The sequence below is a fragment of the Onychomys torridus genome, chromosome 11, assembly GCF_903995425.1.
Source record: "Onychomys torridus chromosome 11, mOncTor1.1, whole genome shotgun sequence".
Lineage (NCBI taxonomy): Eukaryota > Metazoa > Chordata > Mammalia > Rodentia > Cricetidae > Onychomys > Onychomys torridus.
The window spans coordinates 24,173,577-24,245,162 of NC_050453.1; the positions used below are offsets into that span (position 1 = coordinate 24,173,577).

Consider the following 71,586-nt stretch of genomic DNA (forward strand, 5'->3'; position numbering starts at 1 on the left):
GGAGAGAAGAGTGAGCCACTTTGTTGGGTCACTGGTCTGCTGCCCCAGGTGGCTGCATTCCCAGCTGAAGTGACCAGAGTCAGGACTAGGTCTTTACCAGTGAACATGCTCAGCCAAGTCAGCCAACATCCAGGGCTTGGGGTCTGAATCCAGGAAGGAGACACACTGACTACTTGCTCTCTTCCAGACCCATGGCTCCTGGACATTGGGCTTCTGAGGCGTCCGTCCTGCTTGAAATCACACTCAGAAGCATCAAGCACAGTAGGTGAGCAAACCCTCCTAGCCTTGGGCTCCTGGGGTTTGGAAGGCTTCCTGGGAGGAGGATTAGCATGCAGCTACTGGTCAGATTGGTTCTTGAGGGAAAGAGCAAAAGCCAGTAATGCCCTTATTCCCCTCTCTCCTCCTGTCCCTGAGAGAGGACTCCATGCCTGAAGTTGGGAGGCCAAACCCTCCCTCTTGGGACTCTCTTGGAGAGAGCCTGTGCTTCAGGAGTAGCCTAGAATGATGCCTGAGAGACAGCGGGATAGCTCCAGCCTCGGCTCCCATGTATGTTTATAAGGGTGCAGAAAAACTGCTCAAACCCAAGCTTTGCACTGATCTGGTTCTTATATCACATCCTAGTGGCTTCTCTTGGGAGAACCATCCAAAAAACTGAGTCAGAAAGAAAAAGAAAAGAAAAGGGGGAAAAAAAAAAACTTACAACCAAAGAAAGTTATACAAGCTCTTAAATTCTTGAAGGAAAGATTTTACAATGACAGGGTGCAACATCAAGAGACCTTTTCATCATGGGTTGTGCTGATAACCCTCCTGGTGTGGCAAGCCTCTACAAAATTCAAAGGCCAACTGTGTCACAGGGGGTTGGAAGAAGGCTCTGACTTCCAGCATGCCTTGGCACAGACAGGGAGGCCCCACCTTCACTAGTGAGACTAACTGGGAAAATGCAGATACGACACATATGCCCCGTCCCATTCTGCTCCCCACCATTTAAAGTTGTTCTCCTGGGAGGCTCAGGAGAGACGCTCAGGGAAGCGTGTGGCCTTCTTAGGAACCCATCATCAACTGTTTCCAGATACTAAAAGTATCTACCACCCAGTGTCATTCCTGTTGGGCAGGGTAGGCCACAGAGGGTGGGATGGTCTGTCCTGTAGAAATGCCATGACCCAAAGGGCATCCCTGTGAAGGCCCTTTCTGTTCTGAAAATGCGTCATGGAAGAAAACAGCCCCTCCACAACAGAAGTGGCCATTGTGAGGTGAAGGGGTCAGCATGGGACTAGGGTGTTGTGGAGGCAGAGAAGAGTGTCCCAGCCAGTGATGAGGGCTAGAAGGGTGGAGTAACCCAGAGGCCACTGGAGCCTGGTGGGAATAGGGGCTATAGAGAGGGTGAGGTGCCTCAAAGGGCCACCAGCCTGAGGATCTAGATTCAGCTCCTGGGATCCTTATGACGGAAAGACAGAAACAACTCCCATAAGTTGTCTTCTGACCTCCATATGTGTGCATTAATAGCACACACATAGTACAGCACATGTGCCCACAGTAAATAAGTATATTTTTAAAAATGTAAAGGTCCTATTGTCCGACCAGAACCAGAACTTTCTTGTAGCAACCAGGACATCCATCCACTACCGTCGTCCTTGCTGAGCTCTGTCAGGGGGGAGGAACGTTTTCCAGAGACATTCAGACTAAGGTGGAAATATTCGGGAATGGGAGGCCCTGCAGTGGCTTGATAGGACATATATTAAGACATTGGTTTTTAGGGGAGTCACAGGGGAAAATAGGGGTCTCCCTGAGGGAGGGAAGTTTGGATGAGGCCTTGAGGAAAGGGGAGAGTTTAGTCCATGTTGACTAGGAAAGACAGCTGAGCAAAGGCAAACAAATAAACTCCCTCAGGGGCCAGGTGCCTCAAGGGCGAAGGCCTGGAGTGCCCAGGGAAGAGGCAAAATGGCTGATAGATAAGGTCTTCTATCTCAGTGTTGCCTCAGTGCTAAAACTGGTCTTAAGCAATCATAAAGGGTTCAGACTGCTCCTTGAACTTAGATCTGTTACAAGAGTCATGCTCGAGGGGCCTAGGAGGGACTGCACAGGAGTCAGCTTGCAAAAAGAAGTCCTTAGAAGGCATGGAGCAGTGTATGACAGCTGTTCTGGGTTGTCAACTTGGCTACATCTGAATTTAACTAAACACCAAATGGCTGGGCACACCTGGGAGGGATTATTATTTTATATTAATTAAATCACTTGAAGAGGAAAGATCCACTTCTAATCCAGAACTTTGAGGTGGGAAGGTACATCTTTAATCTGGGCCACACCGTCTACTGACAGCCTATGTAAAGGACATGGAAGGAGGAATCTCTCTCTGTCTCTCTCTCTTACCAGTTTGCTCTCATTCTTAACAACAAGAGTCCATTCCTTCCTTCACTGGCATTACAGCCTACTTCTTAGGGATTCCAGTGTGTAGTGAAGACCAGCTGAGACACAGAGCCTCATGGACTGAACAACTACTGGATTCTTGGTCCTTTCATTGCTAACCAGCCATTGTTAGACTAGCTGGAGCACAGCCTGTAAGCCATTCGAATAAATCCCCATTCCATAAGGTATATTCCTCTAGTGAACCCCAACAAATACAATTGCTTTTCACCAGTGGTCCAACACACTTCCTCTCCTCCGACTATTGAGCTCTACAGCCCTGGCGTACAGGACTCCCTTTCCATCTGGACCCAAGAAGGCTTTGAGGGCTCTTTCGGTGACTCTTCAACTAAATAACAAGGCCAGTACTGACAGCTCAATAGAATTATTATTTACTGAGCCTTTCTGTGATTCTAGAGGAATGCACAAAGGATTTCTCCTAGCCATGGCTACCTAGACAAGGGGTGGACGTGATCAGTCCATGTGCTTAGCATGAACACAGATGTTGGACCAATCAGGGAGTTTGAGGCAGAAACAGGGGCAGAACTTTGGGCACTCAGGCTGAGAGAGCTGGAAGAGGCTCCTTGTTCTGACATGTGGGACCACATGCAAGAGGAGTGGGCAGGGAGAAGAGAAGAGGAAGCCTTTGAGAGCCCCCAGGGATGCAGAAGATCAACACAGAGCCTGCATTTCCTGTCCTGGTCTCGGAGGGCTTTGCCACTCCTCACTGGAAACTGGTGGGCTGCCTTTTGTATCCTTCTGACAGCTGCCTTCTGTTTGAGCGGGGCAGAGTAGGTGGGGGACTGCCCTCTGCAACCAGGACCCACATGAAGAGCACACCACCCCCAGGTCTATCCCAGTCACAGGCTCACAGGCGAAATGCCAGCTTATCAGAGGTCGGAGGGTGGAGCTGGGGTTCCTTAGAGGGCAGTAGGCAGACCTAGCATCTTTCTCTTCAACTTCAGCCTTGCTTCAGTCAAGAGCTGGTTGCTATGGGACTCTGGGAAGTTCACCAGATTTCTCTGGCCCAGTCTTGGCTCTTGTGGCTGTTGGCTGCTTTCTAACTCCCCCAGGCACTGCCAGATTTTCCTTGGTGTTCCCAGGCCAGACCATCTACTCCAGAAAGAGAGCTCAGCTGAGGTCACTTGGAAAGTAACCCCGGAGTGGGGCCCTGCCCCACATTGCCTCAGCCAACTAGCCTTTGTTCTTACGTTCTTTCCCGTTCACTGTCTTGTTGTCCTAGCTGTGTTACAATCAGTCACACTGTGGTCCCCCAAACAGGAGTACTATGCAGTAGAGGTTTGGTATGACTTGTTTGCATCCAGTGACTCTGGGAAAGCACTAAAAATTGAGCACCCTAGGGACACCGTGCCACGACATCTTTGTAACTGTTGGTTTCCAGACTTCCGATGGAAAAATCCTCAGAGACAAGCTTCATCCTACAGCATCACACATTCCTGAAGAGTCATGGGTAATCTGCTCATTTATGTTTTGACTTATTCCAGAAACATGTGCACAGATATGCACATGCAAATGTATAGGAGCACACACACACACACACACACACACACACACAAACACTCCAACATGGCAACCTAGAAAGAAAAGGGAACATTGAAAACATAAAATAGACCTGGTACAGAGGCAAGGCCAGTGTGGACACCATAAAAATCCCACATGTTTCCGATGAGCCTTAAGTTTTCCAGCAGCTAATATGAAGAGAGAACTTTGTATGAAATGAACTTTGGAAAATTGAGGCGGATTTTGCATGTATTAGTGGGGGTTGCTATTAAATATAATGTTTATAGTGGACATCTGGTTTTGTTTTGTTTTGTTTTCCCTGCTCAGCAGCCCTTCCTAGAGGAACTGCCTCTTCCTAACTTGGTATGATGAAGGTGGGGCTGTCAGTCAGAACCCACCCTGAGTATGAGGTAGGAGGGCTGGCATCCAAACTCATAATCAGACACTCTCGTGGAAAGCTGAATCTCTGATAGAGTCATGGGGAGCCGTTAAGCGTCTAAATCAGAGGCTCCTGTGAAGGCACCATCTTCAGGAGACAAGTCACAGAGTTCTGCTATCCAAAGCTAGCCCTTTCTATCCTTCCCATGATCTGGTTTTCCATGTTTGTCTTTGAGACTGTGAACTTCTCAGTGTTTTTCCAGTAAATTCCTTTTGGCTTAAGAGAGCAAGAAACTATTTTTGTGGCTTGTAACCAAGGACTTCTAAAGATATGAGGCTAATAAAAAGTTTGTGTAGAATATGAGAATGCCCTCAAAAAGCAAATAATTGGTTCTGTGTTGGCTTCTTAGAAAGTCACAATCCCAGACCTTTATAGGTACCCATTGGTGATTTCATAAGAGTTGGGGAGCAGTTAATGAAGCCTGTAGGGAACAGTATCTGGGTATTGGGGTGGGAAGCCAGAGAGAACTCTGTGGTTAGGAAAGCTAAGTTCATCTTCAAATTACCTAAGACATAGTCCTCAGGAAATAAAATGGACTAATACTGCTCTTCTAATACTAATACTGTGCTCAGTGAAACCCCGAGTGACTTCATTTCCTGCAAGTTGTTTTACTAGTTAAACTACAGGGTATGGTATTATTTCTCTGGATTTCCGGAAGAGGCCGCTGTCACCCTCCGGCCCTGACTGTGAGGGGCAAATGCAATAGATCCTGGGGTAGAGACCGTGGACTCCTATAGGAATCCCCTCTCAGCATGTCCAGAATCTGCCCTCCTTGGGCCTCGATTTCCCTGAGTCTCATCATTGACGACATTATCGCCTGCCTGGCCTGTGGAGCACTAATGAAAAGCCCGTGGGCAGGAAGGCTCTGAAGAAAACAGGATTTGAGAATGGCTGCCTGAACAGGAAGCCCCGTGACTTTTGTCAGGGTCCACTTCATGACAACTCTAGTTGACTTTGCATATTGTGTAGGCTACATCAACTCCTCATTCCTGTAACAGATCCCTGAAGTACAGGCATTCTAAGTTAGACCCCGTGCTGAGAAGAGTCCTAGATGAAAGAATGGGCCACATCTCAATCTGGATGAGAGAGTCATCCTTGCAGGGACCACCTGTTCACAAACATGGCGGAAGGCAAGCACCGTCATCTCTGGGCTCATATTTAGGGCAACCTTTTGCTGTGCCTGGAGGAGTGGACATGGCTTCACTTGGATAAGACCTTGCAGATAGCCCAAGTGTCAATGAAGACAGGACACAGAGGTAGGGGGGTAGGGGGTAGGGGGGGGGGGGGAGGGGAAAGTGTCCTGGCTGCAGGGAACTGGGGAAGTATCATAGGATCTGAAAGCGAGAGTTTCAACCAAGCTCGCTTCACATACCAGAGGATGGATCCCCAAGCTTGAGCAGATCCATGGTCAGGACTCAGCAGGGAGGGGTCTGGAAACTTTTAAACTCTTTGCTGACATTAAGATCATAAAAGCGTTCTGAGTTGGGGCAAGTTTTAAGAGAATGTTTGAAGGATTCCTTTGGAAATAGCTGTGCTGGGTCCTGCTGTCTTTCTGGGTGGGGTGTCCCTCCTCTTTATGCAGGCTGTGAGAGGATGGTGGTAAACACGCATCTGGGGACACTTAATCCATGTTCTTGTAGTTTGGAGCGGGGCACAGTGGGCCAGCAATTGACACCCATTTGGGCTCCCTAAGATGGGAAGATGCACTGACAGACTACTTCTCAGTAATGATTACTTACTTAGCTGGGATGAGCCTGTACTCCCAGACTTTGTCAGGATAAATAATGTGTGAGAATTTTCTGTGGGCCGGATGTGGCCACGTATGAGGTCATCTTGGGTGCTGTCCAAGTGGACCGACTGTTCAGAGGGGCAGAGGAGACAGCATTAGATTTTTCTGGGTTGGTTTGAGGAAGGAGAATGGCCAGCTGGAATGGAGGTCAGTCACACGGCAGAACAGCCATCCCTACTAAATTATAGGGACTCTTCCAAGGACCACAGAGATGTTGAGGAAAGCTCCTGAAATGTCTCAGAGACCTAGATCTCCAGAGCCTGACAGACAGGCAATGCTTTCCCACCCTTGCACTTGGCTTCCTCCTTCTCTCCCCCTCTTCCTCATTCCACCCCCTCCCCATTCTCTCCCGAGACAGTGACCTCTTCACCAATTCCAGGACTCCTGCCCACAGCAGGCCCAAGTGGCGTAGTGGCTGGGACAGCAAACTAAAATCAAGTTCAGTGTTCTGTCTTGCATTTTTTTCTTTTTAAACTTTTTTCAAATTTTATTTTTTTAATTTTATATATAGGGGTGTTTTGCCTACACGTATCTCTGTATACCACTTGCATGCCCATTACCTGCAGTACAGAAATGGACATCAGATCCTCTGGAATTGGAGTTACAGAACGTTATAAGCCATCATGTGAGGGTGAAGAATGAACCTGGGTCCTTGGGAGAGAGCAGCCAGTGCTCTTAACTGCCAAACCATCTCTCTAGCTACTTGATGTTTTAATTATAAAAATTGATTGGCCAGTGAGGCATAATGGTGTGCAGCAAGAAATCTTAGCACTTGGGAGGGTGAGGGAGGAAGATCACAAGTTCTAGGCCAGCCTGGAGCATATAGTGAGTGCCCCCCCATATAGACATATACATACATGCATGCACATGCACACATATACATGTATATGTGTGTGTGTGTGTGTGTGTGTGTGTGTATAGTGTGTGTGTGCCAAATTAATTACTCACATGAATCTGTATGTTGCTGTTGTTGTTTGAGTGGCCATAGAACTTGTTATGACCTGAGACTTTTCAAAGAGGTCACTGACCTCCTCCAAGCTCTCCTACAGGAACAATAAATAAATAAATAAAGCCACCAAATAAATTTATGGGATATTGATCAGAATAAACAGTGGCCTGGTGACCATCCGCACAATCAAAGCCAGGCCCATCTGTCAGCAGCAGGTCAAGGAGGGCCCGCAAGAGAGAGGTGGGCCTGCGAGGGTGTGTCTGCAGACACCATCCCAGCGTGGCGGGTGAACAAAGGGAGTGTGGAAACAGAAGGAGCGGGCATGGCTGAGCACCCAGTTCATGGTATCACTGTGAAGCCCTCTGCCCAAAGTAGCTGCCTGAATCTTTAGACTTAACTTCATCTTTATTTTTCAAGAAGTTTTTAGACTTATTTATTGTATTTTATGTATGTGAGTATTTGGCCCCTATGGATGTCTATGCACCACAGTGCAATGGATGGTTGTGAACCACCACGTGGGAGCTGGGAATTGATCGTGGGTCCTCTGCTCTTAATGGCTGAGCCCTCTCTGCAGCCCAACTTCATCTTCAAAGGGGAAGTAGAGGTGGGAGGACGAAGCTGAATGGTGGGAGACAGTGGGCAGAGCGAGGCACTCCCACAGAAAACAGCAGTCTCTTTTAGGAGGCCATTGTGTGACAGAGGCAGGGAGGGACCCATCTCCATGAAAAGGACTTGACCCAGCGGAGCCCAAGGAGCTTGCAGTCAGTCTTAATTTTGTCAGAGACCAGGACTGGGTAAAGTGTTAATGTTGTGGGAAATTAGGTAAATGCAATGCAGGAAATCTCTACTGATTTTGTAAGTTTTCTGGAAATCTAGAATTAGCCCCAAATTAAAAAAAAAATTGTAAGAGAGGAAAGATTTAAGCTGTGAAACCCTAAGTTCAATGTGTGGACAAAAAATATCCAAACCCCCCAACTGTACAAGATGTCTCAGACTGGGAAATTAAATGTGGGTCAGTGGTAATGATCTCAAATAAATGCCTGACACTTGTTAAGTAGAAGTCATGTAGAAAAACATCTCTTCTTGTCAGAGATGCTTACTTACCGCATGCTAGTGTAAAATGGCGAGCTGACTCCAGTTTAGAGAGTATCAGCAGAAAGGGAAATTCAAAGCAAATATAACAAAATGCTGCTGATTATGACAACCTGGACATATGAATATGGGGAATTCTTATACTTTCTACTTTGTGGTGTCTGTGTATGTGTGTGTGTGTGTGTGTGTGTGTGTGTGTGTGTGTGTGTGTGTGTGTATGTATGTGTAGGCCAGAGATTGATGTCAGGTGTCCTCTTCATTCACTCTCCACCTTGCTTTCTGAGACAAGGTTTCTCCCTGAACCTAGAGCCAGCACTTCAGCTGGATTGGCTGGATCAGGTCCCGGGGACACCTGTCTCCACTCCACAGCATTAGGATTACAGTGTGCACCATCATGTTCCTTGTTTTATGTGGATGTGGGGAATACAAATTCAGGTCTTCTTGCTGTATAAGTACTTTACCCACCAAGCCAGCTGCTTCTCAGCACCCTGGGTTTTTTGTTTGTTTGTTTTTTTGGTTTTCTAAGATAGCTCTGCCTCCTGAGTGCTGGGATTAAAGGCATGCGACACCACCGCCTTGGTAACCACCCTGGTTTCTACTGTTTGGAATTATTTTCATAATAAAAGCTAAAACTACTAAGTGCTTATTTATTTTTTCTTATGCTCTAGCTGTTTTATTATGTCTCCAAACAGCTCTCTAAGACAGACCCATTCTACTATAATCTAATCATCCAAAAATATACTAATTTGATACTTATATACTGGGGAATAATGGTAGGAAAATATCAAAAGGGTTTTTTTTCGCCTATAAACTACCATACTTCTATAAGAGCACAAAACTTTGTATATACATACATACAGGTCTCAAATGGAGCTGAGGTGCCTCCGATGGACTGCATGGTCCAATAACACATGCGATGCAAAGCTACTGTGCGCATGTTGCATGTTTGGTAACAAAGCTACAGTGAAGTCGAGAGTGATACTGGCCAGGAACCCCTTAGAGTCCCAGTCTGTTTGACCCTGAATTGTTGGTAACTGTGTGCTCAGAACTGTGTGTTGCCAAGTTTGCAGCCCTCACATTCAGGTACACAACCCCATAATCTAAGAGGCTGGGCTCTCAGACACAAGCTCCTGAGTGGCTTCTCAGCAGGGGTTCCAGGAATGCTTTCTCTTTCTTTTTAAATTTTTTAAAATGATTTTATTTTTATTTTATGTGCATTTATGTTTTGCCTGTGTGTATGTCTGTGTGGTGGAGTCTGGTCCCCTGGATCAAGAGTTACAGACAGTTGTGAGCTGCCATGTGGGTGCTGGGAATTCACTGAACCTGGGTCCTCTGAAGAGTGGCCAGTGCGCTTAACAGCTGAGCCATCTCTCCACACCCCACCCCAGGAATGCTTTCTAAATGAGTGAGTGAATGCAGAGAACGATGGGAGAACGAGTCGCTATTATTCCTCTATTTTTGAAATGCTACTGTAGGGAATGTTTTAATAGGGAAACAGCAAGTATGCATTTCTCATCAGTATCAAACAATTCAAGTGCCCTAGGGCATGTACAGGGTGACAAAGAGAGAAGATTCAGTCATTAGTTCAGGAAGCTGAAAGGACCCTCTCATCTGACAAGTGAGGCCAGGAGAAGGAGTGTGTGTGTCTTGGGCCTGTGACTCACAGCCATAAGCAAAGGCACTTCTGCCTTCTCAGATACTCAGCTCTGCCTTCTCAGACACTCAGCTCTCAGTCTTGATGTTTCCAAAGTTTCATTCCCAACTGGGAAACTGAATGTGACTTCCCTGAAGTGACTGACTGTAACTAGAACTGTCAAGTCATCTAACAGTTAGCGGTGTCCTAAATGTACTCAGGGAGGGCATTTCCTGCCACCCCACCTCAGGCTGCTGTCATGCCCTCCGTGGGTACCAGCTTCCTCCGCTTCCTCTTTCCAGCAGGTGGAAGGCACCAGAAGGCCGGAATAGTCTTTGGTCCTAAGGCAACTGGTTCACCCAGGTGCACTGGGCTGGCTTCCGGAGAGGGCTGTTCCTCGAGGCCTTCCCTTGGTCTGCATGAGGTAGGCACTCCCTGATAGGTTATCCGACAGGAGGGGCAGGGAGAGAGGCCTCCCTCAGTCTCCTCTGGGTTACTGAGCCGATGGCTGCTTGCATCTGCTCTGGAAGACCTGACAGCCTGGTATTTGAAAATGTGTTAAGAACAGGAAGCTGGTGGCTCCAGTGGAGGTGTGGGCTAAGAAGCCACACAGGAAGACTTGAGCAGCATGATGGGTGAGCGCTGAATAAGAGGGTGAAGCCCACAGGACATATAGGCACTCCAGAGACAGTGGGATGGACAGTGGACCTTGTGCGGTGACATGATGTCATTCTCCCCACCACCTTGTCACCTCTGCCTCCTCCCACACCATTCCCCATATTTCTCCAGTATTCTGTATTGGGAGGAGAATTATGCTGTGGAGTACAGGTCCTGCGTGGGGCTCAGTCGGAACTAGGGGGCGCTGCGATTCTCTTGCCCCTTAGGGCACCTTTTTTCTAAAATAAAAGTCCTATCTGGAGGCACACTTGGAAGGGAACGGTGGACAGGATTATGGGGAGTAGAGAAGAAGGGACTGTCTGGTGGACCGACTGACTGGGGGAAGACTTCTTAAGGAAGGCTGCGGACGGTCACGCTCAGGTCAGGGGCTGGGTTAATGGCACTGTGTGGGGGGGGTGTGTGTGTGCACAGGGCTTGTGCTTGATCAGAGTAGCTGGAAGCATGAGACAGGAGGATTGTGAGGATGAGGCTATCAGATGGTAGAAAGGGGGAAATGGGGATGAAAAGGAGAGGGCAGGGGAGAAGAGAGGAGAGGAGAAGGATGAACTCACACCACCACCGTGCCAAGGACTTTTGATGCCATATTTCTATAAGAGCACAACACTTGGTACATGTAAAAAGAATGCAGCCCGTAACACACAGGTCTCAGATCGAGCTGAGGTGCTTCAGGTGGCCTGCATGGCCCAATAGCACATGCGATGCAAAGCTACTGTGTGCACGTTGCATGTTTGGCGGCAAAGCTACAGTGAAGTCATGAGGACGATGGGGCGATACTGGCCAGGAACACCTTAGAGTCCCAGTGTGTTTGGCAGCAGAATACTCTCTTTTTCCCCCCAGACAGAGCCTTGGTAAGTTGTCTAAGCTGGTCTGGAATTCACTCTGCTGGAGCCCGCATGGCCTCGAACTTGCAGTCTTCCTGGGATTTGAGGCCAGGCTGAAAGAACGCTTCCTCGGAACACCAGACCCAGTCTCCTTCAGGAGAGGAAAGCTAACTAACACCTAGTTAAACGCATTCCTGCTCAACAAAAAATGACCTGGGAAAGGATTTTAAAACTTCTCCTTTATTAAAAAAAAAAAAGGCATTTTTTTTTCTGAGTTTTAAGAACTTCTCTAATAACATAAAAATTTTCCCGCCACTTAGCACTTCTTTCTTGAGCCCTCACCCCTGCTCCTGGTGCAGTCTGGCCACGAGACCCAGAGGAAGAAACGCTTCCGCCTTGCACTCAGGAGCTGGAGGGTAGAAGGACGAAGGAAGGTAGGTTACTGGTCCAAAGGAGAAGTCCGTTTGCACAAAAATATAAATTGTGGAGGATGAGACCAGCACATACATGTATGGATTGATCTACAATCCATATAAAAAAAATAAGACCCAAACTGTCATTTTACATTTGTAATATTATACAAAATAATATATATTTTAAAACAACACCCACCCACCTGCACACTCTCACACACAGACATGCACACAAACACACACAAGGTGCTAGCGGCCCCTCGGCACTTCTCTTTGCCCGGTCAAGCATGTCAGTAGGCGAAGATGACATGGTAGGTGACCTGGTGGCCATTGTCCCAGGCATAGAGGAGGCGGTCCTTCGGGTTGTAGTCTATCTGGGTGGTATAGGAATACTCATTCTCGAACAGCAGCCTGGGGACGATCTGCGTGTTGGTGTGGGTGTCGAAGGCATAGGAGATGTTGGCGTTCCGCTGGTTGTAGCTGTCCACAGCATATAGCACCCCACAGATGACAAAGCAGTTGCCGTAGAAATTCCTCCTGAGCCCAGTGCGCCATGTGGTCTCCTTCTGTGTGCTTAGGTCCACGGCATTGAGCTTGCTCAGGACAATGACTTCCTGACTGAAGCCCTCATCATCCAGAGCTGGGTAGATGAGCCACAGGCCATTCTCATCCACAGCAAAGTCCACATCTGAGTGGCCCTGCCACCGCCAGGGTGTGGCCTCCTCATAGGCCACGTCATGGAGCATGGCCCAGGCAGCTACATAGCGCTGCTTCAGGTCATACTTGATGATGTTTCGGGTGAAGGCCCGGTTGTAGTAGAAGGCACCATTGTACACCACGTGACCCGTGCCGATCCAGCTGTATGGAAGCTTGTAGGAATTGCTCCAGCGACCTGTGGTGGCAAGAAGGTGGGAAGCGTCAGGGCAGCACTGCCTGTGACAGAACCAGCTACGGACTAGGGTCTGCACACTTGGGTTTGTGTCTTGGTGCTACCACTTTCTAGTGCCAAAGAGTGTACTGTTTCCTGTTCTTACCCAGCATCCTCCTGAAAGAGACAGCAATCCCACACTCCAGTGTTCCAAGGGTCCCACACTCATCTACCTGACGGAGATTTGTAAACTGTTGGAGGCCAAGGGGAAGAGAGGATGTTTTCTAGCCTGGCTCAAGATCTTCCATATCCCAGGAGCTGGGGGGGGGGGGGCAGGGGGGCGGCGACAGAGCCAAGAAGGCAGAGAGAGTCGAAGAGGTGACCACCCTTCCAGGGAATGCCCTTTTGCAGTCCATAGAGAATGTCCTACTTCTCATGTACCCTCACTATGCCATCATCAGAGGAGGGGTAATGAGGCTGGGAAGGTACTCCCCACATCAGAGACGAGCCACAAACCTTGTTTGAAGTTCTCCAGATTTCGGAACTCTACCAGTGTGTTGCCGTAGTAGTAGTTGGTTACATAAATCCGGTCATCCTTGGCTAGGGGGTCCTTCATCCAGGCCCCTTCATTCCGTCCGTATGTGTTCTGGGTGGTGGGCCCCGTGATAGTGGAGAGGGTGTCCTTGCACCTTCCTAATGGAGAAGAGATGCATGGAAGGGTTGGAGTGGTCTAATGATGCCCTTCTCCTTAAGTTCCTGCTGGCCCCTCTAGCTGAACTCTTGGCAGCCTTTAGCAGTCCCGTGTAACCAAGCATCCCAGCGTCATCTGATGCTATCCCCACAAAGCTACCCACAGTCGTCAAGGTGGGCCACTGTGATGCCACCCTGCCTCCATCTCTTTGATCCTATTCTTTAACAGGCAAAGATACAAAGTCATTTTTTTGGGTACCATGCCATCACCCAGAAAGCCATTCTGTTCTGTTCTGTTGATCCCTGCTACCACAGTAACACAGACATACCGCTATTACACTACACGTCCGTGTGAGTATGTGTGTGTTTTAGTTAGTGAGGATTGAACGCAGGGCTTTGTGCATGCTAGATAAGCACTCTACACTGGGCTGGTCACTAGGCCAGGAAGTACCTTCTCTACCATGCCCATCTCTCTCTCTCTCTCTCCTCTCTCCACATCCACCCCAAGAGTATAAGCACCCAGGGAGCAAGGGCTGTGGCTTTTCCTGTGTTCCCCGAACTCAGAACACCAAGTATCTGGCACACCACAGGCGCCAGTAGATGGTCTGACACTTGAGCGTGGGGATTGGGAACAGAGAGAAGTGTGAGCAGAAAGGACCCTGACAGGCATAGCCAGGAGCACACAGCTGTACCCCACTAGCCTGGGGCAGCTCTGACTGGATGGTGGGTAGGTATTCATGTCCCTAGGGAGCTGTTCTCAAGTCCATGGCCTGTGTCCCCACCAGGAACAGACTGTCTGGAATTCCTGCTGGGGAGCTGGAGGGGCGGGGCACCCATCAGCTTTACTTGTGGGGTCCTTCTTTAAAGTTCCAGTCTTCCTTAGTAGAGCGGGAATTCTGCAATACTCCTCCAAGTGGCTCTTTGGAATGGCCCAGAACCCAGGAAAAGCCTTCACAGGACACTAGAACTACTTAGGACTCTAGACGAGATGAAATTGAAAACACGAGATGCTTCATCTGGGACATTACTGAGCATGGGTTTGAATGACACTGAAGTCACACAGAGCATGCACTCTTGTACCCCTGGACTAGTGGGCCCTGGAGGAAGGGGATAACTGGAGACTCATCCTCAGGCCCCCTAACCACGGGCATCAGCAGACACCGTCCTACCTGCCATGGAGACCAGTGGCCCTGGTGAACAATAGTGATGAGAATGTTTGGTTCTTGACACTTGGGACAAAAATAAGCTAGGCCTATAGTTTGGATTCAGGGTTCTCGAAGTTTCCGGTGGTACCATGTCCAAACTGTTCCAGTCTGTTGCATGAAATCTGTGTTCCAGTGATCTGAGGCAGGAGGAACACAAGGCTTCTAGCTAGCAGGGCGGGAAAGGGCAGCCGTGCCTTGGCTCTGGCTCTGGGGCAGAACTGGGTTGAGCAGTGTTTTCCAGGCAGGCCTCACAGTTAGGTGTAGATGGCTGGCTTCAGGCATCTCTGAGTGAGGTTTATCGAGTTTGACTCTGACAGAGTGGGGAGAGGGCTGCCTCCATCTGACAAACAACAGAAACCACCCACCAGCCTCATTCCCTCAGCTCTGAGCTCATTTGTTCAAGACAATAAAACAGAAGTCTCCAGCTGAGCCTGGCAGCAGTCGCGTGGAAAATATCTCATTTCCTGGCGCTGAGCTGGACCGTGAGTACCAGTGGAGAAGCCACACTCCCCGGCACTGAGGTGAGCCCTCTCGTGCCATCCCCAGGCAGACTACTTACATGTACCTCTTTCCTTGACAACGTTCCACAAGGACATCAGTTCTCTACCAGCCATGCCCTGAAGACCCACAATTGCCACATGAGGGAAGATGTCACTGTCACGATTGCCCCAGCCATGCCCATCTCTTACTACACAGTAAGTTACCAATAGCTCTGGAAGCCAAGATGGATATATAACAAAATATTTATAGGGTCCCGCAGGGCCTTGGTGTTGGACTATCTATCAATATGCCTGGGCTTGGAGCCAATGGCCTCCATTCTGGCCCTGCCACTAACTCCAATATCTGTGTTGCCCCATAACGACACAGAACCTTAACTTCTTCAAAGTGCACAGTGAAAGCACCTGGAGAATCCACCCTGACAAGAGAGGGTAGGGCTAAGTGACTGCCCTGTGACCATGAGTGTTAACTGTCACCTTGGCAGAGTATGGAATCTTTTGGGAGACGAGCCTTTGGGCATGCCGATGGGGAATTATTGTGGTTGTGTTGAAATGGGATGACCTGCCCCAGTGGGCAGCGCAGGACCATGCAGACATTATTCTCTGCTTCCTGGCTGTGGATGTGTTATGGTTAGCTGCTTCGAGCTCTTGCTGCCTTGATCTCCCCTCCGTAAAAGGTACCTTGAACTGTAAGCTGAAATAAACCACCTTTCCATGAAGTTGCTTTTGCTAGAGTAATTTATCACTCTAAAAAATAAACCAAGACAGGCGCTCAGACATATCCAGGCTCTAACCCTTTGGACTCATGAAAGTGACCTTCTATGGCAAAAAGGATGTTGTATGACTGAGTCAAGAATCTTGAGATTATCAGGGATTAGCTAAGTGGGTTCTAAATTTCATCACAGCTGTCCACATACCAGTGAAGCAGGGAAATGGGCTACGGAAGAGGAGGAGGCAAGACTGGACTGATGTGGCCATGGGCCACAGAATGCTGGCAGCCAGTGGACTCTGGAAAAACAAGGCATGGGTTCTCCCCTGGAGTCCCTGGAAGGAACTAAACTTCTGACACCAAGGATTTAGTCCCATAAAACTAACTTGAGACTTCTAGCCTACAGAACTGCTGGAGAATAACTGTCTATTGTTTTTAGCCACTAGTAGTATGGCAGTTTGGCAGAGTGGGAATGGATATAGATGAGATCAGTTTCTGGAACAAGGGGAGGTGTCTGTGCTTCTACAGACACCTAGGAAGAGGGAAGTCCCAGCCTGCAGCTGTGCAGTGCTGATTCCTGGGTCCTCATGACAAATTGCCGTAAGTCACTGAGGTGCAGAAAACCGTACAGAAAGGATAAGTCCATGCAGGAAGGCGGGACTGATGTGCATGGCTTCAGAACATTTGAAGACAGGATCCAGGGGAGTTAGGAGACCACGAGCCCCAGACATATCACCATGCTCAGAGTCTGGGACAGTTCTTGTGATGGTTAATATGGTCAATTTGAATGGACTTAGAAACATGGAGGAGATAAGCCTTGGGCAAGTCTGTGAGGGATTATGGGATGATCACCTTAACTGTGAGCAAGTATCATTCCATGGGCTGGGGTCCTATGTGGTGGTATTGTGTTCCCCAAAATATTGTGTACCCTAATAAACTTATCTGGGGTTAGAGAACAGAAAAGTCACTAGATGTAGAGGCCAGAAAATGGTGGCACACATGCCTTTAATCCTAGCATTCCAGAGTCAGAGATCCGCCTGGATCTCTGTGAGTTCAAGGCCACACTGGAAACAGCCAAACCAAAGGTGACTCACGCCTTTAATCCCAGGAAGTAATGGCAGGAGGCAGAAAGGTATTTAAGGCGTGAGGACCAGGAACTAGAGTCTTCAGGCTTTTGAGAAGCAGTTCAGCTGAGATCCATTTGGAGGAGGACTCAGAAGCTTTCAGTCTGAGGAAACAGGATCAGCTGAGGAATTGGCAAGGTGAGGGGGCTGTGGCTTGTTCTGCTTCTCTGATCTTCCAGCGTTCACCCCAATACCTGGCTCCAGGTTTGTTTTTATTAAAAAGACCCTCTAAGAATTCATGCTACTGTCCTGGGCCAAATCAAAAGGAGGAATTGAGCTGAACACCAGTATCCATCACCCTCTGCTTTCTGATGCCATGTGACCAGCTGCCTCAAGATCCGGCCATCATTACTCCCCACCTCCCCATGATGGACTGCACCCTCAAATGTGAGCCTAAATAAACGCTTCTTCCCTTAAGTTTGCTTTTCACCAGGTAATTTGTGACAGCAATGACCTGAATCACTAACACAGTTTTAAAGCTCCTACCATGGGCACAGACCATCAGCCTTAGCAAGAAGGCAAGAGACAGCAGGTGGTTCACGGACCCTCGGGGAGGAAGGTTCTATCTGTGTCATTCTTGGTCTCCCCAGAGCAGGGCCACCCTGGATGACAGTGGCAGACACTAACGTCCACTGAGCACTCTCTGGTCTAAGCCATTTGCTCATCCACAGTCATTCAAGGCAGACAGCCCTTACTACAAAGCCTACCAGGGTCCGAAGGGAAGGATCCTTCCCCCTCCAGTATATACACCTGCTTGCATGTTGTATCTTAGATAATCATAGCAGCAAACATATGTCCCCTGCCCCACTGTCAGCTCCATAACTGGCCCTTCTGTGAGGTACTCCTTCAGCCCACAGGGTGTTCCCTTTAGCGTGCCTACATGCTCTGGACCTCTCATTACCTGCTGCCTTACATACTTGACACTGCCTCTCAGGAATATTGTTATCCTCCTCTTCTAGCCAAGCCTCTCTTTGGGTCAGACACTGAAGGCCATCTGCAGCATCCCCACCCCCATCTCAGGAAGTTTCTACCGCATCCCCCTATGTAACTTCTCAGACCTCACTCTCCTCTTAGGTGCTTCATTTGCTACCAGCTCTCACTGAAGACTTACAGCCCGGACTGGTTCTCCAACATGGCGCATCCAATGGCCTACTTGACATTTGTCCCTGGGTGTCCTTCTGCTTCCTCACACCTGGTTATTAACAAGCATACATTGCTCCTGTTCACATCCGACTCCTCCTGTATTTCCTGACACAGTGTGATAGCCACTAACCGAGCCAGAAACTTGGGTGATCCTGACATCTTCGCCTCACATGCTTTCTCAAGTGGTCTATGAGCTGCATCCACTTTCTCTCCTCCTCAGCCCCTCCTCAGCCCTTCTCCTCCACCACAGACATAGTTTAGATCTGCCTGCCTCTGGCCTGACTCATGCAATTGATATCAGTTCTCTTGCTGATGCACCTCTGCCTCCTTCCAGCCTGCCTACTCAGGACAGCAAGAGCTGCGTGCCCACAACATACATCTGCATTAGCCCTTAGTAACTGGCCGTCTCTAACTACCGCATGAAGCCCCAAGTTCCCACCCTAGCATCTCAGCCCTCCAGCATCTCCATCCTTACTTCTTCTTCCTCTCCCCAACACTCCAAGACAGGGTTTCTCTGTGTAACAGCCCTGGCTGTCTTGGACCTCACTCTGTAGACCAGGCTGGCCTTGAACTCACAGAGACCCACCTGCCTCTGCCTCCCAAGTGTTGGAGTTAAAGGCGTGTGCCACCATCCCGAGGAGTCATTCTTACTTCTTACCATCTCTCTCTATTCAGAAGTCTTGACTCAACTGCTTCTAGGAGGGGAGCAGACACTAAAATGAGCCCACAGAGACTGGGGAACTGAACAGCAGCTGACCCAAACGCATTCAAACATAAGAACACACATACGAGCCCTGAGATTGACGGCCTGAGGCTTCTCACCCATGTCTGGCTGCCTGTGCCAGGGACCCTCAAGGGGACCATACCCAGGGATGGCGACCATACCTAGGGATGGTGACCATACCTAGGGATGGTGACCATACCTAGGGATGACCCGATAAACCTTGGCCTGTGCAGTGTCATAGTGCCCTTGCTCAGAGGGTTGGTTCCATGTTCATATTCTGAAGCTGCCATTTTGATGCTGTGGGATGTCTTTCTGTGAATATGTGTTGCTCTGATTGGCTGATAAATAAAATGCTGATTGGCCAGTAGCCAGGCAGGAAGTATAGTTGGGGCAAACAGACAAGGAGAATGCTGGGAAGAGGAAGGGCAGAGTTAGGAGTCGCCAGCCAGACACGGAAGAAGTGAGATGACAAGGCCGAACTGAGAAAAGGTACCAAGCCATGTGGCTAAACATGGATAAGAATTATGGGTTAATTTAAGTGTGAGAGCTAGTCAGGAATAAGCCTGAGCTAATGGCCAAACAGTTATAATTAATATAAACTTCTGAGTGATTATTTTATAAGTGGGCCACGGGACTGCAGGGCCATGGTGAGACTGGAGAAACCTTCTGGCTACATTTTGAAATTCTTAAGGTGTGGTGGACTGAGTGAAAAGTATCCTGCAAAGGCATATGTAGTGTTCGGGGAAGTTATGGAACCTTTTGGAGGTTCAGATTTTCTGGAAGAAGTATGTCACTGGCAGCAGGCTTTGAGAATTGCCTCACTTCCTGTTAAGTCTCTCTGCTTCCAGTATATGGAGAGAAAGTGTGGCCAGCCAGCTCCCTGCCCCTTGCTGCCTGCTGCCATGCCGTCCCAGGCATTATGGACTCCAGCCCTCTGGAACCATAATCCAAAATGCACTCTTTCTTCCTTGCGTGGCTTTTGGTCATGGTGTCTTATCACAGCAACAGAAAATTAACTAATACGGACATGTAACAATTTATCCCATGCCAGTCTGTGCTAGAACACCCAGGCTGCCTTCCCCCCCCCCCCCCCCCCTCTGTCCCCAACAAACCTGGCTCTTACTGTCCTCTGTTGTGAGTTCCTTTCTGTCCTGTGAGCCTGCCATCCATGGACCGCCTTTGGACCGAGAGCCCCACAGCAGTGGGCATGTGCATCAGCTGCTTGTTGTCACTCCAGACAAGTTTGTCAGCCTGGCTGCTGGCCCCCTCCCTTGGTCAGCCTCATGGAGGGAATGATCATGCCTCACTCAATCTGCATCCTCAAGGCCTGGCACTGAGGGGTGTAGCTTGAAGTATAAGAGGACTTAACCTCCTCGAGGGCCTCAGACTTTGGCTGTATACATCTAAGGGAACAACTCGACTTTATCGACTCATTTTTAGGGCCTCTGTTAGGAGACAGCCAAGTTCCCTGTGAGCTGAGGGCTGGGATAGAGGAGTTACCAGACTTCTGCCTGTAGCCTGTGGTAGACAGCTGTCTGTCCGGTAGGAAGAAGGGTCTTGAGGCCACAGAGGCATTAGAAAGCACAGCCCCAGCCCACATCAGCATCTTTCTCCCTGAGCGTCCCTGGAACAGCCTCCCTGACCTGAGGCAGGCAGGCAGGCCTGACCCCTCACACTACTGCCAGCGTGGTTGGTTGGCCAAGTCCTGGGGTTTCTCAGGCTATGTACTCTGTGGGGGAGACATTCTTTACAGATCAAGATAGGGTCAAATATGAAACACACACATGCTGGTGTTGTCCCAGCCTACTGTCCTCTGTGTCCTTCCCTCCCTCGCCGCTGCCCTTAACTGGCCCCTTCTAATAATCACATCAGGACTTGGCATTGACCAAATCTAGGACGCTGCAGAGCCGTGGCCATTTAGCACAAACATTCTAGTTCTCCATGGCAGCTGGAGCTTTGGGTTCCTGGGTCCTCAGTCTCTCCTGAGCCCAGGCTGCCCCTTGACATCACCAGGAATTTCCCTGTCTTAGAGCTACACTCTAGTGTCCAGTAAAAAGAACAATCCCCCTTTACTTGTGTTAGAAAATTTCCTGAGGATTTAAAGCTTCCCTGAGGATAGTGCTGGTTATCCTCGGCTATCACAAAATCAGTTCTAGAAACCTGGGGTAAGATATTCCCTCTAGAGACTGGGGATGTAGTTTGTGTGCATGAAGCCCTGGGTCTATCCTGAGCACTACCTGAACCCTGGGTGTAGTGATGCACTCCTATAATTCCAAGACTCAAAAGTGTCTGGAGGACCAGAAGGTGAAGGTTGAGGCCAGCCTAGGCTACATTGCCTTTAAAAACCATGTGGTAAGTTCAGGGGTGGTGGTGCACACACCTTTATTCACAGAACTTAGGAGGCAGAGGCAGGGAGATCTCTGTAAGTTCAAGTCCAGCCTGGGATACATAGTGAATTCCAGGACAGCCAGGGCTATGTAGAGAAACCCTCGAAAAACAAAATAAATCAAAACAAAAAGCATATGGCAGTTCATGCCCGTAGTCCTAGCACTGGGAAAGTTGAGACAGAAAGATCATGAATTGGAGACCAAAATGGTTTTCTGTTTTGTTTTGGTTTTTAGGGAAAGAAAAGAGAAACAAAACCAAACCAAACCAACACATCTTAAACTGTGCAAAAAAATCAAACTGTCAACCACCCTCTTCCCCCAAACCCCAAACGAACACACAACAAAACAAAACAGCTAACTGCCTTTGCCAGCAGCAACCTAGTGGCCTGTATCTGTTTCAGCCAAACGACTTTTATTTAGCTGCCAACTTGGAGATATTAGCACATCATGTTCTTGCTTAGCCAGACACAGGAAAGTCAGGAGTGTGCAGGGAAGGTTCTAGTAACAAAACCTTATCCACACTAAGGGCAGCCAGTGGGAGGCACCTGACATCAAGAAATGATTAGAAATGGTTACCCAAAGAGCAGAAAGAATTTAAAAGCCAGAGGATGAGGAGGACTGCCATCCAGACTTGACATGGGCCATGCAACTATGAACACACGGCCTCTGTGGATACAGCCCTTCAACAATCCATTATGGGTAGAGGAGGGGCCCATGAGCCCCCCCTCCCAAGAGCTGTTGACTGCTAATGGTTGGGGGAGGGTATAGTCAAGAAGAAGGGGTAGAGAAAGGAATGAGGGGATAACAGGGTGGGGTGAATATAACCACAATGCATTGTGTATAAGTGTGAACTATCCAAAAATAAAAATAAAATAAAGGGAAAAATAATTTCTTCCCTGGATCTCCCCCTTGTTCTATCCTTGGCATCTGAACAAAAACACTGCATCTGTCACTCTCCAAGTTCTTTTCTGGATAGATAGAAGAGGCAGAAACCCTGGTGCCTTTGAAACAACACCCCTGCCAGGGACTGCAAGACTCAGTCCAGCCAAACAGAATTTTGAGCAATGGAAGAACATGTCCCCAGTCTCCAGCTCCTGTCACCAGGTAAATGGCTGTCAGGACCCAGGGGTTCCCAGAATACCAGCTGGACTACTAAGAGGCCTAGACCTGAGAGCTCCAGATAGGTACCTATTGGTGGTTACACTGGTTTAAAGGTCCGTTGGTGATAAAACCTGGCAAGGCAGGTAGCAGAGACTTGGGGGGTGGGACCCAGGCTGGAGACAGTGGGGGACTCCACTTTTGGCTAGCTTGTCTATGAGAGCAGAGGCTCCCAGGCTCAAACCCAATGGTCTTAGGACCTCACCTGCAGGCTATCTTCACTGTGAGTTTTTCAGTGACTGGCAGAGGGCAGTGGGGACAGACAGTGAAACGGCTAAAGGAACTCCCCCCCCCAGGGGTGCCAGGAAGCTGAAGGGTGGAGTATGGGACAAGGGAACTGGAAAGGTGCTGGGTCTGGGTCTGGGGTTTCAGGGTAGCCCTCAGCTAGGGTAGAAGAGAGAGCTTTTGCTGAGAGTCTAGCACATTCTGCAGATGTGAAGGGGGACCCAGGGCTTAGAAAAGGTGGTTATTCATGCTATGGGGAACCAGCCTTTGGCTCTTGTACCCCTGAAGAAGAAAAGAGAGTGGAAGGGCATCAGGGAAAGAGGAGAGGAAGCAGGGGTGGGGGGGAAGGGGAAGAAAAGGGATGAGAAGGGTAAGGAGGACAGGAATAGAAAGAAGAGGACAGGAAAGGAGAGGAAAGGAAAGGTTAAAGAGATGGGTAGGAGATGAACCACTTGAGCACAAGTATAAGGATTAAGGTTCACGTGCCCAGAACCCACTTAAAAGTCAGGGTAGTGTGGCGATTGCCTGTAGTCCCAGCACCAGGTGGGGGCAGAGACAGAGGATTCCAGGGGCAAGTTGGCTAGCTGGACCAACTGGCCACAGCAAGCTCTAGGCTCATTGTGAGAGATTCTGCCTCAGAGAATAAAGTGGAGTGCTATCAAGGAAGACACCTGGTGTCAACTTAGGACTGCCACACACACATGTGTATACACACCATATACACATGTGAGCATACCCCCACACATACATAGAGAGGGACAGAGAGAGAAAGAGAGAGAACAAAACACTTTCTCCTCCAGCACTGCCTCTGCCAAGGGCTGCCTTCTTCCTGGGTTTCCTCTAGGTGAGCCTGCCTGAGACTCTGCCCTGAGATCCTACCTTGGAGAGTCTCACTACCTCTGTTGATCTGAATGAGAATGGCCCCCAGAGACTCTGATGTTTGAATACTCAATCCCTGCTTGGTGGAGCTGTTTGGGAAGGCTTTGGGGGTGTGGCCTTGTTGGAGGAGGTATGTCACTAGAGCAGGCATTGAGATTTCAAAAAACGCGTGCCATTTCCAATGTTCCTTCTCCCTCTGCCTCTGTTTGAACATCAGTATGGGAGCTCTTGGTCATCCCTGCCTCCATGCCTTCACTTCACCATCCTGGACTCCGACCCTCTGAAACCAGAAGCCCAATCAAATGCTTTCTTCAGTGAGTTGTCTTGGTTATGAGTTTTTTTTCATAGCAAAAGAAAAGTAAGACACTACCTGTCCCCTGCTCCTACTCTGCCATTTTTCTCAGACTTTCCCCCAATTAGCATGCCGTGCTACAATACAGCCTTGCAAACTTCCTGCAGGAAAACACAGATCATAGTTCTGAAGCAGAAAAGAACTCAGCAAATCGCTAACTTCATTTGAGACTCAAAGAAAGGTGGGGCTTTGCCAAGGTCACTCTGGTGCCAGCAGCAGGGACAGGAAGGAAGGGTCAGTGCCAGGATGTGTGGCCTTCAGAGGGCGATCCCTGCACCACCTTGTTCCTGGGGCTAGCACTGCACGCTGAAGAGAGACTGGGGACAAGGCGACCACAGGGATGGGAACTGGGAAGAAGGGGTGATGGCAACGAGACAGACCACACCCTCTGCCAAAGCAAATGCATTTCCCAAATATTTGATGGGCCCCGCCACTCAACAGCATCACCGTTCAGTCACTCTTAATGAATGCTGACTTAATAAACTGTTAGTTTAGGGTATTTTTTTTTTAAACTTAAATTCAGTTTTAAACATAGGGTCTTGTTATATGGCCCAAGTTGGCTTCAAACTGGAGCTCCTCCTGTCTTGGCCTGCTGAGTCCTGGGATTTCAGAGTCACGCCATCACACCCAGGTAGTCAGCTACTTCCGGTAACTATTTCTATTTGCCATCCTAACCCCCTGCACCCATTTCCTTATTCTCAGTGTCATCTTATGGCCATGGAGCTCTCTGAAATGGAAGGCCTGTCTTCGCCATGCTTCTAGAATGTACCTTGCACCATTGGACCTACCAGTTGGAAAGCTCTTTTTCTGTTTCCATAGAACATTCCTATTCATTTTTTGTAAAGCTAACTTAAATGCCAACTTCCTTTTAAAACTCTTTGTAGCCTTCCCAGCTGCTGGCACAGCACCTTGCTTCCATTTCTGTCAGAGCATCTATCAATGATGCCCTAGCATCCCTGCGATAAATTCCACACTATGGCCTATGGTGTAGACACCTATTCTCTGGTGTCTTAGTTAAGGTTTCTATTGCTAGATAAAACATCATGACCAAAACCAACCCAAGGAGAAAAGGGTTTATTTGGTTCATCATTAGAGAAGCCAAGGCAGGGACTCAAGGCAGGAATCAGGAGGCAGGAACTGAAGCAGAGGCCGTGGAGCAGTGCTGCTTACTGGCTTGCTGATCATGCCTTGCTCAGCCTCCTTTCTTCAATAACTCAGGATCACCTGCCCGGGGAAGACACCTCCTACAGTGAGGTAGGCCCTCCTATAGCAATCATTTATCAAGAAAATGCCTGAGAAACTTGCCTTTAGGCCAATACTACAGAGACATTTTTCTCAGTTGGAATTACCTCTTCCCAAATGACTCTCCAGCTTATGTCAAATTGACATAAACTAACCAACATACCTGCCCCTACTTTGCTATGACTCTGGGGTGACCCCCCAATAAAAATCCTCTGTTGGTTCATGACCTGGTAACCTTACTGTGGCAAACATTATTTGGATTCTGATGGACAGACACTTCAGGGTCCATCACAAACTCACTGGACAAACTGATGTTTGGAAAACTCATTCAGGGCAGTGAGGTCTTCATTTTACTCATTCATACGTATTTTAGAAACAAAGTTGCTAATCTTGTCATTGAACACATTTAGATACATAAAGACTTCAGAAATGTCCAAACAGCAGCCCATGGATAAAGATGGTCACAACTGCAGTCTAATATAAAACTATAAACTTAATTAAAATGTAAGATTTTTGCAAGTTTTGTTCTGTTTGTTTGTAACTCTATAGCACAGTTCTCCAATGTGAATTCTATAGATGACAATGTCATGTTACATCAAGAGATTGGCCACACTGCTAGATGTGAAACTAACTACTGGTCAGAGGCATACCTCCACTGGCCTTTCTTGTGTCGTGTTGCTTTGGCGGAGCTGAGAGAGAGACCCGGAGCCTCGCTCATGCAAACCCCATGCTCCATCCCAGTGAGAGACCTGGTTTCCCAGCCCCTGTCCTCCACAAGACTCTCGACCTTTTAGCAAACTGATCAGAGGAGCACCAGTCCAGGAAGAAGAACTCACCTATGACATTCCGGATGTCATCTTCCTCTTCAGGGCTCAGGATGGGGCCAGCAGAGGTTGCCTCCTGCCCTGTAGGCCCTTCTTCCTCTGGCATGTCTGTCCCAACAGTGTCAGGCAACCCTGGGACCAAGTGTGGAACTTCCACAAATGTGTCCTCAGGAACCATTTCTGGAGGTGGCTGGATGGCTATGTGGGCCATGGTGGTGGGTGGGACTTGAGTAGAAGGCATCTTCCCAGTCGGCTCTGGAAACACTGTGGCACTTTGTATGGTTGCCGAGAGCCGTCCCGCTGAGGCCTCGGGGTCAGGGTCAACAAGGCTGGGTGCTGAGGCAGAGGCCTGGACGCTTGCGTCAGTGGTTACAGCAGCGTGGCGAGTGGTTGCTGGCCTCCGGGTGGCACTTGTCAATAGGTCTTCATGTCTCAGGAGCTGATCTTCAATCAGCAAGTCCACGCCATTATCACCACTGAAAAGCTCATCATCTGTGGGAGAAACACAAGGCTCATTTCTGGCATGGGACAAGGACCAATCTGGTCGAGAATGCATGCCAACTGGCAGGTGAATGAGGCTCCTTGCTGCAACATGGCAGTGAGCTTGGAGATGGAGTTCAGCCCCAGAATTTTACCTTAGCACTTCTGTTTTCTTTTTGGAGGCCGAACCCAAGCTTTATGCATGTTATATAAGTCCTCCAGCTGAGGTTCATCCCAAGCCCTTCTGGCTGGGCACTTAGATGATGGCCAGGAGTGTGGGTAGAAGAACAGTGTCTTTCCTTGGGAGTGTCTGGGCAAATTGCTGTTATCCTTACCCCAGCCTTGTAGGGGACTGGGGAGGAACAGTGCTGGACTATGAGCCTGGGCAGCTCACACCCGCAATGCTAACACTTGGGACAGTGTGTCAGGAAGATTGTGAGTTCAAGGATAGCCTGGGTTACATAGCAAGTTGGAGGCCAGCCTAGAAAACAATATCTAAAAATAATTTTAAAGGAAGAAAGAAAGAAAATAAAAGGAATAAAACCTGGCAGGAATGAATAGAGTGGCCAGATGCGACTCCCTGAGATGGGTAGGCAGCGATCCTGGAGAAGCTAACATAGGAAGGCAGGCAGCATGGAGGTGGGTGACAGGAGGATTCCAGGCCGAAAAGACAGTAATGAGAAGCCCTGGGGCCTGAACAAGCCCACGGAAGCTGAGGAGCATGAGGTAACCAGTGTGGACACAGCAGAGGCTGTGCGTGGGAGGTAAGGTCAGAGGAAATCAGGGGTTGGGTCACGGGCCACTTGGCGTCTCTGTATAGAATTCAGTTTTTATTCTGAGTGAAATGGACGAAGCTGAAGGATTCTGAGCAGAAAACAAACAAACAAACATGGGAAGCAAAGATTCATTAGAGGGGACAAGGGTTCTAGGTGCAAAAGAAACAGCCAGAAAGCTGGATTTCAGATGTTTATCAAGAACCCCAGGAGGTAAGTGCAACTGTGAGCGACAGGCAGGGAGAAAACATCCTAACTGTGGGCTGGACTGGAAGGGGGTGTAGAGAGAGCCCCGTAGTCAGTAACGAGAATCACAGTTATGGCCAGAGACATGACTGAAGCTACAGGCTGAGAATGAAGCATCCGATGACAGAATGAGCCGAAGCAGGAAGGAAACGGGCAAGGCTGTTTCCTGACAGCCGTGGGGGGGGGGGGGAGCTGCTTCAGGAAGGGGGAATAGCAGCTTCCTGGGAGCTCTGGGCAAGGGAAAGAAAGATGACAGGAGACATAGAGGCACACAGACACAGGCTCATCTATTCTTTGTGAAAAGGCAGGAAGGTTAAATGTCGATGGGGAAAGGTGCTGGACACTCGGCATGCTTGAGGACCCTGGAAAGGAGCAGATGGCAGAGTCTACCGCCTGTCTCCAAGGATGTCATTCTGCCCAAGCCTTGGTTTATCCATCTGCAAACAAGGGCTGGACAAGAGGATGCAGAAGTCCCTCCAGATCATCTCTCCTTTGCCACGGTGTCTTCCAAAACCCAGAGAGCCTAAGTGACCTGCCCACAGCTTCTCAGCAAACACCTAGATAACTGCAACACTGCACTATGGCTGGGGTGTGGAACCCCATCTCTACAAGATCCCAATGGCCATTTCCTCCTCGCCCTGCCTCTGGGGCTGTCCCGCTGACCCGGACTCACGCCGCTCTTCAATGTCGTTTTCCTCCTCAGAGACCTTGGCTTTATAGTAGGTGATTCCCCTGATGACGGTGGGCTTGGAAGCCAGCCGGCCTCTCAGGTACACCTGCCTCTGCAGGGGCTTCTGTGGCTTCGTCACTGCAGGCGGGGCTAGTGGCTGCGTCCTCAGGAGTTCAATGGAGTTGATCTGCTGTGACACGGTTTCCTCCTGCAGAAACCGCTCTTCATACTGTTCCTCAGAGGGGACAGAAATGGAAGGCCAAGTCACTCGCTGGTCAGAGAGATGGGACAAGGCTGGAGCAGAGGCCACATTAAATACAGCAGCAGCTTCCTAAGAGTATCTGCCGCGGGACGTCGAGATCATGATGGGAGGATGGGCAGAGATGACCAGGCACAGTAGTGGAAGCCCATGAACTGTGGAGCCCCCATGGGACTGGACTAGGCCTTCTGGATACAGAAGATGGTTGTTTGGCTCCAACTGTTTGGGGGGCACCCAGGCAGGGGGATCGGGATCTGTCCCTGGTCTATGGGCAGGTTTCTGGATCCCGGTGCCTGTGTGACACCTTGCACAGCCTTGGTGCAATGGGAAGGGGCTTGGACCTGCCTAGGCTCAGTGTGCTGGGCTCTGCTGACTCCCCATGGGAGACCTCGATTTGGGGGGTGAGGGAGGAGGGGGAGACCTGTGGATGGTATGTGGAATGAGTAGAAAATGTCTTAATAAAGAAAAGAATCCAAAATAAAACAAACAAACAAACAAACAAACAAAAAAACCAAAAAAACTAAAAACAAAAGAATCAGGCCTGCCAGGCAGTAGTGTAGTACTCAGGAGGCAGGAGGATCTCTGTGAGTTCAAGGCCAGCCTGGTCTACAGCGTGAGTTCCAAGACAGCCAGGGCTACACAGAGAAACCCTGTCTTGAAAAAATAAACAAACAAAGAATCAGGCCTACTTTGATCATGTCCAATCACAGATTAAGAAACTGGGGCCTGGTGTGGTAATGCACACCTTTAATTCTAGCACTTTGGAAGCAGAGGTAGGTGGATCTCTGTGAGTCTGAGGCCAGTTTAGAAGCCTCTTCCAATGATAAAGTTATGGTTTTTGAGTCACAGACTCAATTGCCAAGGGATAGAAGATTGCATTTCCATGACAGGCCTTTCTTCAGATGCTTTCTGTGGGCACCTACTGAAGGAAGCTGTTGCTTCTATTAGACTGTGAGAATCTGAAAGAGTAGAGGGCATCTCATGCTGGCACTTCCCCAGACAGATGTTCCTCAATATTTACTAAAATTCTGAATCATGAGAAATCCCAAGGAACCGCCTCCATTTATGACTGGCATTTGATTTTTATCAAGTCAAATGAAATTTCAAGGTAGGTAGCCTGAAGTCTGGGCAATCCTGAGGGCACTATGAGAATGCCACCTTGACAACGCCACTGTGTTAAAGAACTACCTTGCCCTTCAGAGAGCTATTGCCACATACTGGCCTCCTGGGTCTGCTGTGTGACAGGATCATTATAGCCTCCCTGTGCAGGACAATCACCCACTTGGCAAGCAAAGAACTATGGGTGCAAGATTTGTGCTGAGTGGACTCAATGTCAGGGCCACCTTGCAGGTAATTCTAGCTCTTGGGAGCAGTTGACCTTGAGTGTGGGAACATGTGGCCAGCTCTGCTCTCATGAAGATTCCAGTAGCTGAGTAAAGAGGTGGCTTCCTGTGGTCACCTAAGCCATCAACCTCCCCACCTTCATCAGACGGGAAAGGTTCCTTGAGCCTTGAACTTCCAGGCCTTGGAGATTCCTTGGGATGAAGGCTGTAACAGAAACAAGACCCAGGCCAGGGCCATGTCCTGAGCAGAGCAGGGCTTCATCCACTCCGTATTAGTTTTAGAGGTCTAGCCGTCACGATGACACCCTCTCACTGTGCACAGAGTGGGCAGGCAGGCTTTTGTTCTGACCTTTAAAATCTAGCCTGGAGAGAACCCGGCATGCTCCCTTCCTACTGCATCTCAGGTCTATGCTTGTTTTCCCACAACGAGCATTTTGTGCAGCAGATACGGCTGTCCCTAAATATGTGTGTCTTTCTGGCACGTAGTGGTGACGGGCAGCTGGAAGGGTGTGTACACATCTTTGCCAGTCACCCTTCACTGGGGTCAAAGAGTTGCCCAGGAGAACACAAAGTATGCTAGTATGCCAGCTGTGCCCTGGGCAGCTTCCGCCCTCCATGCCAGCTCCCTGGGCCTCCCTCATGCCTCTGCTCTTGTGAGGTAACCTCGACCAGAGATTTGGGGTTGCCAGCTTGTTGATCATGCCACTTTGGTGAGCACCTATTATGGCCAATCCACTATATATTATTTTTAATCCTCACAAAAATGGAGCAGGGTAACGTTACCAATATTTCATCCATGAGGAAACAGACATTTAGTAACATCGATGAAAAAGCTTTCAGTGAAATGGCTGAGAAAAATACCGATGAAGCCACACAATCACCATGTAGGCCCTGCTGTTACTCCCTGGGCCTGAGTTCTTCCTTACATTAAGCCACACTGCTTGTAACCCCAAGACTACTTGTTTGCCATCCAAAAAGTGGCCTGCATCCCTGTGTCCTCAGGGCCGTGGTCTGGCAACTGCCCAGCAGACGTGGAAGATGTTTCACTTCCCAGTGGAAAGAGCTGCCTGTGAGGCTGACCAAAGGCTCCTGCCACAGCCCCTACCTCAAATGCCCAGGGGCATCTAATTGCTGGCCCTGGTTTCCCTCTGTGTTACAGAAGCCAGATGTCATTTCTTTGTGGCAAACCCCAGGAACTGTCTTCAGTTCCAGGCTCTCGGGAAAGGGCAGGGACCGCAGTTCTTGGTCCCAGCCAAGAACATGGAACAAGACTGTGGAAAGCCTTTGCCAGACAACATATAATTTCCTTGGATTCACTGGCGACGAGTTGAACTGGGTGGCAGCTGCCCCCACCATGCTTTGATTGCCTCTCTCTTTTCATCCAAGAGTCTGCCAAATGATGTCATCTCCTGGCATCCAGTGTTCCACTCCCACTCTGCCACTCAACCTAGCTTCCGAGCCCCTCTGCCAACCTTCTAGACGAGGACCATGTTGGAAGACCACCGTACAAACAATCACTTGCCGTTCCAAGAACTGCCTGACATCATCTGCAAAAACCAAAAACAAGCAGCCCAACCATCTCTCCTGCTGCAGCGTGGTGCTCACCAAAGACACAGGGCTACATACACAGAGAGACAGTGAGCCTGCCTACCTCTGGGCCTCCTACACTTCCCACTGCACTACCAGGCTGGCTAGGTGGGTTGTGCTAACTTCAGCACTGTGCACTGTGAGGCCTCGGGAAAGGATGGGGACTTTGCTGAGCAAGGAGAAAAAGAGTTTGATGTGTTTGATTTGGTTTGCAGTTTGCCCTCAGGAAATCTGAGCTGGGTTCCTGAACATACCACAGAATGTGTCATCAAGACAACGAAGTTCTCCAAGTTAGCTGGCTGACTGGGGAGCCGAAAGCAGAAGCCAGGAACACTGGCTGCACTGGGCAGCGCAGGGCTGAGATGAGGGGTGCAGGACCCAAGTGTGGGGAGCAAGTGCCTTCAAGTCTCTTTCTGGTCCTCAAATCTTATGGCTTTGTGGTTATGATCTTGGGTTCCCTCAGGGGTGACCCACCAGGCAGGCTAAACACATGTTTGTTGGCCAACATGTAAGGGACACTCCAAAATGAGAAAAATTATTTCTGAAGAAATACAATGTTTCAAAAAACATCAAAAGCCAGATAATTATTACCCTTCCTCATTTTATAGCATAGAATTGCTTTTGACTTACATATTGGGGAAGTTCACACACCATACTTTTCCAGCGCTTGTTGTTCCAAAGTCCTCACCTTTCATCTTGCCTTCAGAACACACATGCCCCAAAAGTTCCCAAACCCACCAGGTATGCCTGCTTGGCCCCATTACAACAAATTCCTTTACCCAGGAGTTCTGAGCCTGTGAGCTGGGAACATAGTTTGTTTTGCAGAGTGCTTATCTTGTGCAAAGTCCTCATAGATCAGGTACGGTGGTACACTCCGGTAACCCCAACATCTGGGAGGTAGATGTGGGAGAATCAGGAGTTCAAGGCTATCTTTGGCTACACAGCAAGTGTGAGGCTAGCCTAGGATACATGACAACCAACAGCCAATCAAATGAAAAAGGAGTTCTGAGCCTACAGTGGAGCCCTCCTTCCTTTCTATCCAAATTCACAATGACCCAGGCAACAGAGTCCCACACAAAACAATGTGGCCTGTTATAGTTTGGATCTTAAGTCCACGCCCCGCTTCCCGCAAGGTCCATGTATTGAAGCTTGGTCTCTAGCCCATGGTCTTGTGAGGTGGTACAAGCTTTAAGACACGGGCCTAGTGGGAGAAGACAGGCCATCGGGGCCCTAGCTCCTTTCTGCTTCCCCACACCTTGGGGGTGACTGGCAGTACTTTACCACTGGTGGAGGGGCACAGTTAGAAACACTCTGCCACCCTTTTCCAACTGGTCCAGGATCTATGTCCATCTGTCAGATGGGGTACTGACCTGTGTCTGGCCTGCTTTCCAGAACTTCACTGAGGACCACATATGTGATGCTAGTGTGTAGTGACTAAGCGAGTCCCTTATAAACAGGACCATATCATTTATTGTCTCCAAGCTGAGACATTCCCGAGAGGATAGAAATGTGGTATCAGTAATGATGCCGGGACAGGTGCAAGCATGGATGGCCCCAGGTAGGAGAGCATGTATGTCCTACAAGGGCTGCTCACAAAAGCAGGATGGGACATTGTGAGAATGATACCAGATTTGAGGACTAACTTCCACCTCTATTCACTGAACTCCCCTGGCTGTCAGTGTTGAGGGGAACTGGTTCAAGCCCTGCTCCTCACACCTAAGGAGCTGTTACACAGAAGAGAGACCCTGCCTGTAGAAGGACTAACCCCTGAAGAGCTCTTCCCAAAGCTGATCTCACATGTTCAGGCTGAGGAGATACCCTGGGGATGTGGGGCTGTACCTCTGGGTGGGCATAGGCTGCTGCTGCATCCCTCTGCAGGGCTGAGCGGATGTCCGGCATGCTGGCCAGGATGTTATCGGAGCAGTTCTCCTTGCTTCGTTTATTCATCTCAGTTCGAATTTCTTCCACATCCTCTTTGATTTGCTCATTTTCCTTGGTGAGGTTTTTAGAAACTTCCTGAGAAGAAAAGTGTTGTTGAAGAGAGAATACATTAAAATGTTTTGAAGAACCATGAGATGTGCAGATGTGGGGGTGGTTTGGAGCATGGAGATACGAGGGATGGCTCAGAGTGTGGCTCACTGTTCTGGGAACCAGGGACAGGCACCCAGGTAGTGTTTCCAGCTCTGAGACACCCAGCTACTAGAAATACCCAGACCACTAATACCAATAGCACTGCCATGGCCAGGGAACCCGGCTGGCTCTTTTTTGGTTATTAGTATATGGTGTTCTTACCAAGTGATGAAGACCAGGGCCAAAGATTCCATTCACTTTATACAAGTGAATCAGTCATTCCGTGTATGAAAGAAGTGTATTGAGGTGATTTCAGAAGAGCTGGTCAAAAAGATGAGTGTGCTAACTCTGCTTTTTTATGAGCACAAACCATTTATTCCCACACTTTTGGATCACTCACATAGAAAATGGATAGGCTGACTTCAAATTTTCCTAGCCATGCATGGGAACAGATGCCTGGAATGACCCTCAAGTTGGCAGTTGCCAGGGTCTAACCCTGGTTCACACCAGCAAGGGCCAAAGCTGTGTCTCGGTCAGCTGCCACTGCTGACTTCCGAGTGTCTGAAGTGGCCTCCAAATGCCCCTGGAGTTCCCGTCTCAAGGAGGTGGCTGCTGTCACTGAGGAGACGTGGCTACAGAGTCCTCATGTGACAGACACGACTGTCAGAACATTCAGGCAGAAGGCATGTGTGTGTTGTGTGTGTGTGTGGGGTTACCTGCAGAAGGGCTACCTGCAGGAGGGGTACATGCAGAAGGGTTACGTGCAGAAGGGGTACGTGCAGAAGGGGTATGTGCAGAAGGTGGGGGGAGCGTGGGGTCTGAATCACAGAGCTTAGCAAACCCCTCTGCCTAGTAGTTAATTTTAGAGAGAGTGACTTCAGAGAGATCCAACGTTGTCCAACTATGGTCCTATACTAAGGCTTCCATGGGTCTCTAAATGTTCTGAGTGGGCTTTTGCAGAGGACCCAAGTTCAGTTCTCAACACCCCTATCAGGAAGCTCACAAGCCCCTGTAACTACAACTCCACAGAGATCTGACACCTCCAACCTCTGTAAATACCTTCATGTGCACACACAGACATACAGACATAGAGACACACAGACATACATATAATTAAAGATAACAAAAAAACAAAACACTTTAAAATGTGTTTATGTGTGGAGCTAGCAACATAGTGCAGCAAGAAAGGATGCTTGCCACCAAGAGTGAGGACTTGAGTTCAATTCCTGGACATGACGGAAGAAGAGAACCAACTACTGTAAGTTGCCCTCCAGCCTTCACATACATGTGACATGTGAGCATGTGTGCGAGTGTGTGTGCACCTGTGTCTGACCCCCATACACAAATAAATAAATAAAGGTTCTTTAAAGGCAGGGTTGGGGGTGTAGCTCAGTAGTAAAAGCCTTGTCTATCTTTCATGAGGTCCCAGGTTCCATCCTCAGCTCTGAAAATAAATAAAATAGTCTATGTCACCAGGGCTGGTAGCTCATGCCTATAGTCCCAGTTACATTCAAGGCTGCAACAGAAAGACTGTAAGTTCAAGGGCAGCCTGGGATCCAGAGCAAACTCAAAGCCAGCTTGGGATCCAGAGCAGGTTCAAGCCCTGGCACCTTACTGTCCAAATAAAAGACACAAAAAGAGCTGAGGATGTAGCCTGTAGTAGAACACTTGCCTAGCATGTGTGAGGTCCTTGGTTGAACTCCCAGTATCACGTGCACACACAACCAATTAAAATTAGATGTCAGATGTGTTCACCTTTGGGACCTCTTTTTTTTTTTTTTTTTAAGTTGGTGAGGTTGGCGGAGGAAGCAGCCAAGTAGAAGAGAAGATGTATTTGCTCTCCACACTTTACCAGACTGAAATGCAGAGTGCAAAAACTTAGAGGCTTCCAAAAGCACAGCCTACTAAAGCCCTAGAAGGGAGCCTGGGTGGCTCAGAGCCAAGGTGATGTTCATATATCCAAGAAGATGGTGACACCCAGACACTGTGGCTCCAGGGCTCCTACGAGGGCGGCCCAGGGGAGCCCAGTAGATTCTTGTCAAACTTTCCAGACTCCAGAATGGTCAGCACAGCACGGCATTCAAAGGGCATTCCATCTTGAGCTCGAGAAGAGCGCACCCTGTTCTCTACAGCTTAGCTCAAGACAGACTCTAAGTCGCACAGGATTAGCTGTGAAAGCTACAGTCCGTGAGAAAGGGGTCTTGTGTGGAGAACTCACCATGAATGAGGGTGTGTGGCCTTTCCTGACAGGCTTTCAGGGGTGCAACGGTTAAAGTCATAGATTATGGAGGAGGGTGTCCAGCTTACACCTCACTGCTGCTATTCCTAGCTCTGTGATCTCAAATCATTGAACTCCCTCCGCATCCATTTCCCATTAGTGAAACATTGGCAACACTAGCAGGTTCCCAACTCGTGGTTATGAGGATCAAATGGATCGATACATCTGACTGCACGGGGATAAACTAGGCAGTTACTGTTCATAGCATCATCTTTGGAACGGACCCCAACACTCAGGCCTAGCCGTTCATACTACAGAGAATTCACTGAGGCCTACAGTCGGGATGCAATTTGCCAAATGTCATTAAAAAATGGGTAGAGGACTAGTGAGATGGCTCTGAGGGGAAAGGCATTTGCTTCAAAAGTTTAATTCCCAGAACCCACATAAAGTTGGAAGGAGAGAACCGACTCCACAAAGTTGTCCTCTGCATGTGTGCTATGGCATACAAACATATATTACTCTCACACACAGTAAAAATAAATAAAAAAAAGATCAGGCAGAGCTGACTCATCAACCTGCCCCCTGGCCTTTGCTCCTGAAGTTCACATACTAGACCACTAAGGGTGCTCCGCCAGCTCAGCCAACCCTACCAAGTGATTTAAAGATGCGGGAGCATCCTTGTAATTTGCTTTCAGATGCATGAAAAGTCATGTGTCTGCAGAGCAACTCAGGATGCTGGACTCCCTCAGATCCTCACTACTCCAAGTATGGACAAGAGGCCAGTATCATTAGCACTAGGCAGGAGCTTGCCAGAAAAGCCCATTCCCAGGCCCTTCCCAGACCTGCAGGATCAGAATCTACATTTCCCCCAAATCTTCAGGTGTACTGAATCCACACCGGAGTTTGAGAAATGCTGCCTTTAAATAGAAGTTTGAGGTAGCCAGTAAACAGAAGCAGGAAAGAAGCTGTGACAGCCATGGTCTTCCTGGGTGAGAGCAGAAAGGTTCCTGGTCTCTGGTGTCCTCACAAACCAGCATAGAGCAGCGGTCCCTTCCACAGCTTCTTATTCTAAGACAGAGAACAAAGCCTGGCAGCGTAGAGGCCAGCTGTGTGACCTCTCTGTTAGCTCATGGATGCTGAGGACCCCGGGGGGTGGGGGGGGGGGGGGGGGTGGGAGGTGGGGGGGCAGCTTTGTGAGCAAGACAATGAGGATCCCACCTGGGGAAGATCACCTTCCATGAGGAAGTAAGTAACAGACTAAGACACGAGAAACTGCCAACCAGAGAAAAGAATTGTGGGAAACTAAATCAATGTGCAACAGCAAAGACCAGTACTGACCCCTCACCAAGGGCAGGGACAGCACTCTAAGGGTGCTGAGTTGTGATCAGACCCACTGCCCAGCAACAGCCCCAGGACTCCACCCAAAGTGCTGATATCTTGGAGTGCTCAGGATGGTGGGGCACCGGGGCTGGAGTATCTTTGTTATGTGAAAGGCTACTGTCTGATTCCTCCTGAGCACCCCCAAGCGTGAGCTTCCGGTGCAACACTCTCTGGGAGGTCACAGCAGCCCCCAGGTGCAACTCCTATCTCCTGATCACTGGGTCTCCAATCCCCTTTCTGATTTCAGCCAGGCTGTTAGTTTGGATTTCCACAGAGGAGGGTTTGAGGCAGGCCAGCTCTGAAAACCCAGAGGGGCTATAGAGTTTATTTCCCTCCTGGGAACAGCAAAGCATGTTGGCCGCCTGAATAAACACCAGGCTGGAGGTGGCATCACCCCATCAGCCTGTTGGGCTGAGTCAGCTGATGTCCCCAGGGTGGCAGCAGCAGCAGCTGCCCCTCTGTGGCTACCTCCCCTCAGCCACCTCCCATGCATGGCTGCTGGCCCTCTGTGAGGCTCTGGCTTCTTCACACCAAGGGCCCTTTGTGGGGGCACTTCTTGGAGGTGTGGGGCATGGCATTCACCCACTCAGGGTGCTTAGGGCCCTACCCTGTCAAATGGGTGAACTCCATGACTTCATGCCTCCAGCTCTTCCCCTCTGGGACAGCTGCAACCATGACATTTCCAGTGCATACAACTTGGCTCTTGGAGAGTTCATTGAAGGTAGCAAGAAGGGTGCCTATCTGGCTTAAGCCAGCACACTACATGGTTCTTGCCAAAGATCCTGGTGCCATGAAGTAGAGGACAGGGAGGAAATGTTAAAGAGCAGGCATCCCAGAGGGCTGGAACAGAAGGCTGAACACAATTAAAGATCTGGAAGTTTGGCTATAAGTCCCTAGACTAGGCAGAGCTAGGAAACTAGGGAGTGTTCACTGAAGAAGTGCCATGTGCTAGAGAGACATGCATTTGGGCACAGCAGGCTACCAGCTGAGAGCAAACCCATGTATGTGGTCAGGTGGGGAAAGGGGTCAATGCTAACTGTAGCCAGAGGCACAAAACCCAGAGGGAGGGAACATGTGAGCTGGGCAGAGTCCCTGGGCAATGCAGAAATAACACATGGGTGGAACTGGGGTCAGCACGGGACATTCATCAGCACACTGCTCGGCATATGTTTTGGCATGGTGTGGAAGCCAGTACATCCAAATGTGCACACTGGTGAGGTGGGCATGGGGAAAGGGTGTCCTCTGGGTGCAGACAATACCCTGAACTTCCGTAGCTATTGGACAAGGATGGGGGCATGGGATGTAGAGACAAAAGGTACGATGCCTTACTTAGGACAAAACTATGAGGGTGACGGAGTAAGGTGGCAGGACTCTGGAAGCTCTCACAGTCTTGCTTCTCTAACCGGAACCATGACGAGTATGCATGGAGAAAGCCTCTGGAGGTCACAGCCTGGTTTTATCACCTCTCCAGGCCCTTTGGAGAAAGAATGGAGGCATCCACCGCACCCAGGCCGGTTACAGAGAACAGACAAGGAGTTTGTATGTGGCAGAGACCCTGGGGGGAAACAGGGCTGGAGACATACAGGTGAGGCTGCAGTAGAATGGCCCTTTCTGTCCCAGCAGCAAACAGATGTGGAAGGAAAGGAGAGTTGTGGTTGGCATGGCTGAGACAGGGAGGAAAGAGAGAATCCTGGATACATTAGACACCTGTCGGGGGAAGCTGGGCCAGACTGCGTGTAGGCCAAACCTTGCTCCCAGGCCATGCAGCAGGCTGCCTGGCAGGCATGACTGTGCACCAGGCTCAGGTGCTGAGAGCAAGCCTGGAGTGGTCTTGGGGCAGTGTTGGGATGAAGGAATCAACAGCGCAAGGGCTAGTGGTTCCTGGGCTTGCCCCGGCTGTCCCCTCCCGCTCTGAGCCCTCAGGGACACAACTCGGAGCAGATGGCCAGGGACAGCTAGCCCAGCAGACAGCTGTCCCCCAGCTCCTACTAAGACAGCGAGAGTGGGAAGGGGCAGCTGCCAACAGCCCGTGCTCCTCATGGCCGGACGGACGAGCAGGCTGTGGCCCAGTCCCTCTGGCCACAGCTGGTGGAGCAGGTGGACCTGGGGAGAGGGAGCCACCGGCTGCCGCTCTAAATCCCTCCCCAACTAAACAGCTGCTTAGCATCTTGTGTGTGTGTCAGGTGCTGCTGAGCCAGGCCCAGAGAACAAAGAGCAATACTACCCAGCTGTCCTCAAGAGATCCCTAGCCAGCTGCCCTTTGGAGAGCCCAAGTTTGGGAGGGGAATCAGATCAGATAAGTTCCGGGCTCCTGGAGATGAGTTTCTGTGTTAGATGAACCCCCAGACACTGACCCCAAAAACCAAGCCACATGCTCCCCCATATCCGGGCAGTGATGAGCTCTTCCTAAACTAGCGGATGGGAAGCTGACTCCCTTTTACCTTTAGCCAAGAAGGAAAGCTTGAGTTCCACAGTAGCAAATTAGATTGGAAGCATATATAACCCCAGGAGAGGTGAAACTTGGCTTGAATTCATATTAAGATGTAAATTGAATTAAGGAAAGCCGGGATGTATTTTGGAAACATTCTCTCTGACCCCTTTTGCCTTTTCAGTGTGTGCTTGCAGGAGATGGGGTGAACCTTCCTCTCCGAAGCTGCGGCTTGAGGAAGCCTCGGGGTGAATTGACTATACAGAGCTCTTCTAAAGAGGCCGCTTTGATCGGGAGAGCAAGCACTTGGCGTGTTTTGATGGACTGGGAAGTTTGGAAAGCAAAGTTAGGTTTCCCCAGCTTACTGCACAGATGAAAATTACATTTCCCATTAGTGAGTGCAAACACGTATCCCCCTGAGTCAGGAATGCCTTCTGAGCCAGGAACACAGAAAGCCATAGATCTTCAGATTTTGGGGAGACCCTCAGGATGCCTGGGCCAGTGCATTCTGGGGGGGTGGTGCTAGTTCTGAGCCTGCAAAGCCCATCAGAGACTTCTAAGCTTCCTCAGAGGCAGCATTATCAGGAGAAAAGGCTTCAGCTGTCACACAATGTCACCCCCAGTGCTCATGGGTGTGTAGGAACAAAGGGAAAGCCACACACCAGCGGGACTGGACTCAGCAACAGAGACGATGAAGCCTTTAGAATCCATTCTCAGTCTTGGACAGCCTGCAAAAATCTCTGTGTCCTAGGTACAGCTGGGGTCAAGGATGAAATCTGCCTACGTTGAATCAGTGCCGCCCATGTCTATATGCAATTATCAGGGTCTGCTCTTGCCTTTGGAAGGTATAGGTTTCCCTCCTAAACTTCCAGTCCTCACCTCTCTCCACCTTTCAACTCCAACTCCCCCATGATTTCTCTTCGCCTCCCCTGCCATTAGCAGGAGGGGGTCAGCATGAGTCTACCATGCTGAAGGTCACTAGCTGTTTCTTCTTTCTGGACCAGCTCTAAAAGCAGGGTGCATGTGTTTCAGGCCTCCCCAAAGTGAAAGGTGTTTGGGGTTCAGATTTTGGAACTCAATAAAGTAGTTTCACTATAGTATATCCTCCCTCCCCAAATTAGAAAGTCGGATATTATCAAGTGCTGATGAAGGTTCATATCTGCTTGGAGGGAGTATAAACTTGGACTCACTTGAGAAGACAGTTTGGCAAGACCCTCTCAAAGTCTAAGACAGCAATTCTTAACCTGTGGGCCATGACCCCTTTGGAGGTCACACATCAGCTATCCTGCATATCAGATATTTACATTACTATTCATAACAGTTAGCAAAATTAGCTATGAAGTAGCAACAAATGGTTGGGGGTCACAACAACATGAGGAACTGTATTAAAGGATCACAGCATTAGGAAGGTTGAGAGTCACTTGTCTAAGACAATTGATAAGCTACTCACTCCATTCTTTGTCTATGCCACGGAAAATGGAAGCAAACATGTGCCAGGGCACACGTATAGGGCTATTCCTACACAGGGGCGTTCCTGGGCTCTTCTAAAGGATGAATTTGGAAATAATGCACATGTCTAAAATCACCAAATGTATAGATAAACTGCAGTATATCCATATGCTAGAATAGTACACAGGAATAAAAATGAGTGAATAAGACACAGAAACAAGAGTAAAATGTTAAAAATGTGAAGTTGAGTGATCTGCAGGATTCTATATAATCAAAGTTCAAAAACAGACAAAACCATCGCACTTGGCAACTCATCCTTGGAGAATAAACCTGTAGAGCAAAGCAAGGAGGGGGCTGGAGAGATGGACCAGTGGTTAGAGCACTGGCTGCTCTTGTGGAGGACAGGGTTTCAGTTCCCAGCAGCCACATGGTGGTTTACAACCCTCTTTAGCTATAGTTCAAGGGGATCTGATGCCCTCTTCTGACTTCCATGGGCACACATGTGGTAAACGCTCAAACATATAAAAATGAAATAAATCTAAAAAAAAAAAAAAAAAAAAAAAGGAAAGATAGAAAACAAGGAAGATGATTAAGTTTCCCTAGGGGTGAGCCTGGGAGGGCATGTGGGTTGTGGGTGCACTAACATCACTGTCTGGAGCTGGATGGTGGTTTCTCAGAGATCTGCATTATAATGAGCTATCAAGCTATATGTTCACTATGCATTTGCGTAAGCGTGTGACTTTTCCACCGTTTAAAAGGAAAGCTTAGCTAAACTCGCCCCACAGGCAGAGCTGCCTGCGAGGATTTTGCTGAGAGTGAGGAGGCTCTGAACCGGGATCCATTTCTCTCTTCTTCCTTCCTCTTTCCTCTGCAAATGAGGTTTCCATGCCTCCATTCTCCTCTACGCCCAAGACAGATGTGCACGTGTGTGCCCGCCTGCACTGCCAAGCAACAGGCTTACTCTGAGAGAACAGCCCCTCCGATCTGACCTCCTTTGGTCTTGTCTGACCTCCAAAGAACTCCCCTTGGGATTCAAGAATCTGCGAGGAGTGGGAGCAGAGTTTGATTTCTATTCCTCACAGAGCCGGGCTGGAGGGAAGGCGTGTTTTTTCCATTTACCCAACATTCTGCCTTTTCGATTACTGCATATCCCAGACAGTCGGCCTCCACAGTCTTGATTCCACCTCAGTCTAAGATACAGTGCTTTACTTCACGGGTCCAAGACTCCTGTCAGCACAACGACCTCTCGCCTCGGGTTGCCTGGCTTTTGGAAACCTCCGTGAAGTGGGACCTTCATGCATATGGGACCCAGGCACAGTTCTGCCTAGAAACTCCCTTGGAAGAGCTATGCTTTTCAAACCCTGGTTAGGAAAAAGTGATGCCTACTGAGTAGACAACAGGACTGGAAGGAACTTCTGAGATTGATTAGGGAGAGTCCTGGACCAGAACCAGAGGGCCTGAACCAGAACCCAGCCCTAGGCTTCTTTTCCCTTGATTTCAGGCAAGCCATGGAATTTCCTGAGGTCTCACATCCTGCTCAGCTCACAGAAACAAATCACTAAATGTATATGGAATGTTTAAAAAAAAAAAAACCTGTAAAATGCTGTGTAAATACAAGGATTATTATTATAAAAGTCCAACGCTGGCTACCAAACGTGAGTTTTGAAAAGAGATACTCTCGTCTCTATGACGATGGAGACAAAACCTCACAGTGCCTAAGTGACATCCTCCTGGGCCATCGCACTGTACCAGATTCCTCCCACTTCCACCCTCAGCCAGAGGCAAGGGTGCTGCCACGGGGTCTGGGCATGGGCTGGGCCCTTCTTCAGAGTCCATTTCACTGGCCTCCACTGAGGACGGGTACCTGACCCTGGCCTCTAGTAGCCTCTCACAGAGCTATCTTCCGCAAGCTGTTCTTGCTAGAAAGAATGGAAACTATGTAGCTGTCAAGGGCAAATGGAAGTATAAAGGGTGGCCGCTAATTGTTTTCTTAAAGGGATATCACACATTTGGATCGGTCTAGGGGACTCTGGAGACAGAGGCACTTTCCAGCTCTGAACTCTGGTTTGACCCTTCAGAACCAACCCATCTGGAAGGGTCTTGTTTTTTGTTCTAGCCACCGACATCAGGCCCGCCTCTCCAGGAAGTCCCTCTGGTGACAGTGGGCAGAGCAGAGAGGACTGATGTGGTTCATGTGGCTGCCTCACTCTGTCTGCAGACTCAAGTTGTAGACCCTGGACACTTACCACACTTGGCAACTGAAGTGACTTTAGACCCACTAATGTCTCCAGAACAACGTTCATATTCTGAAAACTCTTCACAGTATGGAAGGGTCTAAACCTAAGGCTGTTAGAAGGGCAACTGAGGTTCACTTACAAGAAAGTGTTTGGAGACAAGCCTTGCAATGTAGTTCAAGCTGGCTTTGAACGCATGATCCTCCTGCCTCTGCTTCCCAAGAGATGGGATTAGAGATATGGGCTACCACAACTGGCTTCTCTCTCTCTCTCTCTCTCTCTCTCTCTCTCTCTCTGCCACAGCACTTGTGTGGAAGTCAGAGGCACCCCTTGGAGAAGTCTGTACTCTCCTTCTACTATGTGGGTCCCAGGGATTGAACTCAGGTAAGCATGCAGGGCAACAAGCCCCTCTACCAACTGACTCACCTCACGGTCTCACAGGCCCCTCTGGGAGCATCTTTTCGGAGTGAAGGGAAGGTGCTGAGTGAGCTAATCATGAACCTGGTGATTCATCTTCTCTGCCCCAGGATTCCCAGCATTGTGTTGTGGGAATGTTTACCCTCATCTCTCCTTAGTCATAACTCAGATGCTGGGTTTAATTTAATGATTTTGACATAGTCCCATCGTGATTAGTGTACCTTTTGTCCCCTGGACAATCATACAAAGTGGATGGGACATCATGAGTGGGGGGGGGGGGTCTTGTGGCTGCTTGGTGGCGGCAGAGTAACTCTCTGTGCTGACCCTGAGTCTGCGGCTCTTTCTGCATAAACTTGAGATCTTCCCTTTTTCACATCTATTAATCACTCATCAGGAAGCCTCATAATCTCCATGATAGAACCCCCAAAGCCTATCTATTCCATGAGGAATATTGAAATGCTCATGGTCATCACATTATTAAACCCAGCACTTAGAGCAGTGGTTCTCAACCTGTGGGTCGCAGCCGCCTATGGTATATTTACATCACAATTCATAACAGTAACAAAACTACAGATATGAAGTAGCAACAAAATAATTTTATAATTGGGGGTCACCACAACATGAGGAATCGTATTAAGGGGTCGCAGCATTAGGAAGGTTGAGAACTACTGCTGAAGAGGAACACTTGGAAACTAAGGTAATAGATTTGTGCTGGAAGCAGAAACTCTTTAGGCACAAGAGCTAGATGCCAGTCAACAGCACCTGTCCAGGAGCCTCTTCCAGTAGGGCCGAGTGAGGAGAACTAAAATGTTATGTCCTTTGGGGCTCCATCGCAAAAACAAACAAACAAACAAACAAACAAAACCATAGTAAGACTAGAATTTTCCTTACCTCCTCTAGTTTATCCACACGCCCCACCAGTTTAGTGGTGACTGAATGTAGCTTTAGTAGATCCAGGCCATAGAAAGCACCTTCCAGCATGTCTATAATTGTGGAAAGCTAAGAAGCAAGAGCAGAAGGTTAGTTCAGGTTCAGGGCTGGGGCCAACAGAACCCTAGGAAAGAAGTTCCCTTTTAGATCTCTATGTTGGAGACTCTACAGGGAAGCCACTAGCCAGGAATTGAGAGGGGCCCTCAGAAACACATCTGTGTAGGGAAGGACACAGATAAGCCCCAGCTGTGATACGTATTCTGCCTGCAAAAAGACAATTAGATGACCTTACTTGAACGTAACCCTGAGGTTTCCACACTTCCATAAGCTGTTTATGTCGGTTACAACACAGGTCAGCTGCCCTTACCTGCCTTTCTTACTAGACTCTAAGGTCCTTGGGGCCTTCTCATCCGTTCTCTCAACATATGTGTGAGACTCTTTACTAACAGGTAACCCACACATACTCAGCATAGTGGCTGCGAATGTCAACAACACCTGGAGGACACGCTTTTGAAACCCTTAACTCCATCCTGGACTAAAGGCCCTGAAAGGCACCCACTGTCTTCCCAGTACAAAAACCTAAACTGATCCTGGCTTATAAACAATACTGTAGCCCATGTTTGAAGTGGCAGCCTGCCCTAGAGAATACAGTCTTCTTGTCTTTTCCAAGGCTCCAGCAACATCCGGGGCCTGCAGAGCTCAGGCAAAAGTGCAGGTGAGACATGGAAAAGAGCCTTCCTTCTGACCAAGGACCTGTGTGTGGAGAGTGCTGGGCCTGCTTTTGTAATCTGCTCCCCATGCATCTCCTTGCTTTGCTTCCAAATGAAGAACTCCATGCTGACATGCTCAATGTTTAGAAGCTCTCTTTCCAGCTCCGGAAATCCCACAGCTGGGTAGTATGGACTTGGATGACTTTTCTGATCCCTAATAGATTTTTGCCTGCTGTGGTTCCAGAAACCCCCCCGAGTCCAACCCTAGAACTAAATACTGTGGCACCAGCCTCAGAAAGTATCTCTGGGTAGAACTACCACCCTGAATCACACAACCAAGCCTGAGGCATGCCTTGTCTCTGCTTAAAGAACAATAATGGATGGCTACCAGGTCAGCGAGTAGGTGCCAGATCCCAGACCCATCAGAAGCACCTTAGATCTCCCCTCATACATTCATTTACACAGGCTTTGTGGGCATGATGCCAATGACTCACTAGGTGCCATCCGCCAGTGTTCCCACATCCCCCAAGGCCCTCCACATTATATTCAAGAAGGCTGAGTTCACAGAAGCGAAGGAGGATCATGGAGCAGTGACTGGACCACAAGGCATTCTGACCACCCCACTACAAGAAAAAGAGCAAGAGCTGGATACCATGGGGCTGCCCACACAGGACTCAATTTCCCCATGCTACAAAACACAAGCCCGGGAGCAGTGTAAAGACCTGACCAGAGCAGACCACTCTAACAGTGATGCCAGGACCAAAGGGCTCACTCTTCTTTGTGCCTTTAACACCCGTGGTGTGCACGGTAGGCTGACAGTAAGTTGTCACCATGATTTTCCTGGAGAACACTGAGTTCTTTTGGCTGGATGAGCCTGGCAGATCCCCCTAGGCCTGGCCTCCCTGGTTCCATAGGAAGGGTGGGCATAGGGCATAATTTGCTCTCCCCATCCCCATCCCCATCTCTCTCTGACTTCAGAGCTGAAAATGTCCCGCTTGTTAGATCAGCCTCAAATCCACGCTGAAGACTCTAGGGGCCAGGCCTGACCTTCCTCAAAGGCCGTCCATGCCCAGAGCTATGAGTCTATAGTCTCTGAGATTCCCCAAGGGACCCTCTCACCCAAGGCACTTCCCCATGCCAGCTCCTACCTTCAAATCCCTGCTGTCAGCCTCCCGCAGCTTCTGGAGCCTGAAGTCTCCCTCACAAGGATTGACGGCCGATGGGGGCGCAACACAAGCACATTTACAGGAGGAGCCCGAGGTGATGGTCTCCACCGTGTAGAAGTCTTCCTTTCTGGAAGCCCCCGAGTTGATCCTCTGGCAGGCGTCTCGGCCCAGCGGTCTCACCACACACTTGCACTGACAGTCGGAGCCCTCAGACACAGCCTTTACTTTGTCGTAGTCGCCCAGCAACTAGACACACACAGAGGGACCGAGTTGGAGGGATGCAAAAACATGCACCTCAAGGAGGCGGACATTTCACTTTGTCAATGTCCTGCCCTAGCCAAAGACTTTAGCCCTGAGCCATGGAGTGAACAAGTCATAGCTCACAGTTCGCTGACACAGACATTTCCTTGAATGCACTCAGAACCCCGCTAGCATGCTGGCCTTGGAGAGCTGTATCTTTCTTGGGGGTTGGGGGTGGGGGTGGGGCTTAGCCTTTGGTCATTGAAAGAAAACAAGCAACAAAACAAAACAAAACAAAACAAAACAAACAAACAATCTGCATTGTTCTTTCAACAACCCTTCCCCTTAGCTCAAATCTAGGTTTATATTAGAAATGGAGACACAGTTGAAGGAGGGATTGGGAAAGTTTGTCTTGGACAGTGAGGACTCCAGGTTTCTCAGTCATTTATTCATTCAACACTTACAGAGTACCTCCTCAGGCCTGTGCAAAGCATGCTAAGAGGTAATGATGGGCTGGACAGAGAACCTGTTCCTGAGTAGCCCACTGTAAGTAAGCCACACACACTGGACAGTGCTGCGTGCCCCTGAAGAGCAGGGATAACCTTGTGCTGGCAGCTGAGGATCCACCTGGGAGCTAGGAAAGACTACTAGGAGGAAGTGGTATTTGATGTGAGCCTTCACAGATGGATTAGATTGACAGACAGAAAAAAACAAAACAAAACAAACAAACAACAACAACAACAACAACAACAAAAAAAACAGCTCCAGGAGACTGTAAGGTTTATGTAGCCTCAGAGTTCCTTTGGCTACTGACCCAAAACTCTAGCCCTGAACCAGAAGAACAAAAGTAGCTGTGCTTGCTGCATCTAGAATGTTAAACATTTCCTTCTGGGTACATGCTCCTCCCAGCCTCCCCAGGCAGGCTTTCTGCTGTCCCTACCTTGGGAGAAAAGCCCTCCTAAGCCCCATCGACTCATGGCCATTAGGCCCTATATTCCCAAAGCCAAGGCTCCTATCCTAACCAGGCAGAGGGGTCCCTCTCTTTGAGTAATGATGGCAGCAGGCAGGCTTGGAGCCTGCAACTGTTCCTTGGGATGCTGTCTGCGGGAAGAAGGCATGTAATATGTAATGTTTTCCTTGCAATGGTTGGGTTTCTTCTAAAGCTAATGTTTGCTTTAGGATTGTTGTCAAACACAGACTGGACCAAGTGGAAAGAGGAGGTGTATGTAGCTCAGGGTGACTTAAGCAGCCAGTCTCTCCACACTGAGAGTAAATCTTTCCTGTCTCCTTTCTGAAACCGCCTAGATTCCTATGCAACCTTGCTCAGAGAACCCTGGATGGGTTCCTTCCCTTCAGGAAGCTCTGGTTTCAGGCAAGCTTTTGTTTATGGTTTTCCAGAGCCCCAGTAGGAGGGATTTTTAAGTCTTTTCAATTTAAGGGTCAGTATGAGGTTATGGGTGGGCAGAGGGCATATGTTAGCATAATTATTAAAAGAAGAAACAAGCATTCGATCAACCCCAAAGTAAGGCTGACAGCTCTCTCTCTCTGCAGAGAGAAAAGACCCAGACTGAGGGCCCAATGGAGGTACAGGCAATGTGCTCAGCATCCTTTCTCTGACATTATTCATCCCGAGGACCATGGTGACGTCCACTGCACATCAGCGTGCCAGCTTTGGAGAGCATGAATACCACATAAGTGAGAGAAGTATCCCTCACAGTCCTGAGAACTAGGCTGGGGACTGCCAGAAGCCAGGCTCTCCCTTTCACTTTTAGCTTCTGCTCCTCATCTCTGGGAGGGCTATCAGGGTGTTTTGAAGACTGAGTTAGATTTATAAATGGTCATGCCACAACGCTCATCACTATCATGGGTCACTTGGCCCCCCACTGAGAATCAGCCAGAACTGTGTGGATTTGCACTTCCCCTCTCTATTCCCGATGAACCAGGTCTTAACATAAATCTCTCTGTTCTGGGGTTCCCCTCATATGCATCACACATGTGGCAGCTCTGTCTTCACCCCATGCTTCTGCCTGAGTGTCTCATCTGAGGCCGTAAAACGACTCCCCTGGCTTATGCCTTCTGCCTGCTATCCAGCATGCCCTCCTGTTTACACATTCCAATTCCGAAAAGCAGTCTCACAGGCAAGAGGTACTTTTCACAACCGTCACACCAACACACACACACACACACACACACACACACACACACACACACACACACACCTTTCTTCCCAAGGAGTGTATGAAGTCCTCCTTTTCTCTCCTTTCTCCTGACTTGGAAAGCTTGAAACACTCCACAGCTGTGAGAGGAGGTCCCATACCCTGACTTTTAAGAGGATACCTTAACAAAACAATACAAAAAGCCAGTGTGCTGGAATCTCCACCCTTGAGAAGTGGAGGTACTAGGAACCTGAAGTTCAAGGCTAGCCTCAGCTACATAGTGAACTGGAAGCCAGCCTGGTCTACAAGAAAGCCTGTTCAAAACCAAACAAACAATATACTGTGATAAGCGAAAAGTAAATGCCCTTGTCGCTAAAATAAAGAGAAAAACAGCTGCTCACAAACTCTTCATCCAGGACCAGCCTCACGTCCTCGCCATCCCCCAAGGCAAGAGGGGAGGGCAAGAGATTCTTCATCCTACCTGAGATAAAACGTTCTCCTGGTTGTCCGCCTCGTTTTGCAGAATGTCATCCTCCGTGGGCGCCACTGTTTGCACCTCAGGGCCCTCGCTTGTCCCCGTGGGAGGAGTACTGGATCCCCAGACCCGTGTCACCACTAGAGCAAAGCAAAGAACTAATGGCAGAGGGTCAGCCATGAGTGATATGACAACAGGGACCTTAGTCCCTACAGAGACCACCTTGGGAAGGGGGTCTCAGCAAAGACAGGCTGGAAGGCGTCTTCACTGGAGTCCGGAAGAGTGGCCGCTCAGAGAGCCGTCTAAAGCTGGGTGTGGCTGAGTGGAGCAGGACTGAGCTCCCCAGAGACCCTGAGCATCTCCTCCCCGACCCCCAGCAGCCTAGAACTGTGAAGAGGTCGCAAGAAAGAGGTGACAGAGGGGGCGGAGGCGGGTGCCGGCTCTTGGAGGGCGTCGCCGCGGGGTGGGCTCAGGTGGAAGGCTGGCGCCGGGAAGCCCGAAGCACACGGGGACCCGGTGCAGGACGGACAGTGGCCAAGGCGCGGGAGGCGAGGGAGGGCTGCTGGCCCAGGGCGCCGCGGGGCTGGCGCGGAGGGAGGGCGGAGCCTCTATTGTGCCGGGGCAGAAAGATGCAGCCAGTGACGGCTCGGAGGAGGAGGACCGGGAAGCGCAAAGACTTGGGCTCAGCGCCTGGGGACCCCGCCTCCTCCCGGATCAGCCGCTGCGCGCTAGTGGTCGCTGGCCGGCGTGGGTAGGGCGCGGCTGGCTTAGTTTTGGACTGTCGATGATGACCCTAGTGGGACTTCGTGTGCCTTTTCTCGAGTTTTCTTCACGCCCAAGTCCCGGCAGAGCTCTGACTTGTCCCTGGACTACAACCTGGACAGAGGAGAAACGACTGCCAGACTTGACTCCAGCGGGAGTGCGGGCGGCTTTGAACTTAAGGCCAATGGTAGTCCGCATGCCTGCCACAACTTGAGAACCTAATACCTCCACCCAGAGGTTGCATCTTGAATCTCTGCAGAGTGTGGCAGAATTAGATAAATGCTTAAAGTAAGGATACTGGCTACAGGTCTCTGGCGCTCTGCTTGTACTGGTGACTTCCCAGAACAACTGCCACAGGGCACACCTCTTAAAATCTCCATGGTTTAGGACGAATCGCCAGGCCTCTCTCTCTCTCTGACCAGATCATCTTTAAAGGGTGTATATTTGCAACGTCATGATAGTATGCCGCTGTGCTCTTAATTAGTGTCCCCTGTATATGCCTACTATGAAGATTAACAATGTGTCACTTTCAGGAAGAGCACTGTGTCTTCCAGGACAACTGTCTCTAAAGATGCTCAGCAGAGTCTGGCCAATTCAAGGATTCGACCTCCTTGAGAAATCCATACATCTTGTTCCTAACGCCAAGTGACAAGGTTGGAATGATTTAAGTAATAAATCAAGCAGACTCTAGCTTAGATATGATAGTTGACAGAAGTGTAACATTACCATTTATTATTATTATTATTATTATTATTATTATTATTATTATTTCAATGCTAGGGATCCAACTTGGGCCTCCTGGATCCTAGACAAGCTTTCTGACCCTTGACCCTAATAATAACAAGTATTAGTATTTTCCTAAAGAGAAAAGAAAAGTTTATGGAGAAAAAAAAAAACTAAGCCTCTAGATGCCTACTTTTACAGGAATGCTACATACATACCTCTCTATGAACACTATCAAATCTTTTCTGAAACTAGGTAGGGGTTAATGCTATAAATGTAGTTTTCAAATCCAGTTAAAATAAATGTTGAGGGCTGGCAAGTCCAAGATGACAGTCAGCTAGGAGTTTCCTAGGTAGATCCGGGAGGTACAAGAAGCAATGGGGATCCTAAGGCAGAGTGCAGCCATATCCTGCATAGCTTAAAGAAGCAGCAGGTCACTCTAGTGAGAAGGCCAGTAAGGACTGCATGGAAGAGTAAGGCTGAGGAGGATGGCCGTCATATTGAAGGTTTCAAAAGGTAGTAGATAGATCAAACGCAACCTGGTGTCAATCACCAGTTAGGAAAGCCTTCCCTGACCCAGGGTGGTTCCTCTGTGATGTACTCCTACAGAACAGGTTGTTGGGGATTTATAGCCTGCCTCTCTTCCCCACTGTAACATGGCAGGGCCTGTGGCTGACTTGGCTCAGTGTTACATCCTCAGGGTTCCACCAGTACCTGGAGCACTGTCTTAGTTATGTTTCTACTGTCATGACCAAACACCATGATCAAGGCAACTTGGAAAAGAAGGCATTTTATTGGGGCTCATGGTTTCAGAGGGTAGAAGAGTCCATGACCATCATGGAGGGAAGCATGGTAACAGGCAGGCAGGCATGGTGCTGGAGCGGTAGCTAAGCTTACATCCCGATTTGCAGGCTGCACACACAGACAGAAACTGGGCCTGGCATAAGCTTTTGAAATCGCCAAACCCACACTCCTAGTGACACACCTCCTCCAACAAAGCCGCACCTTCTAATCCTTTCCAAACAGTTCCATCCACTTTGGACCAGGCATTCAAATATACGAGCCCATGAGGGAAAGGAGGAGGCATTCTCTCTCAAACTACCACAAGCACAATGGCCACTCAATGACTGTGGGTTGAATAAATGGAAGTTACAAATAATATAACTGAATGTGTTTATTCCCCATTACCTTCATCAACAGCACTTTGTATCCACTAGGGTGCATTTGACCAGAGTACCAGAGACTCCTACCAGCAATGACCTAATCAAATACACATTTCCCCCTAACAATAGAAGTCTGCCATTGAGCTGCTCAGTCATGTAATCAAGGAACCAACCAAACTCTTTTCGTTATCTACTCTACTATTGCTGGAGTATTGGCATGTTGACCTGATCATAATTGATTTAAGCTTGATTTGGCTACCCATAGTCAGATACTCCGTTTCCTTGTCTCCTGTACAGCTAAAGGTAGCCATAGGATTCTATTCTGGTCAGCAAACAGAAGAAACCTGCAAGGAGTTTCTGGAAGAGATATTTGATTTCCAATGAGAGACCAACCCAAAAGTGGGGCTTTCTGATGCTGTCCCTGCCCCCTTCTCTTTGAATGTGGTCATGATGCATGAAGCTGTAACAGCTGTCCTTGAGACCACAAATCTCTTCTGTTTCTCATCTGGAGTATAGCTCTTTTCTAAGACTCACTTTTAAAGTATCTTTTACATGTTCAGCCTTATGGTTCCACATAGAATATAACTAAGAGAGCTCCACCAGAGGGCTTTTCTTTCACGTAATGATACAAAGTACACACCTTCTAAACCACCTCACTTTCAGAATGGGCCCTTTTCTCTGTGTTCCCTCTCTCTCTTTCTCTGTCTCTCTCTTTCTTTGTCTCTCTCTCTCTGTGTCTCTATCTGTGTGTATCTCTCTCTGTTTCCCTCTCTCTCTCTCTCTCTCTCTCTCTCTCTCTCTCTCTCTCTCTCTCTCTCTCTGCCTCAGTTTGAAGAAAGGTCAGAGCACAGAGAAGCCAGTTTTTCTTTTTCTCAACTCTGCTCTTTTACAAGAACATTTAACTCTGTTTTATTTTGGTTTTGGTTTTTGAGACAGGATCTCACTCTGTAGCCCATGCTGGCCCAGAACTCGCTACGTAGACCACTCTGGCCTCAGATTCCTGGCGGTTCTTCTGCCTCAGCCTCCGCAGTACTGGCATGACTAGACTGAGTCACCACACCCGCTTTCTTGGTACTGCTTTTTCATTAAGGCACACACAGCTGCCTCAGCTTTTTGGGCAGTCACATTTCATGTGACTCACATTGATTTCTTTTTCTTCACGTATTTTTCGTTTTTCGTATGTAAGTTTTATGTTGGTTTCCTCTCTTCTCTGCATTCCAGTGATTTTTGTTTAACCCAAGTATGGGCTTTTACATTTTTAACCACTGAAAAATATGGTGGGTTTGGCCCATCCATTTCATCCTGTTGAAAGCATGATTTTTTAAAAATCTTTATTCTAACTTTGGGTGAGCTCCAAATTCAATAAGCACAATTTCTGTCCTCATTCAAATCATTAAAAGAAAATGTTCATTCAGATGGGGTTAGTGTAGTTAGCTTTACACCCACCATAAGAAAAGGCTTTCCTCAGTGTTCCCTCCCTGCCTCCCAGTCTCCCTCCTTCCCTGTCTCCCTGCCCTCCTGCCCTCTTGTCCCCCTGCCCCCTGCCTCCCTGCCCCTCTCCCCCTCCCTCCCTTCCTGCCTCCCTCCCTTCCTCCCTCCCTCCCTCCCTCCCTCCCTCCCTGCCTCCCAGCCTCCTCTCTCCCTGCCTCCCAGCCTCCCTCCCTCCCTGCCTCCCATTCTCCCTCCCACCCTCCCTTCCAGCCTCCCAGCCTCCTTGCCTCCCTGCCTATTATCGAATCCCAGGCTATGCTCGTGCTCTACCACTAAGCTACCAACTTCCTTCCTTACCAGAGTTCGAGCAGCCAGTCAGAGATGCTGATGCCCAGGCTCCATAAGTCTTTAGCACATTTTCAGGCATTCCCCAGGAATCCTTCGTGATGTACCTTTCAGAAATCTCTATCCCTCAGCATCCTTCTATCTGCTAATCTGGTACCCTGATCTGAAGATGCTGAGTTGGGCTTGGTTTGGCTTTCAAACAGCAGAGTTATCTACTGTAGACTCCCCAAATCCCCTTACTAAGAGCTTGTTGATTCCATGTCCTTCGACCCTCGGCATATTAGTGTAAAGTAAATACAGCTTTCCATGCCTAACAGATGAAGTCACTGAGGCACCATGACGAGAGTCTGCATGATGGCAGCTCTGCACTGAGAGCAAAGCCTATGCCAGGCATCAGTCCCCGAGTTGGTGGCATCGTTTCCTCTGACAAATATGGAAATGGATTTGGAATGGGACATACTGTAGAAACGTTCAAGAGGGTCTTAGAAGCCCCAAGAGTGCCCCTTCAGCTCTCAGAGGCCCAGAACCCTTCCCGTGTTTGCCTGCCAGAGGATGGCTAGATTCTGGGGATTGCCTAGGCACCTCAACCACTGGCCCCTCCCCAGCCAAGTTTGCTTTTGGCAAGGGCATCTGTTTTCCAGTTTACCCAGGAGCTCCTGGCTTTTCTCTGAAATGTCAGTCTGTTGCCAACCAAGCCTTCATTTGCCAGGTGGGGCTGGTGGCTAGAAATGACCTGCCACCTCCGTGTGTAATTTAGAGAAAGCACCTGCCCCACAGCAGCAGAATCAAAGAGCATAGCAAAGTCCCATGAGCAACATCATTCTGCCATCTCCCTTCCCGGGCTGGCCAAGAGTCGGAGCCAGGCCAGGGAACTGCAATAAATGTTGCGGGGGAGTGGGGAGGAAAGCTCAGTTGAAAATGACGTCTTTCTTCCCTGTTCTCTCTGCTTCGATGCTTTCTCATCTTATTTCACCCTTGGTCTTCTGTGTTCTCTCTTCTTCAATTCATATATGATGAGCCAGGCGCTCTGGCTCATGGGGCACAGCATGTATACAGCATGGCCTCTGACTTCAGGAACTCGTGTTCCATAGATTATGATCATAGGGGCTGGGGACATGGCTCAGTAGATAAACTACTTCCTGCACAAGCAAGAAGACCAGAGTTTGGATCCTATCACTCACATAAAAAGCTGGCCTAGTGGTGTGTGCTGATAATTCCAACAACTGGTTGGCAGAGACAAGAGGATCCTGGGGGCTTGCTGGTCAGCCAGTCTAGCCAATTAGTGAGCTCTAGGTCCAGTGAAGGGCCCTGTCCCAAAATATAAAATGGAGATAAAGTATGTAATAAAGGAAGACAGCCAATACTGATGCCTGGTCTCCATGTCTGCACTCATGGGTACACACAAACAAATTATTCCTGTGGGATCCTAGGAATAGGTACAAAAGAGAAATTTTTTCCACATGGACTTTTTTTTTTTTTTATTTGTCAAGTAAAAATACGTGTTTCTTCTCTGGATTTCTCCAGTTTTTAAGGACATTTACATTTCTTTACTATGACAACCCTGGAAATTTTTCTTTTAAAACGTAGATTTTAAGCCAATCAAAGTAAAATCAGCATGTGCTTATCAAGCACAAATTATGTTTTCAATAAAGATATGCTGTTTAGGTTCTGGGTGCTGAGCCAAAATATGTTGCCTGCATTTCTACTTTCTCACATTTTCTGTGTAGTCCACAAAAGGGCATTATTCCTCCCTACCCTCTGAGACTTGGTCAGCATGTCCAGATGTATATTATCTTGGACAGACAGCTTCTCCCTCCCACCTTGGTGACTGTGCTCCCAGCCTGGTGTCTCCCCACCCTCTGGGCAGCTCTGATTTCAGAGTGACTCTAGAGCCGGGTTCTGCTTTGTTGGTGATCTTGGGGAGCTCAACTCAGAGATCCAACTCCACCACCTTCACACTGGGGGCTGGGGTAAAGCTGTGAAAGCCAGTGTGTTGGCCAAGTTGCTCTGTTACCTGACTTCCTCACCGGCACCAGGACAGCAAGTGTGAGGCACTAGTTCTTCTGTTTGGAGCAGAGAGGAAGTCAACTTTCTATGTGGGCAGAGAGAGGGAGAGAGAGAGAGAGAGAGAGAGAGAGAGAGAGAGAGAGAGAGAATGAGAACTGAGTAGAGGCAGACATGGTGGGTCACACCACACCTTTATTCCTAGCATTGAGGAGGTGGAGACGGGAGCACCTTGAGTTCAAGCCCAGCATTGGCTACCTAACAAGTTTAAGGCCAGCCTGAGCTACATGACACTTTGTCTCATTAAAAAAGAAGAAAGGAAGGAAGGAAGGAAGGAAGGAAGGAAGGAAGGAAGGAAGGAAGAAAAAATAAAGTAAGAGAAATGGGAAGAGAAAAAGAAGTAAGCTGGAGAAACATGCCTTAGTTTCTTTACCCATTGCGGTGACAAAATTGTCTGACAACAATTGAGAGGCAATTTAAGGGAGACAGTGAACTCAGCTCACAGTTCAGGGTTATTGTCCGTTGTGGCGAGGAGGACACCATGGCAGGGGTTTGATGAAACCACTTACAACACGTCCCCATTCCGGAAACAGAAATCAGAGAATGAACGGTTGACCTTCGTCCTTTCTGGAACATGCTCTATGGACTGTGGTGTCCAGCATGGACTCCGGTATTTGTCTCTAGTGGCTTGTGTTTGTCTGTGGGTCTCAGTTTCCATCTTAATGTGGGAGAATCATACTCCTCCTGTGTTGGAAGGCTGAGACACACACACAGTAAAGGTAGCCGTACATAGTGAGACCTTGTCTCAAAAACCAGCAACAAAACTAAAATAATATTGTCTTCTGCCTCCTCTGTGTCGTGATCACCCATGTAACCTTTCTTTATCCTTTCAAAAGAACCCCTCCCCACCCCCTCAAATTCCTTCCCCTCCCTCTCTTTTTCCTTTCTCCTCCGCCTCCTCTTCTTCTCCCTCTTCTTTCTGTTGTTTTTGAGATAGGGTCTTCATCCATGTTCTAGAATTTACGAAGTGACTAAGCTGGCCTGGAACTTGCAGTTCCTCCTGCTTCAGCCTCCTTAGTGCTGGGATTATAGGAGTGAGCCATTCCCCCTCCGAAACCAGCCCCCCATTCCCACAACCTCTTTAAATTGACAAGATGTGGTGGTTTAAATAAGAATGCCCCCCCCCTGTAGATTTGAGTGCTTGGTCCTTAGGGATTGGCAGTACTTGACAGGGCTTAGGAGGTATGGCCTTGTTAGAGGAAGTGTGTCACGTCGGGGCAGGCTTTGGGGTTTCAAATGCTCAAGCCAGCTACAGTGTCTCTCTTCCTGCTGCTTGCTTGATCCAGATGTAGAACTCTCAGCTCCTCAGGCACCGTGCCTGCCTGCCTGTCGCCATGCTCCCCGCCATGATGATCATGGACTCAACCTCTGAAACTGGAAGCCAGCCCCAATGAAATGTTTTCCTTTATAAGAGTTGCCATGGTCACGGTGTCTCTTCACAGCAACAGAACACAAAGACTAACACTTTAAACAGTTCATATGACCCTGTAGAGCATTTTATTTTGTCTCCACAACCATTGTGCAGAGTAGGTGTGACCTTCAGGCTGCAGGTAGAAGAAACTGGAGCAGGGAACTGGACTACATTGTTGAAGGCAAAGACAAGTGGGGAGTAGCAAGCTAGTGGCCCTACCTGCTCTGGAATTCCCCATGTAGCCCAGGGGGGCTGCAAACTCCCAGTTCTCTTGCCTCAGCCTTCTCGGTGCTATCATGGATGGTTATTGAGAGCTTTGCCCATAATAGCCTGAACTAAAAATAACTCAAATATGTCTATGAATTGAAGAACAGATTTTTTTTTTAAAAGAGTGATATATTCCTGCAGTGGACTGATATAAACTGGAATTATACGTGATGATAGGAAAATTCAAATGAGTCTCTCTCTGTCTTTGTTCCCATCTATGGTTCTTCTGAATGGACAAGGGGATTCCCAGTCAGGAGAAACACAACTTCCTACAGACAAAAGCAGACTTTCTGTGACTGTTAGGACTGTGAAAGGGGGGATACTCGATAGCAAAACGTAATTCCTTCATGCAGAAAAATGCAGCAGATAAAAGCTGGTGCAGATGGTAACAGAAACAAAGCCAAAAATATTGTGCTGAGCCAATTTGATATTGACAGAAAGAAAGAGAACACAACTTTCTGGGGCTGAAGAAACATTCTGTGCCTTGATAGGGACAGCGTTTACTCAAGTGTGCACATGGCTAAAAATGGATACATTTAAGACTTCTGCATTTTTCTGTATGACAGAATTACACTTTCCTATCAAGTGTGCCTCCTTGTTTTGTTTTGTTTTGTTCATTTTTTTGAGACACAGTTTCTCTGTGTAGCTTGGAACTCAATCCATAGACCAGGCTGGCCTCAAACTCAGAGATCTGCCTGCTTCTGCCTCCTGAGTGCTGGGATTAAAGGCGTGTGCCGCCACCGCCGCCACCACCTGGCTGAAGTGCGTCCCTTTCACAGTCCCACCAGTAGTTAAACGTCTGCTGTTGCCTGTAGGAAGTTGTGTTTCTCCTGACTGGGAGTCCCCTTGTCCATTCAGAAAAAAACCACGAATAGGAACAAAAGGCAGACATTCATTCAAGTTTCCCTATCATCACTTAGAACTCCCAAAGTGTCACACACTTGGGGTCTGAGAGAGCGCCCTCTGTCTTGGCCTGCAGTTGTGTCTGAAGGCTGGCTGGAACTCAGAAGAACTGTGTTCTGAAAACTGGGTGGAAACTGAGGGAAACTGTCACTGGGGTGACAGCATCTCCACAGAGTAAGACCGAAAAGAATCCCTGATCCTAGGAGAGAAATCTCTACCTCTAACTCCAGGTTCTGTTCCGGCATGCTGCTGATGTGGTTAACTTCCACGGTCAACCTGACAGGAGCTACAGCTAACAGACGAGCCTCTGGGCACATCTGTGAGGCATTGTCTGGAATGGAAGGAAGAAGCCTCTTAACTGTGGGCAGCACCATTCATGGACAGGGGTCCCGGGCTGAATAAAAAGGAGAAAGCTAGCTGAGCGCTCATTCATCACTCACCAAATCCTGGCTGTGGGTGCATTGCGACCAGTCGCCCCAGCTCCTGCTGCGGCTACTTCCCCACCATGATGGACTGTGAGCCAAAATAGGACTGCTCTCCTCCAGTTGCATGTATCAGGGATTGTGTCACAGCGGCAGGACAGTTAATCCAGTTGCTATAGTGCCCCAAGGCCCATGGGGGCACGGGCTTGGTCTCAGCCTGTGGTACTATTGGGAGGTCTTCAGGTCAGTGGGGGTGAATCCTCAAGAGGAGACTAGAACCCCCAGACCCTCCCTCTTTTCTTTCCTTTCTAGCTACGATGGAATCAACTTTTCTCCACTGCCAGCATGATGTGCCACCCCTCCCCCCAACAGAGGTCTGAAAGCACGGGTCCCCTCAACCTGGACCAGAGCCTCTAAGGCTGTGAATCCAAAGAAGACTCTTTGTAAGTGCATGAAACCGGGTGCTTATCTTCATGATGGAGGCTTACACAGACTCGGTGACTCCACGTCTCTTATGTCTCTTGTTAAAATCAGCAGCAGCCCTCAAGTGCATACGTACCTACTACACAGCGTTAGCACATACTTTAATCACGAGTTGGCCCCCGGCTGGGCTGCAGTACAATGAACGCTCTGGTTGGAGTAGCCTGCCGCTAGCTGGTATTCCCTTTGAAAAATTGTACTAGAACATGGGTATGTGGAAAGGTATTGAGTTACTAATGGGCTTGGTACTGCGTGATTGCATTTGAGAGAGAGAGAGAGAGAGAGAGAGAGAGAGAGAGAGAGAGAGAGAGAGAGCGCCTTTGTACTATTGTGAATTGTTGATATATTTACATTATTGAGCCTTTATCAACTGGGCTTTTGTTATTATCCCTATTTTTTTTTTAAATGAAGCTTACAGCAATGGATGAATTTCTCCCACACTAAGCAGAGCCATTTTATAACTTTTTTTTTCTTCTAGTTTGCTGTTTCTTCTCCCTGTTCTTGCAGTCTGCTTTTGTGGTTAAGTGATTTATTCTACTGGTACGCTTTGATTCCTTGCTGATTCATGTTGGTGTGTCTAAGACACATTTTTGTTCTGTAGATGCCATGAGGCTTTCAGAAAATATCTTTTGATTCTAACAAGCTCTCTTGAAAGGAGAGGAACATGATATGATCTTAAAGCAAAACAAGAGTGAGGACAAGAGAGGAAGCACATTAATAAAATACCATACTTGCATTCCACTCCAGCCCTCGTTTGGACGTCCCATTTTATACCTCTCTGTGTGGCCCATGTCTAAGGCTAGCTTTGACTCCAGTTCATGCCCTATCCTGAATGCTTGCTTGGTTTTTAAATGCCTGGCCTTAGCACCACGCCTACATACTTTCTCTTTTTCTACAGTTCCACACTTAGAGGTACTCTAACCACTACATGCAAAACAGCAGGCTTACACAAAAATAGCTGACTATAGTCTGTGGGAAGTGAGATACCTCAGCCCAGGAGACCTGTCACTTGGTTCCACTATTACCACTTCGACTGTGTGTACTTGGGAAGCCACTGGCCTCTCTTGGAAGTTCCAGACCTCAGTTTTGTATACTTGCTAAGGAATTGGTTTGATTAAATGATTTCCAAGTGGCTCCTTTTAAGCCTAAGATGTCAGATCCCACCCCACTCCACCCCCGAAATAGAGTTTCTCTGTGTAGCCCCTGACTGTCCAGGAACTCACTTTGTAGATCAGGATGGCCTTGAACTCACAGAAATCTACCTGCCTCTGTCTCCCAAGTGCTGGGATTAAAGGCATGGGCCATCATTGCCCAGCAAGATGCCGATTCTTGAGCAAAGCCAAGCAGTTGATTTATTGGTCACAGTGTATGTTCTCAAACATAATGGCCTTAAATTTAGTTTTCCACAGGAAACTAATGCCTTGTGTCCATAGTCCTGTAAAGCCATCAATTCCTGCAGAAAATGTTGAATACCTGAGGTATGAGAAGTGTGGGCATTAGTGTTTTCATGGTCTACTCAACTCTGCATCCTGTTTCCTTAAAATCTAGTCTGATGATTGCATAACTACTGTGTACCAGGTAGGTGGGGGTGGGGAATGGCGGGGCGACTTTCGATGAGAGAATTTGCTGGTCACTCTTGGTGGGCATCTCCTGTCTCAGTTGATCCTGGTTGTTGACTGTAGCTGGGGACAAGCTAAGTATTGACAGCAGCATGCATGCCGGTGTCACTTCTGGAATGGTTTACCGCCTCTCACCATTCCTCAGAGCTCTGCTGGAAGACAGATGTGTTGTCCTCCGTGTCAAGGGAGAGAAAACAACAACAACAACAACAACAACAACAACAACAACAACAACAAGAAGGAAAGCCTCATGAAGTATGCGTAATTAGACCACGGTTCAGAGTCTACCTTAGAACCCACGGCTTTTCTGCTCACACATCAACCCTCACTCACTCCCACCTGTGAAGTGAGGGCTTGTTCCCAGGCTCCCCGGCACATGGCATCCATGCTTCTGGGAGTACTTGAAAATATTCCAAGTGCTAGATACTCATTTTGATTTTAATAGCTTGTTGGTTTGGTTTGGTTTTTCATTCTGCAATGTGTTAGAAAAACAGCACATTGGGTTGGACAGATGACTCTGTGGTTAAGAGCACATACTGCTCTTGCAAAGGACCCGAGTTTGGGTCCCATCACCCATGTCAGACAGCTCACACCTTCTCCAATAAGGCCACCTCTCCTCCAACAGGGCCATACTCCCTAATCCATCCTAAACAGTCCACCAACTGGGAAACAAACATTCAAATACATGAGCCTATGGGGACCATTCTCATCCAAACCACCACAGGGTGTATACTCTAGTTTGCCAAGCCCATTTCTTTCCCTTATAAGATCAAAATTGGTAACTAGATTAGCGCAAATTTGCAAACCCTGGCTTAAGAGTTTCACTTCCCCGAGGCCTCGAAGGGCTGAATCTTCAATCGTAGAACTTGGTGGCATACTGCTTGGGTTCCTAGGGAGCCATCTACTGTGTCCAGCACGCCTTTGAATCTAGTGTAAGTACAATTTCTATGCCAGCCCTGCAGGAGAAAGCATGGTAGGACGGAGCCCAGCCAGCAGGTGGCACTCACACCACTCTGGAAGATCCTTCGGCAGCTCCGTGGCTGCTTGGCAGTTTTCAGACTTGGGGAATAGTGACACCTGGTGTCTGGTGCCATTTTCCAAACCCATCACATTGCTGTCTAAGTTCATCTTCTCTAGCACCAAACCAGCTTCTCTTTCTTTCCCCTCATTCTTCTGGGTAGGGGCTGCTGCGAGGTAGGAAACCTCACACAGATGAAAACTTCTGTCTCATGCCCAGATCTACCAGTGTGATTGAGCTATTTTATCAGCTTGCTGCTTCTTGCTACTGCCTCGGAAGAGACACCATGACCACAGCAACTCTTCACTTTTTAAAAATTTAACTTTATTTTATGTGCATTGGTGTGAATGTGTCAGATCGCCTGGAACTGGAGTCATAGACAGTTGTGAGCTGCCACATGGGTGCTGGGAATTGAACCTGGGTCCTCTGGAAGAGCAGCCAGTGCTCTTAACCGCTGAGCCATCTCTCCAACCCGACCACAGCAACTCATATGAAGGAAAACATTTAATTGGGGCTGTCTTACAGTCTCAGAGGTTTAGTCCATTATCATCATGGTGGGAAGCAGTGTATAGGCAGACATGTTGCTGTAGAAAGAGCTGTAAGTTCTACATCTTGATCTGCAGGAACCAGGAAGTGAACTATGACACTGAGTGTGGCTTGAGCATATATAAGACCTCAAAGCCCGCCTCCACAGTGACACACTTCCTCCAACAAGGCCACACCCACTCCAACAAGGCCACACCTCCTAATAGTGCCACTCCCTATGGCCAAGCACTCAAACACAGGAGTCTATGGGGGCCATACTTATTCAAACCACCACAATCACCAAGCACAAGGCAGGGGTCTCATTATTGCTTTGTCTCTGCTGTTTATCATAGCAGCAATGATCGCTTTGTCTCTGGTGGGTTCAATGCTGACACTTGGGTCTTGTCACTCCAAGGTCCAACTACTTTCATTGTATTCAGATTTACCAGTTCAGGTGCCCAAGTTGCTACTTAAGGCCAATCTACAGAGAAAAGTCATCAGTCACAGAGCCCTTTCAGGATGCTAATCATCCACTACAAGTAGTTCTCTGAGTATTGATAAAAGACTTATGTTCTGGACTCTCTCAGAGTAGGTGATTGGCTACAGTTATTAAGCAATGAGTTCACGCTAGCATTCCAGTCCCCTTGAGCCTCCTTTAAACTAAAATGGATCGACTATCTCCAGTTCACTCAGAGCCAACCAATCAAAGAAAGTAGGAGACATTTTTATCTCCCCCCAAACTAGAACTACAGACCAGATCTCTTCTAAATGTGCCTGTGTTGGCATTTCCATTGCTATGAAGAGACACCATGACCATGGCAACTCTTACAAAGGGAAAGTATTTAATTGGATTGGCTTACATTTTCAGAGGTTCAGTCTATTATCATCATGGTGGGACATGGTGGTGTGCCAGCAGACATGGTGCTGGAGAGGTAGCTGAGAGTTCTACATCTTGCACAGGCAACAGGAAGTGGTCTCAGACACTGGGCATGGCTTGAGCATATATGAGACCTCAAAGCCTGAGAGTCCACAGTCACATACTTCTTCCAACAAAGCCACACCTCCTAATAATGCCACTTCCTATGAGCTTATGGGGGCCAGTTACGTTCAAACTACCACAGACTGTTTTGATCAATTCAGCCTGTGTCAGCTGTATGTTTCTGTTACCTGGTACTTGGAATACCCATTTCTGTATATGCTTCCCTGATTTCTGCTTTGTCAACCTTTTCCTTCATTTGATTAGTTGACTTTTTTAAAGATTTATTTATTTGTTATGTATACAACATTCTGCCTCCATGTACCTTGCACACCAGAAGTGGGCACCAGATCTCATTATAGATGGCTGTGAGCCACCATGTGGGTGTTGGGAATTGAACTCAAGACCTCAGGAAGAGTAGTCAGTGCTCTTAACCTCTGAGCCATTGTGGGAGCCCGATTAGTTGACTCTTACATGAAGGGTCCTAGAGTTTGGCATGGGTGTTACATGCCTGCAGTCCCCAACACAAGAGGCTAAAGAAAGAAGATGACAGATTTCAGGCCACCCTGGCACATGGTGACTTTGTTTGCACTGATTTGTTTTATTGTTGCTGCTGGGTATTTGTTTTGTTTTGTTGTTATTTTTTGAGACAGTGTATCTGTGTAGTCTAGACTGGCCTCAAAACCTTGAAGTTCTAACCTCATTCACCTGGGTGCTGGTATTGTGTATGTCTTACCACTTTCGGCTGCTACACAGCAAATTTGAGGCCAACCTGGGCTATATAATAAGACCTTGACTCAAAAACAAAACAAAACAAAACAAAACAACACCAAAAATCAAAAAACAAAAACCAAAAAACCAAAAAAAAACCAAAAAAAAAAAAAAAAACCCCAATGGCCTCAAATTAATAGTGGACACCTCACAAGGCTGGGGTTCAACTTTAATTGTAATTAAATTGTAATTGTAATTGTAATTGTCACAGGCGAAGGATTTGTACTTTGACATAAACCTCTCTCCTAGCTCATCCAGAGTTCTTTTATGGATGCATTGTCTGAACCAATAACTCAAATCCCCAGGCTCATCTTTTTCTCTCAGCACTTTGAGAGCAAACCAGCAACGTTATTTTATCACTTAGTTCTCTAATAAGATTTGGTGTGTTCAGGGGTCTTAATTTTCTAAATATCTGGAAGTCTAAGATACAAAGTCACTAAGTGTCCTGCCTCTCTCAGTGTCTGTGTCTCTGTCTTGCTCGGTCTCTATCTCTGTCTCTGTCTCTGTCTCTGTCTCTCTCATGTACACGTGTGTGTGCATGCAGACATGTGAGCCCATGCTTGCACACAGAGGCCAGAGGAGCAGATGTCTTTCTCTGTCTCGTTCTGCCTCATTCCCTTGAGACAGGATCTCTCACAGAGCTGGAGTTACAGGCACACGGGGCTATGCCCAGATTTTTATGTGGGTGCTGGGGAGGTCTTCATGCTTGTTCAGTAAACACTCTTAGCCACTGAACCTCAGAGTGACAGAATCGTACTACATAGCCCAGGCTGCCCTTGAATTTTCCACCCTCCTGTCTCAGTGTCCCAACCCCTGGGACTACAGGGAGGTACTACCAGGCTTGACTTCCTTGCCTGTTATAAATGTGGTTTGAGAAGAGCTGCTGCAGTTCTAGTGTGTCTTCTGAAGTTTAGGCACAGAAGCTGACTCCCAAACACAATAATGATGAGTAATGAGACTTCTAAAAGGCACTTTGATCCTCAGGAGTGAATGAGCCCTGTTATTTTGAGAGTGGGTTCATTTGTTACAAACAAAACAAAACAAAACAAAACAAAAAACAAACAACAACAACAAAAACCCACCCCTCCAACCCATCAGGTTACGACATAGCAAAAAACCCCTTACCAGATGTGGCTCCTTGATCTTGAACTTGCCAACTTCCAGAATATCAGACAAATAAACTTCAATTTTTAAAAGTTATTATTCGTGTTGTTGTTATTTGTTAGGTAGCCCAGACTGGCTCCAAACTTGTGACCCTACTTCAGCCTTTCAGTGCTGAGACTGCAGATATGGACCACCATGGCCAACTTCTTTTATTATTTCCAAATAATCTAATCTGTGACATTCTGTATAAGAATGAAAAATTGACCAAGACAGTATTCTACACAGATATTTTGTGGTTTTCTATAAGCAACCCAGGCCATGGGATGTCGGGACTTGGCTGTACAACTGGGAATAGTGTCCTTAGCATTTTAAAGTCAAATCAGATTAGAAAATAAGTTCCAGAAACTACAAAACCAACTCAAGAAATGTATTCTAATAATTCTAGTCCCCAGAACTCTCCTAGTACCAAATCTGTACTAGTTGGGATTCTCCCAAGAAGCAGAATCAATAGGCTAGGTGGATGAGAGGGGTTTATGGGGGGAATGAAGGTGTGTTATAGAGGCTGAGCAGTCCCATGATATGCCATCTGAAATTTGAAGAACATATAAAGTCCATACCATGGCTCAGTCCAAGTCCAAAGTCTTGGGAGCCATAGAAGCCAACAATGACTCTCAGTCTTAAGTCAGAGTCTGAGAGCCTGGGGTTCTGGTGTCCAGAGAAAGAATGTGGATGTCCCAGCTCTAGAAGGGATCGGAATTTGTCTGTTTATCTATCTGTCTGTTTATTCTATCCAGGCTGTGGGTTGATCTTACTTCCTCAATTTGCCGTTCCAAATGCCAGTGTCTTCTGGAAACATCATCACAGATAACCAAAAATAATGCTTTACACTCTTCATGGCTATAAGAGTTATCCTTTTGACAATTAAAATATAAAAGCAATTTCAGACAAGCTGTTCAGTATGTAATAAAGACATTCATGGGCACCTGCCTCCAAGCCTGGCAACCTGAGTTGCCAGAGACCCAGATGATAAAAGGATAGAGCCAACTCCTGCAATTTGTCCTCTGACCTCCACTGCACACACACACACACACACACACACACACACACACACACACATACACACACATACACACACACACACACATACACACACACACATACACACACACACATACACACACACACACACACACACACACACACACACACACACACGAATGTAATTTCTCAGAAGGTTCTCATACAGAACTGACTCCATCTTAGCACAGGTTTGAGGATCAAGAATGATGTGAGACACGGAGAAGAACATCAGCTAAGCTGAGACACTGAGAACGGGGAAATCTTAATGTGTCGGAACAGACGTCAGCTCTTAGGAATACTTGGCTAAAGATTTCCCCCTTTTCCTTCACTGAAAATCATGAGGACTGGAAGGTAGTTCAGTAGTAGAGAGCTTGCCTGGGATATGCCAGGCAACTCCTGGCACTAAAAATAATACATAAGTCTTGTGTTAACCTTTGTTATTTTGTATATGAAATATGTAACATATTTTAATAAAATATATAGTATCTATAATAACAAATCACTTCTTATTTTCATATGTTGGTATGAGTTGTTACTTTCAATTCATCCTTACACCCTTGATACAACCTCTCCAAATGTTATGAAGAGACCTAGGTCCAGTGGATCCCATCTCAACCTATCAGTCGGAGAGGGTAAGCCAGGGCTGAAGTGCCTCTTCGGAACTGAGTTTTGTGCAGGATGGTAAGTATGGATCTCTTTGCATTCTTCTACATGCAGACACCCAATTTGCCCAGTATCATTTATTGACTTTTTTTTCTTTTCTCCAGTATGTATTTTTACCTTCTTTGTAAAAACCCAGATGTCCATGGGTGTCTGTATCAACACACCTGTTTTTATGCCAATACTATGCTGTTTCTATTATTACATCTCAGTAATATAACTTGAAATCTGGATGGTGGTACCTCCATCAGTTCTTTGATTATTTAGGATTGTTTTAATTATCCTGGTTTTTGTTGTTGTTGTTTGTGTTTATGTGTTTCCATAGGAAGTTTAAGTTTTTATTTTTCAATTTCTGTGAAGAATTGTGTTTGAATTTTGATGGAGATTATACTGAATCTATATATTGCTTTTGGTAAGATGGCCATTTCCACAATTTTAATCCTACTGATCCATGAGCATGGGTGATTTTTCCATCTTCTGGTGTCTTCTTCAAATTCTTTCATCAATGTCTTAAAGTTTTTATTATACACACAAGTCTTTTATTTGCTTGGTTAGAGCTATAGCAAGATTTTTTTGGAGGCTATTATGAGAGGTACTATTTTCTGATTTCTTTCTCAGTATATCTGTAATTTGTATAATGGAAGGCTACTGATTTTTGTATGTTAATTTTGAAATGGTCAGTGTCTGTCTACATGCAGACCCGAGTAGAATCTGAAGATTAAAAGATAGGAAGGGAACAGACATAAAATGAACACAGAGACTTAAGTCAAGCCTTTTATCCTATTTCACTCATCCATCAGATATCTTCATGCTGTCGTGAAGAGCCGTCATGTTTAGCAAAGGCAGCCTTTGCATTTTGCTAAATATTGTAGCAATTGTTACAATCTGCTCATCAGAGGCCTTAACACCAGCAGGCTGGTGGGAAGTTGATACTGGACTGCTCGGCTGTGCAACCTCCAAAAGTAGTGGTTTGTAAGTCAACCAAGAGCAAACCCAGCTGAGCATGGTGGCTCATGTCTGTGATCCCAACACTGGGAAGGCAGAGGATCAATGCAAGTTCCAGGCCAGCCAGGGCTACATAATGAGACTTGTCTCAAAACAAAACAAAACAAAAGCAGGAGTGAATGAACGCTGTGACTTTGTATGACAGATCCTCTGCCATCTGAGCTGATTGTCGGGATGCCATTTTTCCTTGGTAATGAGTCTCCTTGTCTGTCTGCCACTTGTATAGTCACGGTGTCTGCATGGTGTAATAGGCATTCCTGGTCTGGAAACATTCTGTCTTTATGGCCTAATCTGCGTTTTAAGACAACGCTGGTGAAAGCATGCTTTTAATGGGGAACTGGTCAAGGGCCCGGAATTGTTTTGCAATTTTCCCTTCCTGGTTGTCCCCAACCATCTTAATTCCAGGTTGTTGAACATATTGATATGCTTCGGGGCACACACCTGGAGAAGGGTATGAAAGCATGGCACCCCACATACTTTGCCCTGTGTGTTGCTCCCATAAGGCATTCTTTTACTCATGACGTCAGCCAAGCACTTTTGTGAGTTTCTCAGGTCACTTTAGTAAGTCATAAATAATAAGGTGGGTGTCTGGGGAACCCCCACTTTGGTAGCTGAGTTATGAACTGTGAATGATAAAGACAGGCATATCAAGTGATTACAATATTGTGGGACTAAAGGCCTTGAACTGGAGAGTCTGATGCAAACTCTGAGTCCTTAGAGTTAAATTACAGGACACTGGTTGATGTCAGAACTGGTTGGTGGTGAGAGAGAAAAGAAATCCCACTAGTATCACTAAGGGAAACTGTATAAACATTCACCATAAAAAGTTAAATAAAGTTAGCCCCAAGAAGATCAAGCGGATGTACAAGGAACTTCACTATCCCTTAAAACAGAAGTAAGCTATTGCTGCACATGCCTTTAATACCAGTACTTGGGGGGACAGAGTCAGGCAGATTTCTGTAAGTTCTACATAGTGAGTTTCAGGCTAGCTAGGGCTACGCAGTAAGACCTGTCTCTAAAACAAAATGAAGTTTAGATTATTGTTAAAGAAAACTAATGACATGCTCTCACAGTGCAGTATCCTGAATGTCCAGTATCTAACAAAAATATTACTAAACACACACACACACACACACACACACACACACACACACACACACACACACACAGAAAATATGGTTCCTCATGAAAAGGGACATCAGCCAGTATGGTGGCCAAATCTCTAATCCCAGCACTTGGAAGGTTGAAGTAGAAGGATCATGAGTTTAGAATAAGACCTTGTTTTAAAAGCAAGCAAACCAAACAAACCCAGCCAATAGAAATAGATCCAGGTAACTGAAAAAGAATAGACAGCATAACACTCAATAAAAGAAACCTTAACCATTTTAATGTAGGAGCTGAGACATGACTGGATTGGCAAAGTTCTTGCCTGTTGATCTCAATCAAGTCTTTAGTTCAATGACACAGTACTGAGGTGGGGAGTGGGAGAGAGGGGCTGGTGTGGCAGAAGGTTCGGTGCTTTGGTCTAAGCTTCTACATGTGGCTCCAACAGACATGCATAGAAGTGAAGATGGAATAGCTTGTGTCATACTAAGCTGTGTATCTAACCAGCCCAAGAAGTCAGGGGTAGAGCGATAACAGCTCAATTTCCCAAACAGGGCAGTTGCAGTTGGCGTGATAAGGAAGTGTTTCTGAGGTAACCCTGTCCTAACCAGGCAGTTATTTTTGAATTCTCACCACTCCCGTGTGTGTGTGTGTGTGTGTGTGTGTGTGTGTGTGTGTGTGTGTGTGTGTGTGTGTGTGTGTGTGTGTGTGTGTGTGTGTGTGTGTTTTCAATCTCTCTCTGTCTCTCTCTCCCACTCTCTGTTTCCATTAATGTACTTATTCTGTTTTAGGGAATGGAAGTTACCTGACTCCAGAGTAAAACAAATAAGACCTTTAAGTATACGTAATTTTGTTCTTTGACAAATGGGAAACATGAATATGAGGGGAAAAAAAACCAGAATCACTAGAACTTAAATACAACATTTAAAAATGGAAAAAAGAAAACCAGCCCACTAGACAGCATAGTAGATGCTACAGAAAAATGATAATAAACTTGAGAATGCAGCAACAAAGACTATCTAAAGTGAACGTCAGAGGAAGAAAAACTCAGGGTCGGGGAGGACAACAAAATAACCAGAGAGTTTTCCTCAACACAGTGAGGAGCAAGGAGCCAAGCAGACCTGTAGCTGGAGCCACACGCTGAGGAAAACAAATATCTCCAACTACAGCATGTGGATGAAACCATATAACTAATTATCTAAGGTGCTAAATGAACTCACAGTAGGAAAAACACATACATCTGCAGACCGAACAAAAGAATGCAATAATGCATCAATGAAAACCAGCAGGAAGGAGAAAGCCTTGAAAACAACAACCAGAGAAAAGACACATTCTATGTAATGATACAAGCTTTTTTTTTCTTTGTGGAGAGGGTCCCTTATGTGTCCCAGGTTGTCCTTGAACTCCCTGTGTACTTGATGGTGACCCTGCGCTTCTCATCCACCTCCCAACTGCTAAGATCACAGGCATGCGTCACCATCCCTGGTTTAAGGTCATGTTGGGGACTGAACCCAAGGCTTTGTGCTTGCTAGGCAAGTACTCTACTCACTGAACTACATCCCCAGCCCTACCCCATCCCTGCCCCACTCCCCTTCCCTCCTCCCCTCCCCCTGCCCACCTGTCCAGGTTGACTCTAACTTCTTCTTTTGGTTTTTCGAGACAGGGTTTCTCTGTGTAGCTTTGCGCCTTTCCTGGATCTTGCTTTGTAGACCAGGCTGGTCTCGAACTCACAGATACCCCCTGCCTCTGCCTCCCGAGTGCTGGGATTAAAGGCGTGCACCACCAATGCCTGGCCAACTCTAACTTCTTATAACAAACAATGCAAGCCAGGAGAGGATGCAATGCATGATTTAAAGTATTAAATCCCTATCCCAATCTAAAATTTTATGCTGGCAAGAGTGAGAAAGTTAGGGTAGAGACAGACAACAGAGACAGAGATAGACAGACAGAACAACGACTAACTTGTTTGGTGGTTGTTTTAACATTCTAGCACAAGGCCATGGAAGGAATATTTCCTTGCCTGTCTCGCTTCCAAAGGAGACCAGCAATCTGTGGCATGCCTTGGTTTGTGTGAATGGTGACTGTCACCACAGCCATCACCTGGCACTCTCCTGTAGTCCTCTCACAGGAAGGGCCTACAGTAATATCATTGTAGCTGTATTGGCAAGGACTGTCCTTCCAAATAAGATCCCATCCTGAGTTTCTGCTGGGTGTAAATTTGGGAGCAGGATGGGTGGGGAGGACATGCCATCAGCCTCTTATGTCTAATACAACAGAAGTGGAGACAAAGGTAAATTGTGAAAACCTCACTGGAGTAGCTAGTTATTAGAAATCGGAAATCTCCTTGGGTGTGAAGAACAGTAGAGTTAGATGTCCCAGAGCGGAGCTGGCTGGGTTTAGGCATTTTCCTGAGAGATTGCAGTCTGGTTACTGATGCACTCCTATTACTCACTTTCCATTTCTTATCCAAGTGACATGTCTCACGGCCACCCCATCTGCTTCTCAGAGTTGTTTTAGGTTCCAGCCACTGTTGCTGGCTCCTTTTCCTTGCCCGTCACTTCCATGAGCAGGTGCTGCACATTTGGCCAATAAAGTATAGTGGGAAGAGACCCAGAGAAATAACTCATGTATAAAAAAAAAAAAAAGACCCCAAAGAAAACACTGTATTTACTGTGTGTGTGTGTGTGTGTGTGTGTGTGTGTGTGTGTGTGTGTGTAGTTAAGGAATGCTCATGCACAAAAGCCATGGCCCAAAGGTAGA

General features: G+C 47.9%; 1 protein-coding gene across 2 annotated transcripts; it reads right to left on the reverse strand.

The window, feature by feature from the left end:
- Positions 1 to 11,546: 11,546 nt before the first annotated feature.
- Positions 11,547 to 49,559, reverse strand: Olfml2b (olfactomedin like 2B). 2 transcript variants are annotated; one of them, XM_036201767.1, is made up of 8 exons: positions 49,000 to 49,559; positions 46,105 to 46,368; positions 44,208 to 44,315; positions 32,960 to 33,136; positions 27,935 to 28,160; positions 25,775 to 26,254; positions 13,120 to 13,296; positions 11,547 to 12,627 (listed from the first exon to the last, which is right to left on the reverse strand). In XM_036201767.1, exons 1-8 carry the CDS (start codon positions 49,171 to 49,173, stop codon positions 12,026 to 12,028), a joined length of 2,208 nt encoding a protein of 735 aa, XP_036057660.1. In that variant the 5' UTR covers positions 49,174 to 49,559; the 3' UTR covers positions 11,547 to 12,025. The 2 variants fall into 2 exon arrangements, with proteins under 2 accessions (XP_036057660.1, XP_036057659.1); XM_036201766.1 differs by having other exon boundaries at positions 27,935 to 28,166.
- Between the last annotated feature and the right edge of the window lie 22,027 nt (positions 49,560 to 71,586).

Coding starts and splice junctions, on each gene's coding strand:
- Olfml2b (XM_036201766.1), bottom strand. CDS start 49,173: ATGGCTGACCCTCTGCCATTAGTTCTTTGCTTTGCTCTAGTGGTGACA. Junction 46,369..48,999: donor AGGAGAACGTTTTATCTCAG/GTAGGATGAAGA, acceptor GTGTGTGTCTAG/TTGCTGGGCGACTACGACAA. Junction 12,628..13,119: donor TCTGGAGAACTTCAAACAAG/GTTTGTGGCTCG, acceptor TTGCCACCACAG/GTCGCTGGAGCAATTCCTAC.